Consider the following 72,089-nt stretch of genomic DNA (forward strand, 5'->3'; position numbering starts at 1 on the left):
CGTCTTCTCAGGCGTAGTATCTTAGATAATACAAGTACACATATTATCAGTAGCAAAATTACCAGCATAGTTAGTAGTACATAAAAAGCGAATGGTGACAGTATGTAAACATGCTGTAAATGAATAAGAGTTAGCAACACTTATAAGCAGCCGCGGGCCGTGGAGGGAGTTACGGTGGGGCAGGGAGGCAGGGAGGGGGAGGGGCAGGGTGGAGAGGGCTCCACCCTGTCCCTCCCCCTCCCCGCCTCCCTGCCCCACCGTAACTCCCTCCACGGCCCGCGGCTGCTTATATCTCACCCTCCATAATATATTATTTGCTAAGAAGGTCTCTTTGTGTTGGTTTAGGGCGTGCCGATACTTTAGTGTCTTAGATTTGAAGGAATCACATCAGCATACACCAGCTCTCTCTTCATGTGAACCGCATCAAGTGTTGTGTATGTGTGTTCGGCAAAGCAATATAAAACCCGCCTCATGCCCAGAATTGGCAGAAGCTGCACTTATGTTATGAGTATGAAGTCGTGGAGATCAGACCTCATAACAATTCTGTATCGTGTTGTTCTTGAAACTTCAGCACTCGCTGTACAGATATAGTTTAACAAGTAAAGCAGATAGTAGAGCAATAACATATTATTGTCATGTAAATCACGATGAACTGTTAGGTTGAAAGCTAAAGCAACAACTAAGTGTCGTGTGCAGAAGTTGCAAAAAAGGAAAAAATGGCGTTTAAACCGGTAATGAGTCCATGCTAACTTAACACGGTGTAAAGATATCCAGGACCTAGATGACACCTCCCCATGATCCGGAAACGAACTGAATAAGATAATAGAAGTGCCATCTCATGAGAGCAGATTGCAAGTTTATATGTGGACGGTCCGCAAGGTAAAACATTAAAAACTAGGAAAATTTAATGCTAAAGAAAAATAAAACAGCCAAGTACTTTATCGAGTCTTAAGCCAATAGGCAAGCTAAATAATAAAAACTTGACAAATAAGTCAATGAATTGTCAATGAAATGCTAGTACTCAGCATATCAAACATGAAAAAGGTCTATGACATAACTGTGTATGCAAAATAAGCTGCAACAGCCTCCAATAGGAAGTCACCGTCTTCATCCGAAAAGAGTTCAGCCATCCAATTTAAAAGCGGAAAAGAACATACGTGCTCTCCCAGCACCGGATCCTCTATCAACATCAGAGGACAGCTCGGTGGGTTTTCAAGAAAGCTCTGTTCCAAGAAAGACTGTGTTGCCGCCAGTAAATTCCAGGGACCAATTAGTCCATGCATCAATGCCACAGCCATAATCCTTTCGCCAGGACAAACCAACTCGTGAGTAATGATAGGAGTCATCAGCTGATTAAAGTCGACGTCAGGAGAAACCGGTCCGCAGAGACACAAATCAATGGCCCAATCGAAATCACAGGTCAGGCAGTGAAATCCAGGCTGGACACAGGTGAAGTAGGAGAATCGAAAAGATAATCCATATGCCGTACTTAATATCGCCAACGGCATTGTGCCATAATATTCTAGCATGCGATTGCGGAACAGTGTCAGCAGCTGCAGGGCGGGAGCTTGCACAGGAGGGACATCCATATTTAAAAATGTAAAAAAGCACAAGAGCGTCCGCTGGTAATGCAAGTAAAAATGGGAATACACGAAGCAGAGTGGAAAAAATAGAATGAAAGAAAGCAGGGATGACTCCAAAGATTTTCTCAAATGAAGTCACGAGACCACTGGTAACAACTTTAAAAAAGTGCGCCAGGCCCTTTGTGGAGGACGCGTTAGAGATAGTCCGAACCATCTTGCTGAAATGGAAAGGCGAATCTGTATTTAAAAGGGTCTGCACCTCTGTACGGGTGTTCGCTATGTGAAGCACGAAAGTTTCACGGGCCGAAGTCAAGGCCACCTCTCTCTGAGACAAAAGAGCTCTTATTCTTGTCATGCCGTTGAAATGTGCTCCCAAGGTTGGTATTTGTGGCCAGATTGAAAACTCCCTATGTTCATGTGTGGGAGGAAATAGAACATTTCTGCAGCAAATAACCCGTTCATTTACTGTTACGATAAAAGGAATACTTTTAATTAACCCAGAACAATCTTCATTATTGAGCATCAAATAACTACCATTTTCCAAGAACTTGAACGTGGGGATGATAGCAGGAACTGGTGTGCCTTGCAACACGCAAGCCATATTTGGTCGGTGTTTGTTGCATGAACCGTGTAACTGTATGTGCCTACACATTAGTGAATGATCTGGCGTCTCAGTGCATTCCTCTCCATTCAGATAAACTTCTTGATCATCTTTGAAAATCTGTATGTGTATGGAAGCAACCAGACCTCATGAAGAAAACCACTACCTAAAGGTTAATAACGACCTATTGGTATATATTTCATACAATTTGAAAACTTATATAAAGCAAAAGGCAGCGTTATTAAACCGTGGATAAGGCACGTTGCAAAGCAGTCAACCTTTTGGATTTATACTGGAAATGTTAAAGGCAGAATTACGGAGTAGGGCCTGTAAATCTTTAATGGACAACGAGTAAAATTACTCCAACCATCATATTCCTCTAACTCCGGGATAGTAGGGGTGTTTAATTTTTTAGAAGTAGCCAATCCAAAGCATTTGGTCTGGGAAATTGTTTCATTCACAAACAACATATGATTTGGGATGAGACATGCACGGTGGAAAGCCTCAGTGCCTTGTACCTGCCAGGTTCGTGAACCCCAAACTGATGTAGATCCTAGATATTTTTACTCTGTGTTAAGTTAGCATGGGCTCATTACTGGTTTAAACGCCATTTTTCCTTTTTTGTAACTTCTGCACACGACACTTAGTTGTTGCTTTAGCTTTCAGCCTACCTGCGTCAAGATCTATGCCTGCTTCAAGCAGGCGCAGGGTTTTGATGTAGCTTTGTCCTATCTGATTGTAAATGCGGCACACCGTGGGTGGCAGAGCAGCGGTGCACGTTAACTGGTGCATCCCTGGGGATGTGCTAGTTAATATAAATCTGCCCCTTTACATTTAATTATGTGCAGGGGATACAGAGTAGGTGAGGTTTATCCAAGGTTAAGAAGAGATGAGTCCTGTTCAGTGAAAAATTGGAGATAGGCTTCAGTATATTATATACTTAAGTAGTGTGTTAAGTTTTTGATGACTGTTATTAATTTACTGTTGGGTAATAGTGGTTAATAACATTTTTTATTATATTTTACCACAGATTCAACTGCAGATTATTTCAAGATTTTAGGATGCCAAGCAAAGAAAGAGTGAGAAAGGCTGCAAAACGTCAAAGACAGCAGGACCATGGAATAATGCAGCAGTCCTCTAACAAAAAGATTTGTCAAGTCACCAAGAAAGCACTGGGTAAGAGTCCAAAAACAGTCATAAGAAATATGTCTAGTAAAAAAAATATTACTACAGAAAATGTTTCAGTCCAGAAAAGGAGAAACAATTCAAATGGTAAGGAAAGGCCAATGAGAAATGTTACTGCTAGAGTAAGAGATAACTCTATGCATGAAAGTAGAAGGAAACAACAGTTTAGGGACATTCGTAAACGAATGTTCCGCAACAGGATAATTGGGAATTTGTTAAAAAATATTAAGAAAGGTCAACAGAAAGTGTTTTTTTATAAGAGAAAAAAAATAGTTGAGAAAGTTATTGATCAGGCATTTGAAATTAAACGTAAGTTATTTATTTTGACAATCAATAGAATTAGGAAGCTAAACAAGGCAATTTATGATTTCAAAAGAAATAGTAGATGGAAGAGAATAGTTAATCGTAGTAATTTTTGTGAAGTTTTTTCTGGAGAATGGATGCATAGTTCAAGCTCTGAGGCATTTTTTAATGAGGAGAGTTATTTCCAGGATAATGATTTGGTGCATGCAGTTGACACCAGTGGTCGAGCTTATGAAGTGAAAGATGGTTGTCCAGTTGAAAAAGAAAAACTTGTGAGAACAGAGATAGAAGAGGTGTTAGGTAAGGAGGTTTTAGGGAGACGTCCTAAGGGTCCTGTGTACACCTGGAAGTGTAGTAGTATTTGCAGTGTACGACAGGATTCCATCAATTTGCTTTGTGATTTTATACGGTCATTTAATAAGAAAAGTTTGAAGCAGAAAATGAAGTTGTTGCAAGAATTAGATCCTTGCAGAGTGAGAGAAGTGATAGGTTTGCATGGTCATTCACTGGCTTGTCTTTCCAGGAGAGTATGCCAGAGTGTTTTTCATCATTTCAGGATGCTAGCAGTGCATCATAATAAAGTGAGGAAATTAGTTAGAATGTTGTATTATGCTAAGAGTCCAGCAATTATGCTTAAACAATTATGCGCTGCTCTTTTGCATGGTTCTGAAATAGATGTGAAGAATATATGTGAAGAAATTGAGTTTTGTTACTTTGGAAGTAAAGAGGAGAATGTTGAAATTGACCAAGAAGAAGAGAGTAATGTGGAAGATAGTGTACAGGTTTCCAGTACAGATAATTTCCAGAGGGAAATTGCGACGTTTGAGGTGAAATCAAGTGAGAGGCCAAATTTCACTTGTGTGTGTTGTCGACGCACTTATTATAAGAATCAGACTAAGTTAGTGGATTTATATGGAAAAAGTGAAAGGGAAAATAATAGTGAATGGAAGGATTTTACAACATACTTGATGGTAGAAAATTGTTTTGATTTGGGATTGGATCAACGTGTGTGTACTTATTGTTGTAACAAATTAAATCAAAACCAGATGCCTGCTAGAGCAGTTCATAATAATCTGGAATTGGTTGAGATTCCTTCTGAATTGAAGGATTTAAATACTTATGAATCTATTTTGATTCAAAGTATCCATCCCTTTCAGGCTATTGTAAGAATAGAGCCAAAGACAGGGAAATTGCCTCCATCAGATTTACAGAGAGGATTAAAGGGAAGAGTTGTTTATTTGCCTCTAGATTTGAAGAAAAACATTAACACAATTGGAGTAGAAAAAGTGGAAGAGGAACCTCTTGTTATCTTAGTTAATGGGGTTCCGACAAAGAATAAGAAAATATGGCACGATTTAGTAGATGTTAGGAAAGTCAAAAGGGCAACATTGTATTTGAAAAAATATAATAAATACTATAAAAATGTATATGTTGCAGAAGAGGAAGTAAGTGAGGAAGAGGATAGCGATTTGTGTGCTGGTCAAATTGAGAAAGTAGAACCCTGTACTAGTGAAGAAATATATGAACATTATAGTGTTCATCCTTTGCATTCCAAGGAAGTCATGGGGAATGCTATTGAGTTGTTTCAAATGAAACAAGCGAAAGGGAGTCCCATTAGTGTTTGGGAGGAAAGTTTGGAAGCTCGGTGTTTCCCACAGCTTTTTCCAACAGGTCAGGGAGGAAGATATGATGAGCGACCTCATCAAATTCCTGCTTCTGAATACCGGACTTTGCGATTGTATGCAGGAGATCCTAGGTTTCGACAATGCATTCCTTATTTGTTTCATCTCCTGTTTGAAAGCGATCTGTCTGGACTGTCATATGCAGTGAACCACATCTTGAAAAGTGGTATACACATGCAAAACATCTCGGCAAGTGACTTTATGGATAAAGTCAATGTCCAAGACAGTATTTTGGATTCTCACCTGATTAATCTCATGGCGTGTCAGCGTGGTACTAATGAGTACTGGTACCGTCGTCATGGTGATTTAAAATGTATGCTGAGGAACTTAGGAACTCCCACATGGTTCCTCACTTTGAGCTGTGCTGAGTATGGCTGGGAAGACTTACTTGAATTTCTACGAGAGGCAAATGCTAACGTAGAAAACATCGAATTCAAGACACCCGGAGAACTGTGCTCTTTGGATCCAGTCAATGTATGTAGGTACTTCAATCATAGATTTGAAGGTATGATGTCTTTCATCATGAATAAGAAGAATCCACCTCTTGGAGAGGTGTTGGATTTCTTCTGGAGGAAGGAGTACCAAGCAAGAGGTGCTCCTCATATACATATGTTGCTGTGGATCAAGGATGCACCTAAATTTGGAACGGATGCAGAAGACTCAGTGATGAGTTTCATAGAACAGTATTCTACGTGTGCTGTTCCAAACGCAAAGGAGAAAAAAAGCCTAAGAGAAAAAGTTCTACGTTTCCAAAGCCATCGATGTGGAAAGTACTGTCGTCGTAAATTCCGGAACAAAGACAAGTTCTACACCAAATGTCGTTTCGGCTTTCCACGACCGGTGATTTCTAAAGGAAGAGTGAACAGTTTGATGTCTTCGCTGCGACATAATGTGATGAAGAAATCACCTAAAAACACATACAATTTGAAGAGGAACGAAGAGTCTAAGTACATCAACGACTACAACCCGGTGATTTTGTCCATGTGGAATGCTAACATGGATATACAGTTTGTGGCTGATAACTGTATGGCTGTGGCTCGGTATGTGACATCTTACATCACCAAAAAAGAGAAGACAGAATTGAAGGATATGTGGGAGGACATTTCCCATGAAAAGAGCCTCAGCAAGAAGTTGTACAGTTTCAGTCTGAAGATGTTGTCGCATCGAGAAATCGGAGCTTACGAATGTTCTGACCGGTTGTCTTCAGCAAGTCTCTATGCCAAGTCCAGGAGTATCGTTTGGGCGAGTGTTGGTCTTGCTGCAACGCGTAATCGAGTTCTGAAACCTGTGCGGGAAATTGAGTATTTGGCGGAAAAGGAGCCAAACAGTACCGACATTTTGAAGAGCAACATGTTGGATACATATTATCCAAATCGAAGCAGTCACCTCGAGAATGTTTGTCTGTATGAGGTTCTGCAAAATTACATATTCAAGAGGAACATCAAAGAAGATACTGAGAAAGGAGTGTATGCTGTAATAGGAAGTGAGGGATGTCTGGTCAAGCAAAGAAAATGCCACTTGATAAACCATCGAAAATTGAGTGGCGAATCTCCTGAAAAAAAGGAGTTTTTCTATTTAGCACTTTTGCAACTTTTTAAGCCTTGGCGTGCAGAAGAGGAACTGCTTGGAGATTTCCTTTGTTACGAAGACTCATTCAATGCTGCCAAGGAGACCATAGAATGTCCTGCTTTTCCCAAATATGTAGAAATGTTGAATGTGGAAATTGAGCAGGAAGCAACGATTGCAGCCGAGATTGCCAGAGACAGTTCTCAGGACAGTCAGAGTTCTGCTTCATTGAGTCAGGATCCACTAGGAGGACCTCTTATCGAAAATGAAGCTGCCACTGCTATGAATGAAGTGGAAAGAGCCATGGCACATGCTCAGGAGGATGCGGTTAACTTAGAAGAGTTGGAAAGACAAGTCAACGTTGAGCAGAGGAAAATATATGACGAACTTACCATGCAAATTGATCATGGATTAAGTCATGACAAGAAAGAGTGCTCATGTACGTCGTTGAAGCCTGTCCGACTGTACGTGAGTGGAGAAGCGGGAACTGGAAAAAGTTTCCTTATTAAAGCAATTTCATGTTATTTGCAGGAAAGGACAGAGTCATCGCTGTCTTGTGTTGTCACCGCTCCAACTGGACTGGCAGCACATAACATTAAAGGGATTACTTTACATCGTTTACTGATGCTGCCAGTGGAGCATGACAACAAATTAGAATATCACAAGCTATCTGGAGATGCTTGTTTTGAAGTTTCAAGAGTCTTGAGGAAAATGAAACTTCTTATCATTGACGAAGTAAGCATGGTTTCCAATGTCATGCTTGCCTTTGTGCATTTGAGAATGCAAGAAGTTCTCAAAACAGAGTATGATGTGTTATTTGGTGGCAAACACATCATTGTTTTCGGAGATCTTCTGCAGCTGACACCAGTGAAAGAGCAACCTGTGTTCAAAATGCTCACGCATGAAGATACCAGGAAGTGCTTAGGGAGCATTGGCAACGTCAATATATGGTTAAACTTCAATTATGCTGAACTGCATGAAAATATGCGTCAGGCAAAGGATGAAGTTTACAAGACTATTCTACAAGATGTTAGAATTGGAAAAGTGACCAAGCATGGGAAAGAAGCTTTACATGCACGATTACTGACAAATTTATATCCAGACAAAGATGTTGTGCCTGAGAATATTTTTCAGAAAGTTACTGAGAAAAAATCTGGAATATGTTTGATGCCAACTCTTGCAGAATGTGCCAAATTCAACAACAAAATGTTGCATTTAGAAAAGCAAGAGATTGTGAAACTGGAAGCTATTGACAGAGTAGAGCATATGGGATCAACAATTATTTTGTCTGAGAATCTGAAAACAAAATTGGATTCATTAGAGAAGAGTATATCTAAAACTGCGGGTTTTGAAAAGACTCTGAATGTGTGCTTCAACTGCCGTATAATTTTAAGAAGGAATTTACATGTTGAAAGAGGTCTGGTAAATGGATCAATGGGTAATGTTGTTGATTTTGTGAAATACAGAAATAGAGATGGAATTGAATTTTTAAAAATTAAATTTGATGGCATTGAGGAAGTACAGCTAATTGCTCGTTGTTCTGCTAGATTTTTGCTTGTAAAAGACTTATATGTTCGTCGTAAGCAGTTTCCTGTTTGCTTGGCATATGCGGTGACAATCCATAAATCGCAAGGTTTAAGTGTAGACTGTGCATTGGTGAATATTGGCAGTTCTGTGTTCAAGGAGGGTATGGCATATGTGGCATTGTCACGAGTTAGGACTTTATCGGGATTGTACTTGATTGAGTGTGATGTCACAAACATTTGTGCGGATCTAGATTGTGTTAAGGAATACAATAGGTTGAGAAGAGAGTATGCGCCACATTTGCCTCAGTATCCTTTGTTTGAGAAACGTGTGGTAGGCCGGAAACGAAGAAATGTGACCAATACTGGGGAGGTTGTAGCAAAAAGACGAAAAGTCGATGAACCTGAAATTATAAGCAGAAACAAAAAGGATTCTGTTGAAGATGTTGTTGGTTTTCAATTTGAAAACAGTTCTGGTGTCAACTGCTATGCTAATGTAGTGGTTAATGTTTTGTTTTCTCTAGAAAATGTAAAAGAAGAGATTGTGGTCAATTCTGATCAAAGATTTTGCAGTTTGTTAAATTCTGTGTTAGAGAAATGTAGCACTGATAGAACAAACATAGAAAGTGTGTCTGAAATTCGAAATCTGTTAGACAGATGTTCAGGCCAAACACAATTCTCTCAAAATAGTCAGCAAGATTGTCAGGAGTTTTTAATGTATATGCTTGATGTATTGCATGATGAAGGTGTAGATGTAGATTACCTGTTTGGGCTTTCTTATCAATGGCAGCATGACTGCGAGAACTGTAGGGTATCAAGTACTACTAGTGTAGACTCAGAAAGATTGATATATTTAACTTTGCCAGACAGTAAATCAGTCTCTTTTAATAAGCTAGTAAAAGCAGCTGATCACAACATGGAGTGTAGCCAATGTAAATCTGAAATGATGTCCACATTATTTATACGAACATATGGCCAGTATGTCATTTTAATGTTCCAACGATGTAGGCCTGATGGAACAAAATTGACAACTTTAATTAAAAATTTTGTGGCTTCACAGTTGTCAATATCAGGAAGGACTTTTGTAACTGTAGCAATTATATATCATGATGGTCCTTCAATAACATCAGGACATTATACAGCTTATTTAAAGTGTAGAAATGGCTGGTCATTCTGCAATGATTCTGTTTTAATTTTCAAAAAAAAATTGCCATATGACCTTAAAAACTCTTACCTGGTGTTTTTAAAACCAAAATTTTAGGGAAAGAATCTCGGGATGTGCTCTGAGGAATTTCAAGACGTTCTCATGGCTCCTACACTATTTGGCCTTGAGGATAAGTGTAGTACAGAGACATAACTTCTTACCATAACACTGGACGTCATGGAGAAATACGTGCACTTTGAATGAGTTCAGAAAAACTATTTCTTTTTATAAGCTAATTGAAGCAGCCAATCAAAACATGGAGTAGAGGGAATGTAAGTCTGCAATGCTGTCTACTGTTTTACATTGCTTTGTGATTAAAAGTGATGTAGAGAATTAAATAATTGTACTAGTCATAAAGGTAGTGTAAGTCTGCTTCATAGTAAGCAGTATCAGTGTGATAGGAAATGTAGAACATGATTGAGCAAGAAGGGGAAGATATTACTAGTCCAGGATTGTGTAAATGATCTTCAACATTTTAATTCTGAAAGTTGCGGAAATGCGAAAAGACGGGATTGGCTTACAAGAAATCCAAGAGTTATAAATGGGTCTGACAAGATTTGGCCTTGTGGAAACTTGTGGTAGAGAGCAAGAAGTCATTTATTGTATGTAACATGTTTTTGAAAACGATGGAGGTTTTCTTTCAGAAAGTGGCGGGTTGAAAGTAATAACAGCACAACAGAGTGTAAGCTGTTCATAGGACATCCTTGGCCGTCATGGAAAGTAAGTTAACTTTAAGGAGTTCTGAATTCTGATTTGTTATGTTGTATGGGTTTTTTAAACACAATCATTTTGATTGTGTTTTTTTTTCCCCGCTGTTATATGATGAATACCTTCAAGTCACTGTTTTTAGTGAAATTTGATACATTCTGAGAACAGCAAAAATAAACCATTTAACATGTATAATTAATTCTGTTCTGTTTGCATTTATGATGTACATGTAGAACTGTGTAGGAGGCATGGAGAAGGTGAGGCTTCTGTAAGTGTCAAAGTTGTTGCATACAGTGAACACATTCACACATCGGTCCACTCTTCCTTGGATGTGGTGGAGGTGGTGGGGAAGCACCAGCTGAAGCTACTAAAGAAGCCATTGCTCACTGGTAACAAAGGGTCTTTCTCTCACAATGATGAAAGTCAGAGTGAGGAAAGAAAGAGGGATTTTCATCATTTGGGAAGAACAATAGTTCTCAACCAATGAAAAGTGTTCATTTTAGATTATATGACGTAGTCTTACATCATTAGGAAACCAAAAGTGAAATGAACCAATGAAAAGTGTTATTACCAAGTCACATGACCTGCTGTGTTTACGTTACACGCTTTGCAGGGCCTCCCGGTTTGCTTCCAGAAACCTGTGCTTTGCGACTCGGTAAGCGTACCAGTTCGCTAACGTAGTACGTCATATGACGTATCACGCGACAACGCGAAACGTCATGCGGACGGGAGGCGTCACGATGTTGTTTTCTAACGCGGCAGTTGCGGTAAAGAAACGTTTACCGGCTCGCGGTCTATTTCGCGGCATCAAGGTCAGCTAACGGGAAGCTTCCCGATTCGCGAAGCGGGAACGAAGAAAAAAAATTAAAAAAAAAAAAGTAATACACCATAAAAACACAAGAGGAGAGAGTAGGAAACTTATGTAAAAGCTAGTGTGCAACAGTTAAAAAGTTAATTTTTTAAAAACAACTACCTAATACGACGATATAAAAGTTCATAAGTGTACAGACAGGAAATCAAAAGATTAGTCTTGATAAGCAGTTTCCTGGCAGCTGTACTTTCCGGTAAAATGATACTGGACCACTTGGACTAGCATAGAGAATAGTTTAAAGTGAAAAGGGGACCATACAATATATACTGTGGACATCAACAAATAGAGTTATTCCTTATTTACAAAAACTGTTGTAGGACTTGGAGAACTTATATATACAGACAGGAATGTATAAGGTAATAGCAGCATAATACAATTCCTGGCAGCTGTATATCTCGAGTACAGACAGGTAGGTATAAAAAGATTTTACAGTACAATACTTTTCCTGGCAGCTGTACACTTCAAAATATAGGTGGCCAAAAAGAAACAGATATCCTCATTCTCCAGTGAGGATAATAGTGTCAATGCAGTCTTTGTAGAACGGGTATTATACTTTATAAAAATGGGTTTGAGGTATTTTACCCTAAGGAAATGAATCAATCATTTAACATGTTAGGGACAGATTTATGATAGGCGTGTGCCTCTTTTGCGCCGCTGTGCGTCACTTTTGTGACGCAGCGGTGGTGCAAAAGATTTGCTATGTGGCAACATATTTAAAAATTGATGCATCTAGGCAGATGTGTCATGCTGTAAAGTCCTGTGCCACATGAAACCTGCGTCAGTTTTCATATAGGTGTTTTGTTGCAAGGTATGCATTAATTTGCAAGAAAGCCCTGTAAAACTAACATAGTGAAATTTAGAAGATTTCACTGAGTCAGCTTTATAGCATTGCTGAATCAAATCCTTACGCCTGTTTGAAACAGGCATAAGAAGTGATACACCATGCAATGTGAGGGTTCCTCCTGTGCATTGCAGTAGACATGTCGCGCTTATGACGTGATTCCTGCAATGTGCTGCTTTTGCGGCACAGATGTGTGACGCATCTGTGCTGTTTTTGCTCAATGGTGCTCCACATTGTAAATTCGGCACACTATGGCTGGCAGAGCAGCGGTGCACATTAACTGGTGCATCCGTGGGGATGCGCCACTTAGCATAAATCTGCCCCTGTACATTTAAGTATGAGCAGGGGACACAAAGTCGGTGAGGCTTATCCAAGGTTAAGAAGAGATGAGTCCTGTTCACTGAAAACTTGGACATAGGCCTCACCTCCTCAGCATCGCTGGACATGGATAAATAATAGCTGCAAAATGTTACTCTTGTTAAACAATTTTACTATTATAATCTCTGAGATTTGTCTTTTACTCTGCAACATCTCATTGTTGTTATCTTTCTTTAAAGATAACGACAACATCAACATGAGCGACAATCAGCAATCAGTTGATCTCGACCTCATCATTGAACTCATAATTGAAACATCAGTGGAAGTAGATCCCTTGGATGATTTAAATCCTGAGGATGAAGAAGAACATGATGAGGATGCAGATTTGTCAGAATTGTATGACATAGGGTGGGAAGCTGACCTGCTTGGGCCTATGGAACTATAAACATTTATTTTTAAAATTTACAATAAATGAAAAGTAAAAATGTAAACTGTTTAATTTTAAATTAAACACACCTTCAAAAACAGGTTATGTGTAGTGTCTTCAATAAAATATTAAAATATGCTCATAAAATTAGATCAGATTCACATATAAAACAGGACAGGTAAATGAAGAAGAATTCCATTTCTTTTCTGCTATTTGTGTATTCTAAATTTGCCAACGCACTAAAAAATATTCTATGTAAAAATGTCAAGTAGTGTGTTAAGTTTTTGACGACTGTTATTGATTTACTGTTTGGTAATAGTGGTTAATAACATTTTTTATTATATTTTACCACAGATTCAACTGCAGACCATTTCAAAATTTGAAAATGCCAACTAAGGCTCGAATTAGAAAGGCTACAAAACGTCAAAGACAGCAGGTGTATCAAATACTGCAGCAGTCCTCTACAAAAAAAAGTTGTCAAGTCACCAAGAAAGCACCGGGTAAGACCACGAAATCATTCATAAGTAATATTTGTAGTAAAAAAAGTATTACTACAGAAAATGTTTCAGTCCAGAAAAAGAGAAGCAATTTAAACGGAAAGGAAAGGCCAATGAAAAATGTTACTGCTAGAGCAAGAGATAACTCTGTGCATGATAGTAGAAGGAAACAACAGTTTAGGGACATTCGTAAACGAATGTTCCGCAACAGGATAATTGGCAATTTGTTAAAAAATATTAAGAAAGGTCAACAGAAAGTGGTTTTTTATAAGAGAAAAAAAAAAGTTGAGAAAGTTATTGATCAGGCATTTGAAATTAAACGTAAGTTATTTCTTTTGATAATCAATAGAATTAGGAAGCTAAACAAGGCAATTTATGATTTCAAAAGAAATAGTAGATGGAAGAGAATAGTTAATCGTAGTAATTTTTGTGAAGTTTTTTCCGGAGAATGGATGCATAGTTCAAGTTGTGAGGCATTTTTCAATGAGGAGAGTTATTTCCAGGATAATGATTTGGTGCATGCAGTTGACACCAGCGGTCGAGCTTATGAGGTTAAAGATGGTTGTCCAGTTGAAAAAGAAAAACTTGTGACAACATAGACAGAAGACGTGTTAGGTAATGAGGTTTTAGGAAGACGTCCTAAGGGTCCTGTGTACACCTGGAAGTGTAGTAGTATTTGCAGTGTGCGACAGGATTCCATCAATTTGCTTTGTGATTTTGTACGGACATTTAATAAGAAAAGTTTGAAGCAGAAAATGAAGTTGTTGCAAGAATTAGATCCTTGCAGAGTGAGAGAAGTGACAGGTTTGCATGGTCATTCACTGGCTTGTCTTTCCAGGAGAGTATGCCAGAGTGTTTTTCATCATTTCAGGATGCTAGCAGTGCATCATAATAAAGTGAGGAAATTAGTTAGAATGTTGTATTATGCTAAGAGTCCAGCAATTATGCTTAAACATTTATGCGCTGCTCTTTTGCATGGTTCAGAAGTAGATGTGAAGAATATTTGTGCAGAAATTGAGTTTTGTTACTTTGGAAGTAAAGAGGAGAATGTTGAAATTGACCTAGAAGAAGAGGGTAATGTGGAAGATAGTGTACAGGTTTCCAGTACAGATAATTTTCAGAGGGAAATTGCGACGTTTCAGGTGAAATCAAGTGAGAGGCCTAATTTCACTTGTGTGTGTTGTCGACGCACTTATTATAAGAATCAGACTAAGTTAGTGAAAGGGAAAATAATAGTGAATGGAAGGATTTCACAACATACTTGATGGTAGAAAATTGTTTTGATTTGGGATCGGATCAACGTGTGTGTACTTATTGTTGTAACAAATTAAATCAAAACCAGATGCCTGCTAGAGCAGTTCATAATAATCTGGAATTGGTTGAGATTCCTTCTGAATTGAAGGATTTAAATACTTATGAATCTATTTTGATTCAAAGTATCCATCCCTTTCAGGCTATTGTAAGAATGGAGCCAAAGACAGGGAAATTGCCTCCATCAGATTTACAGAGAGGATTAAAGGGAAGAGTTGTTTATTTGCCTCTAGATTTGAAGAAAAACATTAACACAATTGGAGTAGAAAAAGTGGAAGAGGAACCTCTGGTTATCTTAGTTAATGGGGTTCCGACAAAGAATAAGAAAATATGGCAAGATTTAGTGGATGTTAGGAAAGTCAAAAAGGCAACATTGTATTTGAAAAAAAATAATAAGTACTATAAGAATGTATATGTTGCAGAAGAGGAAGTAAGTGAGGAAGAGGATAGCGATTTGTGTGCTGGTCAAATTGAGAAAGTAGAACCCTCTACTAGTGAAGAAATATATGAACATTATAGTGTTCATCCTTTGCATTCCAAGGAAGTCATGGGGAATGCTATTCAGTTGTTTCAAATGAAACAAGCCAAAGGGAGTCCCATTAGTGTTTGGGAGGAAAGTTTGGAAGCTCAGTGTTTCCCACAGCTTTTTCCAACAGGTCAGGGAGGAAGATATGATGAGCGACCTCATCAAATTCCTGCTTCTGAATACCGGACTTTGCGATTGTATGCAGGAGATGCTAGGTTTCGACAATGTATTCCCTATTTGTTTCATCTCCTGTTTGAAAGCGATCTGTCTGGACTGTCATATGCAGTGAACCACATCTTGAAAAGTGGTATACACATGCAAAACATCTCGGCAAGTGACTTTATGGATAAAGTCAATGTCCAAGACAGTATTTTGGATTGTCACCTGATTAATCTCATGGCGTGTCAGCGTGGTACTAATGAGTACTGGTACCATCGCCATGGTGATTTAAAATGTATGCTGAGGAACTTAGGAAGTCCCACATGGTTCCTCACTCTGAGCTGTGCCGAGTATGGCTGGGAAGACTTACTTGAATTTCTACGAGAGGCAAATGAACACATTGAAAACATCGAATTCAAGACACCCGGAGAACTGTGCTCTTTGGATCCAGTCAATGTATGCAGGTACTTCAATCATAGATTTGAAGCTATGATGTCTTTCATCATGAATAAGAAGAATCCACCTCTTGGAGAGGTGTTGGATTTCTTCTGGAGAAAGGAGTACCAAGCAAGAGGTGCTCCTCATATACATATGCTGCTGTGGATCAAGGATGCACCTAAGTTTGGAACAGATCCAGAAGACTCAGTGATGAGTTTCATACAACAGTATTCTACGTGTGCTGTTCCAAACGCAAAGGAGAAGAAAAGCCTAAGAGAAAAAGTTCTACATTTCCAAAGCCATCGTTGTGGAAAGTACTGTCGTCGTAAATTCCGAAACAAGGACAAGTTCTACACCAAATGTCGTTTCGGCTTTCCACGGCCGGTGATTTCTAAAGGAAGAGTAAACAGTTTGATGTCTTCGCTGCGACATAATGTGATGAAGAAATCACCTAAAAACACATACAATTTGAAGAGGAACGAAGAGTCCAAGTACATCAACGACTACAACCCAGTGATTTTGTCCATGTGGAATGCTAACATGGATATACAGTTTGTGGCTGATAACTGTATGGCTGTGGCTCGGTATGTGACATCTTACATCACCAAAAAAGAAAAGACAGAATTGAAGGATATGTGGGAGGACATTTCCCATGAAAAGAGCCTCAGTAAGAAGTTGTACAGTTTCAGTCTGAAGATGTTGTCGCATCGAGAAATCGGAGCTTACGAATGTTCTGACCGGTTGTCTTCAGCAAGTCTCTATGCCAAATCTAGGAGTATCGTTTGGGCGAGTCTTGGTCTTGCTGCAACGCGTAATCGAGTTCTGAAACCTGTGCGGGAAATTGAGTATTTGGCGGAAAAGGAGCCAAACAGTACCGACATTTTGAAGACCAACATGTTGGATACATATTATCCAAATCGAAGCAGTCACCTTGAGAATGTTTGTCTGTATGAGGTTCTACAAAATTACATATTCAAGAGGAACATCAAAGAAGATACTGAGAAAGGAGTGTATGCTGTAATTGGAAGTGAGGGATGTTTGGTCAAGCAAAGAAAATGCCACTTGGTAAACCATCGAAAATTGAGTGGCGAATCTCCTGAAAAAAAGGAGTTTTTCTATTTAGCACTTTTGCAACTTTTCAAGCCTTGGCGTGCAGAAGAGGAACTGCTTGGAGATTTCCTCTGTTACGAAGACTCTTTCACTGCCGCCAAGGAGACCATAGAATGTCCTGCTTTTCCCAAATATGTAGAAATGTTGAATGCGGAAATCAAGCAGGAAGCAACGATTGCAGCCGAGATTGCCAGAGACAGTTCTCAGGACAGTCAGAGTTCTGTTTCATTGAGTCAGGATCCACTAGGAGGACCTGTTATCGAAAACGAAGCTGCCACTGCCATGAATGAAGTGGAAAGAGCCATGGCACATGCTCAGGAGGATGCGGTTAACTTAGAAGACTTGGAAAGACAACTCAACGTTGAGCAGAGGAAAATATATGACGAAGTTACCAAGCAAATTGATCATGGATTAAGTCATGAGAAGAAAGAGTGCTCATGTACGTCGTTGAAGCCTGTCCGACTGTACGTGAGTGGAGAAGCGGGAACTGGAAAAAGTTTCCTCATTAAAGCAATTTCATGTTATTTGCAGGAAAGGACTGAGTCATCGCTGTCTTGTGTTGTCACCGCTCCAACTGGACTGGCAGCACATAACATTAAAGGGATTACTTTACATCGTTTACTGATGCTGCCAGTGGAGCATGACAACAAATTACAATATCACAAGCTATCTGGAGATGCTTGTTGTGAAGTTTCAAGAGTCTTGAGGAAAATGAAACTTCTTATCATTGACGAAGTAAGCATGGTTTCCAATGTCATGCTTGCCTTTGTGCATTTGAGAATGCAAGAAGTTCTCAAAACAGAGTATGATGTGTTATTTGGTGGCAAACACATCATTGTTTTCGGAGATCTTCTGCAGCTGACACCAGTGAAAGGACAACCTGTGTTCAAAATGCTCACGCATGAAGATACCAGAAAGTGCCTAGGGAGCATTGGCAACGTCAATATATGGTTAAACTTCAATTATGCTGAACTGCATGAAAATATGCGTCAGGCGAAGGATGAAGTTTACAAGAATATTCTACAAGATGTTAGAATTGGAAAAGTGACCGAGCATGGGAAAGAAGCTTTACATGCACGATTACTGTCAAATTTATATCCAGAACAAGATGTTGTGCCTGAGAATATTTTTCAGAAAATTACTGAGAAGAAATCTGGAATATGTTTGATGCCAACTCTTGCAGAATGTGCCATCTTCAACAACAAAATGTTGCATTTAGAAAACTAAGAGATTGTGAAACTGGAAGCTATTGACAGAGTAGAGCATATGGGATCAACAATTATTTTGTCTGAGAATTTGAAATCAAAATTGGATTCATTAGAGAAGACTATATCTAAAACTGCAGGTTTTGAAAAGACTCTGAATGTGTGCTTAAACTGCCGTATGATTTTAAGAAGGAATTTACATGTTGAAAGAGGTCTGGTAAATGGATCAATGGGTAATGTTGTTGATTTTGTGAAATACAGAAATAGAGATGGAATTGAATTTTTAAAAATTAAATTTGATGGCATTGAGGAAGTACAGCTAATTGGTCGTTGTTCTGCTAGATTTTTGCTTGTAAAAGACTTATATGTTCGCCGTAAGCAGTTTCCTGTTTGCTTGGCATATGCGGTGACAATCCATAAATCGCAAGGTTTAAGTGTAGACAGTGCATTGGTGAATATTGGCAGTTCTGTGTTCAAGGAGGGTATGGCATATGTGGCATTGTCACGAGTTAGAACTTTATCGGGATTGTACTTGATTGAGTGTGATGTCACAAACATTTGTGCGGATCTAGATTGTGTTAAGGAATACAATAGGTTAAGAAGAGAGTATGCGCCACATTTGCCTCAATATCCTTTGTTTGAGAAACGTGTGGTAGGCCGGAAACGAAGAAATGTGACCAATAGTAGAGAGGTTGTAGCAAAAAGATGAAAAGTCGATGAACCTGAAGTTATAAGCAGAAAGAAAAAGGATTCTGTTGAAGATGTTGTTGGTTTTCAATTTGAAAACAGTTCTGGTGTCAACTGCTATGCTAATGTAGTGGTTAATGTTTTGTTTTCTCTAGAAAATGTAAAAGAAGAGATTGTGGTCAATTCGGATCAAAGATTTTGCAGTTTGTTGAATTCTGTGTTAGAGAAATGTAGCACTGATAGAACAAAAATAGAAAGTGTGTCTGAAATTCGAAATCTGTTAGACAGATGTTCAGGTCAAACACAATTCTCTCAAAATATTCAGCAAGATTGTCAGGAGTTTTTAATGTATATGCTTGATGTATTGCATGCTGAAGGTGTAGATGTAGATCACCTGTTTGGGCTTTCTTATCAATGGCAGCATGACTGCGAGAACTGTAGGGTATCAAGTACCACTAGTGTAGACTCAGAAAGATTTATATATTTAACTTTGCCAGACAGTAAATCAGTGTCCTTTAATAAGCTAGTAAAAGCAGCTGATCACAACATGGAGTGTAGCCAATGTAAGTCTGCAATGCTGTCCACATTATTTATACGAACATATGGCCAGTATGTCATTTTAATGTTCCAACGATGTAGGCCTGATGGAACAAAATTGACAACTTTAATTAAAAATTTTGTGGCTTCACAGTTGTCAATATCAGGAAGGACTTTTGTAACTGCAGCAATTATATATCATGACGGTCCTTCAATAACATCAGGACATTACACAGCTTATTTAAAGTCTAGAAATGGCTGGTCATTCTGCAACGATTCTGTTTTAACTTTCAAAAAAAAATTGCCGTATGACCTTAAAAATTCTTACCTGGTGATTTTAAAACCAAAATTTTAGGGAAAGAATCTCGGGATGTGCTCTGGGGAATTTCAAGAGGTTCTAATGGCTCCTACACGATTTGGCCTTGAGGATAAGTGTAGTACAGAGACATAACTTCTCACCATAACACTTGACGTCATGGAAAAATAACTGCACTTTGAATGAGTTCAGAAAAACTGTTTCTTTTTATAAGCTAATTGAAGCAGCCAATCAAAACATGGAGTAGAGGGAATGTAAGTCTGCAATGCTGTCTACTGTTTTATATTGCTTTGTGATTAAAAGTGATGTACAGAATTAAATAATTGTAGTAGTCATAGAGGTAGTGTAAGTCTGCTTCATAGTAAGCAGTATCAGTGTCATAGGAAATGTAGAACATGAGTGAGCAAGAAGGGTAAGATATTACTAGTCCAGGATTGTGAAAATGATCTTCAACATTTTAATTCTGAAAGTTGCGGAAATACAAAATGACGGGATTGGCTTACAAGAATTCCAAGAGTTATAAATGGCTCTTACATGATTTGGCCTTGTGGAAACGTGTGGTAGAGAGCGAGAAGTCATTTATTGTATGTAACATATTTTTCAAAACGATGGAGGTTTTCTTTCAGAAAGTGGCGGGCTGAAAGTAATAACAGCACAACAGAGTGTAAGCTGTTCATAGGACATCCTTCGACGTCATGGAAAGTAAGTTAATTTTAAGGAGTTCTGAATTCTGATTTGTTATGTTGTATGGGTTTTTTAAACACAATCATTTTGATTGTGTGTTTTTTTCCCCGCTGTTATATGATGAATACCTTCAAGTCACTGTTTTTAGTGAAATTTGATACATTCTGAGAACAGCAAAAATAAACCATTTAACATGTATAATTAATTCTGTACTGTTTGCATTTATGATGTACATTTAGAACTGTGTATGAGGCATGGAGAAGGAGAGGCTTCTGTAAGTGTCAAAGTTGTTGCATACAGTGCTCACATTCTACGTAGTCTTTCATATGATAGACTACATTTCCACAATGAGATACCTAAGCAAAGGAAACACAGGTGATATGATTGTGGAATGAGCAAAAAAAATTGCACGTTTTTCAATTATATTACCTGTGTTTCCTAACATTACACATCACATTGTGTAGATGAGGTTTAGGCCTGTTCCAGGAGACAGAGGAGGTCTGACATTTGTTCAAGAGTGCAGTGGACATGACTCACTTCGTTGGTAGGCCTGCACATGTATTATCTCCTCTGTATTCTTCAACAAACATAAATTTCATCTGCAACCCTGAGTAGGACTTACCTGAAACAAATCTGTGTATAGGTTACACCTTATCGGCATCTTGAAACAATCATTTAAAATGTTAGGGTCAGATTTATGATGGCCGTGCGCCTCTTTTGCGCCGCTGTGGGTCACTTTTGTGTAAAAGATGCACCATGTTGCAAGATAGGTTTCAGTTCATCTCCAGCAAGATACCATCAGTTTAAAATGTATATAATTAGCACTGTGTAGGGGGCATGCAGAAGCTGAAGCTTTTGTAAGTGTCAAAGTTGTTGCATGCAGTGCTGCACTTCTGGGTACTGTTTCATATGCTGGACTACATCTGCACAATGAGATACCTAAGCAAAGGAAACACAAGTGATGTGATTGTGAAATGAGTAAAAGAAATTGCACGTTTTTCAATTACATCACCTGTGTTTCCTAAGTTTACGAATGACATTGTGCAGATGAAGTTTAGGTCTGTCCACGGACACAGAAGAGGTCTGGCCTTTGTTCAAGAGTGAAGTGCACATGACTTACTTCATTGGTAGGCTTTCACATGTATTATCTCCTTTGTATTCTTCAACAAGCGTAAATTTGTTCTGCAACCCTGAGTAGGCCTCACCTTAAACAAACCTCTGGAGAGGCCACACCTTATCGTCATCCTGAATTAATCATTTAAAATGTTAGGGACAGATTTATGATAGGTGTATGCCTCTTTTGCGCCACTGTGCGTCACTTTTGTGACGCAGTGGCGGTGCAAAAGATTTGCTATGAGGCGACAAAATTACAAATTGATGCATCTAGGCAGATGTGTCATGCTGTAAAAAACCCGTGCCACATGAAACCGATGCAGCAGTGATGCAAAAGATGCACCATGTTGCAAGACAGGCCTCACTTCATCTCCAACAAGATAAGAAGCTGAGTCTTCTGTAAATGTCAAAATTGTTGTATACACTGCTCAACTTTTGTGTACTCTTTGATATGCTAGACTCCATCTGCACTATGAGATACCTAAGCAAAGGAAACACAGGTGATGTGATTGTGAAATGAGGAAAAGAAACTCCACATTTTTCAATTACATCACCAGTGTTTCCTAAGTTTACGAATGACATTGTGCAGATGAACTTTAAGTCTGTCCACGGACACAGAAGAGGTCTGGCGTTTGTTCAAGAGTGAAGTGGACATGACTTACTTCATTGGTAGACCTTCACATGTATTATGTCCTCTGTTCTCTTCAACAACTGGAAATTTCATTTGGAACCCTGAGTAGGCCTCACCTCAAACAAACCTCTGGATAGGACACATCTTACTGGCATCCTGAAACAATCATTTAAAATGTTAGTGTCTTGCGACACTTTTGTGAGACAACAGCAGTGCAAAAGATGCACCATGTTTCAAGATAGGCCTCACTTCATCTGCATCAAGATACTGTTAGTTTTAAATGTATATCTTTAGGACTGTGTAGGGGGCCTGGAGAAGCAGAAGCTTCTGTAAGTGTCAAAGTTGTTGAAAAACTGTTTGTCCTTCAATCTTTTCCCTTGTCTTTTCTAATTTTTAAATACATGTTTTAATATTTTTCAAATGTTTGTTCTCTCTTTCACAGATTGAAAGTATAAAAATAACAAGTGAGTAAGTTAACGACAATTATAAGGTAAATGTTTTGTACTCTTTTCGTTACATTTCTATCACATTCACCTACTATTAGTTCCACAGCTTCATTTCTTTAACCCTCAGTTTCCTGCCTTTGCTACTTCCCTCATTCCTTTCTCTATTACCTACTTACTCTACTCCTTCCACTCCTTTTCTCACTCCCTCTCTTCTCATAGTTCCTCACTCTTGTTCACTCACTCCATCTCTATTACTCTTAGTGTCTTTGACTGATCACTCTTTCACTACTTGTTCATTATGCTTTTTCTGTGTAGTTGAAGCACACTAAGGGGCATATTATGAACACAGCCAATAAAATTATTGCTGTTTTTATCGGCAGAAAACTGCTGCAAAAGTGGTTTTAGCGGCAGTTTTCTGCTGCAAAAGCGGCTTTAGCGACACATTTCTGCCGATAAAAGCTGCAAAACTTTTATTGCCTATGTTGATAATATGGCCCTATGTTATTTACATTTCTTTGCTGTTTCAATTAATCTTTTTCTGTTACTTCTTCTTTTCTGCTTTCTGTTTTTTCTCTCTGTTATTGCACATGTTTTAATCTTATTTTGAACATTCACTCATATTCTCTAAGAAAGTCTTCTTTGTTATTCTTCTACTCTCCTTTTTTTCTTTCACTTCCTTATCTATTTTGTTTTTCACAATTATATCCTCTTCCCTCTTTTCTTCGGTAAATAAATCTATTAAACAGTATCTCTGGTTTAGACCCTATAGCTGTCTTTGTTTTAACATTACTCTCTGTTTACTTCCCTTATACTTACTCTTCTTTTTTTTTTGGTTCGCTCCCGGTTCGCGTACCGGTGAGCGAACCAGAAAGTGAACCAAAAGAAATACAGCTTGCCAGAGTGCTTAACATTCTAGCAATTTTTTTTGAAAGGGGAGGTAGTTCTGAAAAGAACTTTTTTTTAATGTTTTTGTTGTTTTATATTTTTTTTTTATTTTTCTGAACATTTTTTGTTTTTTTTGTATTTTTTGAACAGTTTTATGTTTTTTTTTGTTTTTTTGGGAGGGGAAACAACAAAAAACAGGCATTGGAAAGGGCTCAACAGGAGCAAAAAAAAAAATTTACTTTCTGGGGCGTTTAGAGCACTTGTGATTTTCAAATGCTCTGTTGATTAAGTTAATGCTCATATTGGCACATGACAGTAATGTACCGCAATATAAACATGTAATTTTCATATGGACAAAGTTGTCCTGAATGTTTGGCACGGTTTCCCGTGCCTCTGGTCCTGACAAAGATACCTCTGTTGATGTCCTGGCCACAGGAGTTTGTGGATTGTCCTGCAGGTCACGCATCTCTGCCCGGCTGTAGTTTAGTGGGTGCCACCTCACCATGTGACGGTGCATGGTATAGTTGCCGAAGCTATACTTCTTTAAGGTGCCTCTAGATAAGTCCTCTTTACATATCAGGCATGTCACATATCTAGCATTAACTTTTTTCTGCCCTTCAGGGATTGAAAAAAACTGTCAAATAAAACTAGTTCTACGATGAGAAACCCGGGGCTCCTCTTGTAAAAACTGTGGTCCCTCTATCTCCTCTTCCTCTTGTTCATCCTCTTCCTCTTCTGTGTTGCTAATGAACTGTGGAGGTGGTCCTCTCTTCCCGTGAGGAGGTGGTGGTGGTGGTGGGGGTGCACCAGCTGAAGCTACCAATGAAGCCATTGCTCAGTGATCACAAAGGGTCTTCCTCTCACAAAGATGAAAGTCAGAGTGAGGAAAGAAGGAGGGGTTTTCATCATTTGGGAAAAAAAAAAGTTCTAAACCAATGAAAAGTGTTATTTTTAGATCACATGACCTAGCCTTACATCATTAGGAAACCAAAAGTGAGATGAACCAATGAAAAGTTTTATTAACAAGTCACATGACCTGTTACGCTTATGTTACGCGCTGCGGAACGCGCCCCGGATCGCTTCCGGGGAGCTGCGCTTCGCGCCTCGGTTCGCGCTCCGGAGCACTTCCGGGTGCGCTAACGCGGCGCGTCATAAGACGCATTACGCGACAACGTGATACGTCGCGCTTCCGCGACGCGTCACGATGTTGATTTCTAACGCGGCAGTTGCGCAAACGGAACGTTTACTGGTTCGCGGACCGGGTCGCGGCACCAAATTAAGCTAACGGGAAGCTTCCCGGTTCGCGAACCGGGAGCGAACTAAAGCATAATAATAAAAAAAAATATTAATAAACAAATAAAATAAATTTTTTGATTTAAAGAAAAATACATTTTACAGCTATAGATATTAGCTTTTAAAAAACCAATGAAATTCACTGAAAAAACCATAGGTTATAGACCATATATAGTTAGGAATTAGCATTTACAAAACCTTGAAAATTCACTGAAAAAACCATAGGTTATAGACCATATATAGTTAGGAATTAGCATTTAAAAAACCTTTTTTTACTCACACAAAACCATTGAAATTCCATATATAGTTAGTTGCACTAACTATATATCGCGCACCCGCAATCCACTGCTGATGATGTCACATATTACATCATTCATGACATGGTTAGTGACATCACTGATGACATCACTGATGACATCTCAAATGACATCATTCTTGTGCTAATACGATAAACCTCTTCAGACTCTAATATAACCTTAGATACACTCAGTGTATACAGACACTCACACACTGTCACTCATCCATGGAGTTACTCACACACCTAGTCAGTCATGCAAAGAATCAATCACACCTCTATTTCCTCAACTATACAGTTGTACACACCTTACTTATTCAAACAGATACTAACACATATTTACTCTCTTATACAATCCCTGATACAAGTTCACAATGATCCATACAGCCACTCACACATTCAGTGGCTCTTATGCACAGTTATTTATATATGTCAACTCTCACATGTACTGTGTTTTACATATGTACTTACTTTGACATGTAGCACTGAGATATCCATTCACTCACCAATGCACTCATGCACACAGTCAACCACCCATACAGCTGTTTCCACATGCACTTTTGAACCCATACATCTAGTGAATCAACTGCTCACAGATCTATGCACATAGTCATACACCTCCCAGCCACTCACACACACACTCAGTCTCCCATACAAATACTTGAGCAACCAATCAATAACCCATATACTTACTCATATAGCTACTGATCAACACATGCAGCAGTTTACAGAACAACAAACATAATGATGCACAAATTAAGACAGTTCAGTCACTAACCCATGCACTCAGAGAGACATATTTAACCACTCACTCATACAGTCAGTCATGCACCTACTAAATCCTTCATCCAGACACTTTTACATCCACTCATTCTTCAATATGTAAGACATATTTTAACTTTACAGAAATACACAGTCACTGGATGTTGTCATCAGTGATGTCATTTGAGATGTCATCAGTGATGTCATCAGTGATGTCATTTGAGATGTCATCAGTGATGTCATCAGTGATGTCACTGACCATGTCATGAATGATGTAATATGTGACATCATCAGCAGTGGATTGCTGGTGCGCGATATATAGTTAGTGCAACTAACTATATATGGAATTTCAATGGTTTTGTGTGAGTAAAAAAAGGTTTTTTAAATGCTAATTCCTAACTATATATGGTCTCTAACCTATGGTTTTTTCAGTGAATTTTCAAGGTTTTGTAAATGCAAATTCCTAACTATATATGGTCTATAACCTATGGTTTTTTCAGTGAATTACCTACTGGCGGTCGCCAGTAGGTATATATAGTTAGGATTTTTTCTCTATGGGTTTTTTGAAAATTCTATGTCTAATAACTTTGGCGTTTGTGGACGGAATCGGCTGAAATTTTCAGGAAAATGGCACATTTTGTTTCTGAGCAGCCCTTGAAAATTTGGGGGGGGTTCGTCCAGTGGGGGCCGAGAAAAAAGGGGGGTCCCAAAACGTGTTTTTAACATTGAGTTTTCCATAGGGCGGTTGGCCTCACTTTTAGCCCGAACGGCTGAATGGATTTGCACGAAACTTGGCAAAATTGTAGGGACTGGTAGCCCGATGTGCCTTTTGTAGGTCTCAATATATGTGCTCCAGTGGATTTTGAGAAATTAACGTTTAAAAAAAGATATATATCTGTAACAGCGGACCGGTTAGCGCTCTGGTTCGCGGACTTTTCGCGCAACGGAGCTTTGTGAAGCGAAGCTGATTGGTTCTCCGGCGTCTGTCAACATTCCAAACAGTCCGTAGCGGCCGCCATCTTGTCTCTCGGTAGGATCGAGAGACAAGAGGAGGTCAAAACAAAGGGGGAAATAACTATAAGGGGGCATAGTAGATCCTCGCTGACCCCCTAGGTTTGATGTGGAGGTTTTAAAAGGGCCCCGCGGGGCAAAAAAAAATAATAATAATAATAATCGAACGGCTGAATGGATTTGCACGAAACTTGGCAAAATTGTAGGGACTGGTAGCCCGATGTGCCTTTGCTAGGTCTCAATATATGTGCTTCAGTGGATTTTGAGAAATTAACGTTCAAAAAAAGATATATATCTGTAACAGCGCACCGCTTCGCGTACTTTTCGCGTTACGGAGCTTTGCGAAGCGAAGCTGATTGGCTCTCCGGTGTCTGTAAACATTCCAAACAGTACGTAGCGGCCGCCATCTTGTCTCTCGGTAGGATCGAGAGACAAGAGGAGGCCAAAGCGAAGGGGCAAATGACCATAAGGGGGCATAGTAGATCCTCGCTGACCCCCTAGGTTTGATGTGGAGGTTTTAAAAGGGCCCCACGGGGCAAAAAAAATAATAATAATAATAATCGAATGGCTGATGACCATAAGGGGGCATAGTAGATTCTCGCTGACCCCCTAGGTTTGATGTGGAGGTTTTAAAAGGGCCCCGCGGGGCAAAAAAAAATAATAATAATAATAATCGAACGGCTGAATGGATTTGCACGAAACTTGGTAAAATATTAGGGACTGGTAGCCCGATGTGCCTTTGCTATGTCTCAATATATGTGCTTCAGTGCATTTTGAGAAATTAACGTTCAAAAACAAGATATATATCTGTAACAGCGCTCCGCTTCGCGGAGATAAAATTATATGTGTATTACCTAGCTGTTGCTAACACCAGTTAGCGACGGCTAGTAGGAGATAGCGACCATCTTGGGTCCCACTTTGCATGTGAGTGATATTTATCACTAATGACATGCAAAGTGGGCATGCCAAGATGTTAGCGACTGGAAACAGTCGCTAACATCGCTATCTCCTATTATCAACTTTTGGAAATATTCGAGATAAGCGCGAATATCTCCAAAAAGTAACAGCTGCCCTGAGCAGTTCTTAGCCATGTTATCCAATGGGAGGTGGATAACATGGCTAAGAGCATTAGCTCGGTAATGCATGAATATCGCGGAGTTTTCAGCGACATTAATGCATTGCGCTCGTTTTTTATCGTATTTGCGATAAACCTTGATAATAGCAAGGTTTATCTGCGATAATTTCTGACGGTAAAAAAATCTTTGCAATGCATCGTTAGGGATAAATATCGCTTAACTTTGGTAATATGCCCCAACGTCTGTTAACGTTCGATTCGAAGGAAATCAGGAATTGTTGAAAAACATTGTGTGCGCCATCTTGTCTTTTTTCAAATGCCACACTTTTGTCGTGCACGGCAGCCATTTTAGATGCCTTGACCAGATCCACTCTGTGAACGCTGTCGATCCTTAGCATGGCTCCCCACCCTCGCAAGCATCTCCCCCAGGCAGTGGTCACCCCCGCTCTCTGTTTTATGCATGGGTAATAAACCTCCCCCCATCTGCGCTGTTCTTCCCTGAGAATCACACCCTGTGCCCGCCCGACACCTCCCTTTCGCCCTATTCACTACCGCACCCTCTGACACTCCTTTTCCTCTGTGTCCGATTGTCCAGGCCGGTCCTAGGCTATCAGCTAGCCCTGCAGATGTAGTTTATGGCCACAGCTGTAAAGAATCACCCGTCTTCAAAGGAGTTATAGTAGATCAAGGCCCACACTCGATGAGATCCGTCACAGCAGAAGCGTTGCTATTATCTGAAAACCATTCTGTATTGTGATTGGGGAGGGGACCGAGCGTGAAGCGGAAGATTCCAGGGATGACTCTTTGTACATCAAAGTTTTTACAATTATGTGTCACATTAAAAATATATAGCACTCCGACAAAGTAGTAAGATTATAAAACTTTAATAATTTATAAATATATACAAGAAAACAAAAATAGTAATAACATATAAACATTTTTAGAGAAAAACAACGAAGTAGCGGTCGGCTGTGCGAATAGTCCCAACGCAGCACAACGTCCAGATTTCCGGCGTGGGGCGTCGCGGGGGGTGGGTGATCAGTAGCAAACTGTTGTGCGAATAGTTCCAAGGCAGCAGAACGCGCCGAAATCTAGATGACACAAAAGTGATGTCTAGTAAGTTGCCACCCAGCAAATAACGGCGTGGGGCGTCGCGGGGGGTGGGTCATCAGTAGCAAACTGTTGTGCGAATAGTTCCAAGGCAGCAGAACGATGGCACCAAGGTGATGTCCAGTAAGTTGCCGCACTGGTTTTGGTATCCTACAATGCTGCTCCGAATAACGGCGTGGAGCGCCCCGGGGGAGGCGGCGTGAACGGGCCTCTCCAGGTGGAGTCTCGTCTGTTGTAGTGGGGCGCCCCTTTACCGTTTCAGTTGCCATTCCGTCCGCTTTTGGTCCACTGTGTCAAAATCCGCCATTCAGCTGAGTTGCGCCCACTCTTGCGGTGCAGCGATAGGCGGCTGTCACAGGACTCTCAAAATGGCGGCAGGCTGTTTCCTTTTTGGGCCTGGTCCACTGAAATGGCCCTGGGACACCTTGGAAATCGGACGCTTGTCTGCTAGGTCTTGGACCCCATTCTCGAAAGCGTCCCCTCCGCCTTGAGAATTCATCAAAAGTTTTGGGGGCCCCGACTCCTGCAGGCTTCTGGTGGGGAGCGGCTGCCATGATTGCTCGCGGAATGACCACGACGGAGCTACGAGATGGTGGTGCTCTCATGGTGACGCCAGCTTCAGTCTGAAACATCCAGAAACAAGGTGGGGCTTTCATCGTTTGGGGGAAAAAAAAAGTTTTCATCCAATGAAAAGTGTTGTTTTTAGGTCATATGATCAAGCCTTCCATCATTAGGAAACCAAAAGTAAAATGAACCAATGAAAAGTTTTATAAACAAGTCACATGACCTGTTATGCGGCATAGGGTATAAAATGCGGAGAAAATACGTTGGCACGTGAGGCGGCGTCAGTAGCGGACCGATGTGCGAATAGGCCGAAGGCAATACAACGCGCCAAGATCCGGATGGCATCGAGGTGGTGTCATAGTTGAGAGTTCTGAGCAGCGGTTGTAACACTGTCTGAAGCTTATTTGCAGCTGCTGCAGCTTCACTACGCGCCAAGATCCGGATGGCACCGAGGTGGTGTGTAGGAAGTTGCCGCACTGGTGTGGCCATCCTACAATGCTGAAAGTCGGCGTGGGGCGCCCCGTTGGCCTGTGAGTTTGCGTCAGTAGCGGACCGATGTGCGAATAGGCCGAAGGCAGCACAACGCGCCAAGATCCGGATGGCACCGAGGTGGTGTCTAGTAAGTTGTCGCACTTCTGTGGCCATCCTACAATGTTGAAAGTCGGCGTGGGGCGCCCCGTTGGCCTGTGAGATGGTGTCAGTAGCGGACTGATGTGTGAATGGGGCCAAAGGCAGCGCAACAATATTTTCTACTATATTTCCGGTGTAGAAGAGACCACAAGGCGCTGAGATGCCAAGATCCGGATGGCACCGAGGTGGTGTGTAGCAAGTTGCCGCACTGGTGTGGCCATCCTACAATGCTGAAAGTCGGCGTGGGGCGCCCCGTTGGCCTGTGAGATGGCGTCAGTAGCGGACCGATGTGCGAATAGGCCGAAGGCAGCACAACAATATTTTCTGACTGACACCACAAGGCGCTGAGATGCCAAGATCCGGATGGCACCGAGGTGATGTCTAAGTTGCGGACTGATGTGCGAATGGGGCCAAAGGCAGCGTAACAATATTTTTTGTATGGAAGATACCACTAGGCGTTGAGATGCCAAGATTCGGATGGCACTGAGGTGATGTCTAGCAAGTTGGTGTGGTCATCCTACAATGCTGAAACTCGGCGTGGGTCACCCCATTAGCCTGTGAGATGGCGTCAGTAGCGGACCGATGTGCGAATAGGCCGAAGGCAGCACAACGCGCCAAGATCCGGATGTCACCGTGGTGGTTTCATAGTTGAGAGGCACTTCATCTGCAGTGGGGCGCCGAGATCCGGATGGCACCGAGGTGATGTCTAGCAAGTTGCTGTACTGGTGTGGTCATCCTACAATGCTGAAACTCGGCGTGGGTCGCCCCATTAGCCTGTGAGATGGCGTCAGTAGCGGACCGATGTGCGAATAGGCCGAAGGCAGCACAACGCGCCAAGATCCGGATGTCACCGTGGTGGTTTCATAGTTGAGAGGCACTTCATCTGCAGTGGGGCGCCGAGATCCGGATGGCACCGAGGTGATGTCTAGCAAGTTGCTGTACTGGTGTGGTCATCCTACAATGCTGAAACTCGGCGTGGGTCGCCCCTTTAGCCTGTGAGATGGCGTCAGTAGCGGACCGATGTGCGAATAGGCCGAAGGCAGCACAACGCGCCAAGATCCGGATGTCACCGTGGTGGTTTCATAGTTGAGAGGCACTTCATCTGCAGTGGGGCGCCGAGATCCGGATGGCACCGAGGTGATGTCTAGCAAGTTGCTGTACTTGTGTGGTCATCCTACAATGCTGAAACTCGGCGTGGGTCGCCCCATTAGCCTGTGAGATAGCAGTTCTTTGGATTTGGGCCTGGCTCGTCTGCTGTAGTGGGGCGCCCCTTTACCGTTTCAGTTGCCATTCAGCTGAGTTTCGGCTGCTCTTGATGCTACAGCGACAGGCGGCTGCAACAGGACTCTCAAAATGGCGGCCTGTTCTTTGGATTTGGGCCTGGTCCACTAAAATGGCCCTGGGACACCTTAGAACTCGGACGCTCGATTTTTTTTTCCTTTCCTGTACATGCAAAAAAAGGTAAATGCCCGGTACGTTACACGCTTCATCTGCCACGATGAACTCTCTAGAGGAACCGAAAAAAAATATAGTTGTGGTAACTATACCATGCATCGTCATATGGAGAGGTGGCACCAATTAATTATAGTGCTGCATAAAAGAGAGATTTGGAGGAGAACCCCTGACCTGCTAGTACATTCATCAAAGAAGTGGCACTGAGAGCTTCAGAGGCAAGGGAAACGGTCCCAAATATTTAGAAGAACTTTGGAAAGATTAAAATGACATGTTTAGATTGTGGCAAATTTATTTCATGTGGACATCTGAGTGTTACTCTAATAAATACAGCATATGAACATCATCATAGTCGATGGTTGGTAGAGACATTTTGACTATATCCTGGACCTGCCCGTCCTCGCCCAAAATGGCGCCAGAATAAATGGGACTCGTAACTCCTTGTTGTGTACTGGTTGCAGAACCTTGAAATCACGAGATACGTATGCAGTTTTGAAGCACATGGCGGGCGGGGACGAGAATTGATTGAATATTTCGACATCCCTATTGATATTAAGTTCTGATGTGTTATTGATTACTGTACTGTTGAAAGTTCGAATTAACGTCACCCATGGTACTTGCCCGCAAATGTATATCTAGATAATTTTATTGTAACTGGCCCTGTCGTATTTTAATTATAAAATGTACGTCCACCGATTCCGTAACTGTTAGACACCTTAGTTCTTGCAACCTAATGGCCCGCCCGTTACGTTCCTCTACAGTGTAAATGTCTATTCATCATATACGATTACAGTTTGCTCCGTGGCCGGCCCACGTGGTTATAGGCTCGTATTTGTATAATGAAATTTTCACAATAAAGGTTTTTAAAAGAAAACATGGTAGTAGTATATACATTGGTAAAGTTTTTAATAATAGTCACTGTTTTAGAATCATTAAAAGGCAAGTGAAATAAAGCAGACCAATTACATGAAGGGTAAAAGGTATAATACGAAGGAACGCAGTAAAGATAAATGGTCAAGGGCTGTTGTGTTTTCTATTCCTGCAACATAAAGTGATCGATAAGAATCTCATATTCAGGCGTATCGGCGACTAAGACAGCAGGTCGACCCTCTTTTGCTCAACGGCTCCGTCATGGGACGAAGAAACGCTCTTTTTCTCGAAAAAAGAATATATTTTACTTGCAGGACAGTTGTAAAATTTCCGGGAAAGTACATTAGCCTGGAACATTATAACATATATTTAAGAAAAAATAATGTTCGGAAGTAATGAAAAGCGTAATTTTTAGGTCATATGACCAAGCCTTTCATCATTACAATAAGAAAAGTAAAATGAACCAATGAAAAGTTTTATTAACAAGTCACATGACTTGTTATGCTTACGTTACGCGCTGCGCGCCCCGGATGACTTCCGGATGCGCTAACGCGGCGCGTCATATGACGCATTACGCGACAACGCAGGTACAGAATATAGTCAAAATGTCTCCACCAACCAGCGGTCGGAACACAACCCCTTTCAGCAGGCTAAATAGTTCTGTTAAATGACAACAGAAGGGACAGGCAACAAGAACCATCAGTCAAAGAGGGGAGGGCTAGTTCTTCTCTACCGGGTTACATTGGGGCGCTACCGGAACTGATCGAATTGGTAGTCTACAGTGTTTCTGGATGTTTCAGACTGAAGCTGGGGTTAGCATGAGAGCAGCACCATTTCGTAGCTCCGTCGTGGTCATTCCGCAACCAATCATGGCAGCCGTTCTTTATCGTTATTTTGGGCGGGGTGGGTGGCGGAGCAGAGCTGTTTTGCAGCCATCATTGTGTGGAGTTCAGTTCATCTCACTAGTTTTGTATTTGTCATGAGGGGTTGTTCCTAATGTTTCTATTTTAGCGAGGTCAAAAAGAGATCCCATTAGTGGCCTACTGATTTTGCTCGATTCCTTTTCTTTTTTTTTACACGATTTTTCGTTATCTGCAAAGACTAAACAGAGTATTGCGACTCTGTGTTTGTTTGTAAATAGAGAATGAACCAAAGAGAACTAATTCTAAAACAGTAAATACTTGGATAACAATGAATCAAATGGAGAGAGAAGCAGGCACGACGGATTACAATGGGGGCAAAGACCTGCGTTAACTACCTTTCACTATCTGCAAAGAGAGAGTACTCCTAATAGAAATGAGGGGGGGGGGCACCATTCAAAGCAGATCAGTGTGCATAAACACGAAAATGTTTTCACTTACCATGTACTTGACATTCGACAGCTTATGATATTTGCTATTAAAAAACCATTGGAATTCACTGAAAAAACCATAGGTTATCGACCATATATAGTTAGGAATTAGCATTTACAAAACCTTGAAAATTCACTGAAAAAACCATAGGTTATAGACCATATATAGTTAGGAATTAGCATTTAAAAAACCTTATTTTACTCACACAAAACCATTGAAATTCCATATATAGTTAGTTGCACTAACTATATATTGCGCACCCGCAATCCACTGCTGATCATGTCACATATTACATCATTCATGACATGGTCAGTGACATCACTGATGACATCACTGATGACAACATCCAGTGATTATGTGTTTCTGTAAAGTTTAAATATGTTTTACATATTGAAGAATGAGTGGATGTATAAGTGTCTGAATGAAGGTTTTAGTAGGTGCGTGATTGACTGTATGAGTGAGTGATTAAATGCGTCTTACTGAATGCACGGGTTAGTGACTAAACTGTCTGAAAGTGTGCATCAGTATGTCTGTTGTTGTGCAAGCTGCTTCATGTGTTGATCAGTAGCTATATAAGTAGCTATATGGGTTATTGATTGGTTGCACAAGTATTTGTATGGGAGACTGAGTGTGTGTATGGCTGGCTGGGAGGTGTGTGACTCTGTGCAGATCAATGTGTACTTGTATCAGTGATTCTATAAGAGAGTAAGTATGTGTTAGTATATGTTTAAAAAATGTAAGGTGTTCTGTGTTTAACTGTATAGATGAGAAAATGGAAGTGTGATTGATTCTTTTCAGGACTGACTAGGTGTGTGAGTAACTCCATGGATGAGTGGCAGAGTGTGAGTGTCTGTATAGGTGTATGAGTGCATATGATAGTGTTGTCAAGATGAGTGATTGTATGTATGAATGATTGTATGAGTGAATGTGTGTGTAGACATGGGAATCAGTGAGTGCGTATGTAGTAACTAGTATTGGTGTGTCAATGGTTTCAAAAATTATACTCTGTATTTAACACTGGGTGTAACGGAGGTTATATTAGAGTGTGAGGAGATGCATTGTATTATCACATGAATGATATCATCAGTGATGTGATCATTGATGTCAAGTGAGATGTCATCAGTGATGTCATTTGAGATGTCATCAGTGATGTCATCAGTGATGTCACTGACCATGTCATGAATGATGTAATATGTGACATGATCAGCAGTGGATTGCGGGTGCGCAATATATAGTTAGTGCAACTAACTATATATGGAATTTCAATGGTTTTGTGTGAGTAAAATAAGGTTTTTTAAATGCTAATTCCTAACTATATATGGTCTATAACCTATGGTTTTTTCAGTGAATATATATATATATATATATATATATCATCACTGACAGTGAATATATATATATATATATTTATATATATATATATATATTCACTGAAAAAACCATAGGTTATAGACCATATATAGTTAGGAATTTGCATTTACAAAACCTTGAAAATTCACTGAAAAAACCATAGGTTAGAGACCATATATAGTTAGCTGGACATTTTATTGACATAAAACCAATGAAATTCCATATATAGTTAGTTGCACTAACTATATATCGCACACCCGCAATCCACTGCTGATGATGTCACATATTACATCATTCATGACATGGTCAGTGACATCACTGATGACATCACTGATGACATCTCAAATGACATCACTGATGACATCACTGATGACATCTCAAATGACATCATGACACACCAATACCAGTTACTACATACGCACTCACTGATTCCTACGTCTACACACACATTCACTCATTCACCCATACAATCACTCATACATACAGTCACTCATTATTACAACACTATCATATCCACTCATACACCTATGCAGACACTCACACACTGCCACTCATCCATGGAGTTACTCACACACTAGTCAGTCCTGTAAAGAATCAATCACACTTCGATTTCCTCATCTATACAGTAAAACACAGAACACCATACTTCAGTGACATCACTGATGACATCACTGATGACATCTCAAATGACATCACTGATGACATCACTGATGACATCTCAAATGACATCACTGATGACATCATGACACACCAATACCAGTTACTACATTCGCACTCACTGATTCCTACGTCTACACACACATTCACTCATTCACCCATACAATCACTCATACATACAGTCACTCATTATTACAACACTATCATATGCACTCATACACCTATGCAGACACTCACACACTGCCACTCATCCATGGAGTTACTCACACACCTAGTCAGTCCTGTAAAGAATCAATCACACTTCGAATTCCTCATCTATACAGTTAAACACAGAACACCATACTTTTTCACACATATACTAACACATACTTACTCTCTTATACAATCACTGATACAAGTACACATTGATATGCACAGAGTCACACACCTCCCAGCCAGCCACACACACACTCAGTCTTTCATACATCCACTCATTCTTCAATATGTAAAACATATTTAAACTTTACAAAAACACACAGACACTAGATGATGTTATCAGTGATGTCATCAGTGATGTCATTTGAGATGTCATCAGTGATGTCATCAGTGATGTCACTGACCATGTCATGAATGATGTAATATGTGACATCATCAGCAGTGGATTGCGGGTGCGCGATATATAGTTAGTGCAACTAACTATATATGGAATTTCATTGGTTTTATGTCAATAAAATGTCCAGCTAACTATATATGGTCTCTAACCTATGGTTTTTTCAGTGAATTTTCAAGGTTTTGTAAATGCAAATTCCTAACTATATATGGTCTATAACCTATGGTTTTTTCAGTGAATTTCATTGTTTTTTTAAAAGCTAATATCTATATCTGTAAAATATATTCTTTATTACGTGACGTATCACGTAGCCACGTGAGACGCCTCATGACGCGTCGCATAACCGTGACGTATCGGCTCTGCAGCGCAAACAAAACCCGTAACGTAAGCGCGCCGGAGCACGCTTACAGATATATATATTTTTTTTAACCTTAATTAGACAAAATCCACACGTGCACATATCTTGAGGCCTTGCAAAGGCACATCAAACAAACAGTCCCTACAATTTTTCAAAGTTTTCTTGATAATCTATTCCATACATTTTTTTTTTTACTGTTTCTCTTGTTACGCTTACCGGGACGCGAACCGGGACGCGAACCGGGACGCGAACCGGTACGCGAACCGGACGCTCCAAAAACACAAGATGGCGGACTCCCGTTACGCTGCCAGTTAGCTGCCCGGTTCACGTACCGGGACGCGCCTCTATGGCAAAAAATCGCAAAAAAATATTTTGCCCCGCGGGGCACTTTAATATCCCCCTCATCAATCCTAGGGGGTCAGGAGGGGTCTACCTTGCCCCCTTTCCTTCATTTCCCCCTTCGTTTTTCACCGCATCTTGTCTCTCGATCCTACCGAGAGACAAGATGGCGGCCGCTCCGGACTGTTTAGAATGTTGACAGACACCGGAGAGCCAATCAGCTTCGCTTCGCGAAGTTCCGTTACGCGTCAGGTACGCGAACCGGGGCGCTGCCCGGAGCGCGCTTACAGATATATATATTTTTTTGAACGTTAATTTCTCAAAATCCACTGGAACACATATATTGAGACCTAGCAAAGGCACATCGGGCTACCAGTCCCTACAATTTTGCCAAGTTTCGTGGAAATCCATTCAGCCGTTCGAGCTAAAAGTGAGGCCAACCGCCCAATGGAAAATTGCATGGGAAAAACGCGTTTTGGGACCCCCCTTTTTTCTCGGCCCCCCTTGACGAAACCCCCCCCAAATTTTCAGGGTCTGCTCAGAAACAAAATGTTCCATTTTCCTGAACATTTCAGCCAATTCCGTCCTCAAACGCCAAAGTTATTCGACATAGAATTTTCAAAAATCCCATAGAGAAAAAATACTAACTATATATACCTACTGGCGACCGCCAGTAGGTAATATATATATATATATATATATATATATATATATATATATATATATATATATATATATATATATATATATATATATATATAATGCCCTTAAGCATTGGAAGAGCACACTACCGTTCCCAACCCTCCAGCTTTCACATGCAGCCTTCTGGTCCTCTCCCAATGCGAAGTATGGAGAGGTTCCCTTGAGGTGAGTTACAAGCAGGATTATATCAATGCACAATATTGAGAAAATGATTCTTACATATATAACACAAACATATAGCAGTTAAAAAAGTCATTTATTATAACTGCAAAGACATAACATTAAAACCAATTATTCTAACTAGCTAATCTAATCAGCTAATAAAAAAACATGGATGCATCACAATCAATTATGACCTCCATAATTGAAAAGCAAGACAGAAGTGTAAAACATAAAATTGTTGGATACAGTTTGTACATTCGAACTCCTTTATGGTTTCATCGATCTTATGTTACTATCGAATCTGTGAATCAACCATCGATGCTGGAGTCTTGAATTGTACCAAGGATGGCGTTGACGCGTTTCGGTGCAATAAACAGATGAAAACCACCTTTATCAAGACTTTATGTATATCTGTCGTGATAGGGAATTAGTTGAATCTCCCCTAGCGAGACTGGCAGCTGGTCTATTGATGTCCAAATCTGTAACTTGTATATATTGCAACGATAAACTAGGATTCAGTCGATTTTCTTTCCTATTTAAGCTTTTGCGAGTATTTTGCTGTTTTTTTGCAATTATATGTCTCTATTCACCTCCTGTAATTTGGTAAGTCTGAGCACAGAGTCTCCCTGGTATATACGGGTCAATTCCGTCTCGCTCTCTGGTCAACTCAACAGGATCCTAGTGGTTACCCTGCTGGTTTCTTCGTGGTATCTGTCAGTACAGGGATTCCGCAGTGGCATTTTGTTGGTTCTATTTTCTGCACGGCTGCTGGGCTGTGGGGAGAAGCACCACCGTTAGCCGGAGAATACATCAATCACCAGCTAAGAGAGGCTGCCGTCGGAACTGTTCACGACATTGCAGCACCGTTTTCAAAGTGCGGATTGAGCCCACCTGTTTTCATCTGTAACTCACTCAGAGGCTAATAATAAAACGGAAAATGGGAAAGCATAAACAAACTTACTAAAAGGAGACATTACCTGCATGATGAACCCCATCCCCCATCATGAACCAGGGGAATGTGGTATGAGAACACGCCCAGTGGAGGTTGGATGGGCTTGAACAAAAGTTGGTCAACAATCCATGCAGTTCTCGGATGTGCTTTCTTTGCCCAGGAAGAAGTGGCCATGAGCCCTGAAATGCTTTGGCAGTGCTAATTTTAAATGGAGAAAACCGGAAGGCTGCATGTTAAAGCTGGAGGGCAGCGAACGGTAGTGTGCTCTCCCAATGCTTCAGGGCATTTTGTTGTATATATATATATATATATATATATATATATATATATATATATATATATATAAACACACAAGAGAGTTGCCCCCTCGGAAAAGCCACAAAAAAGGTAGGTTTCTATCCGTTTATTGCAGGAAGATTTGCAGCACAGCAGGCATGACACATTGCATTAAGTTTGTGCAGTTCGCCGACGCGTTTCGTGCATTCAAGCACTTCATCACAGGCATGCTGGTCAAACAGCGCAAGGCAGTGTGTGCACTATTTATTTCAAAGCATGAGTCCCGCCCATGTGGGCGTAAGCTCCTCGCAGAGCTTCTTGGTCTCCGTAGTGCTCATTAATTGTCCTCCAGTGAGTAGCTCATTGCGTTGCCAAATTAAACCATGATTAAAACCCATGTGGGTATGCAAAGTCTCACACTCATGCAGCGCCGCTTGTAGTAACTTCCCAAAACAACCTCCTTTCCAAACACGGTGCTCATCAAGTGAAGACACCCTCAAACCGCTTTCATGCAGCAGGGCTTTTCCACGGCCGGGCCAGCCGTAATCCATAAACACACAAGAGAGTTGCCCCCTCGGAAAAGCCACAAAAAAGGTAGGTTTCTATCCGTTTATTGCAGGAAGATTTGCAGCACAGCAGGCATGACACATTGCATTAAGTTTGTGCAGTTCGCCGACGCGTTTCGTGCATTCAAGCACTTCATCACAGGCATGCTGGTCAAACAGCGCAAGGCAGTGTGTGCACTATTTATTTCAAAGCATGAGTCCCGCCCATGTGGGCGTAAGCTCCTCGCAGAGCTTCTTGGTCTCCGTAGTGCTCATTAATTGTCCTCCAGTGAGTAGCTCATTGCGTTGCCAAATTAAACCATGATTAAAACCCATGTGGGTATGCAAAGTCTCACACTCATGCAGCGCCGCTTGTAGTAACTTCCCAAAACAACCTCCTTTCCAAACACGGTGCTCATCAAGTGAAGACACCCTCAAACCGCTTTCATGCAGCAGGGCTTTTCCACGGCCGGGCCAGCCGTAATCCATAAACACACAAGAGAGTTGCCCCCTCGGAAAAGCCACAAAAAAGGTAGGTTTCTATCCGTTTATTGCAGGAAGATTTGCAGCACAGCAGGCATGACACATTGCATTAAGTTTGTGCAGTTCGCCGACGCGTTTCGTGCATTCAAGCACTTCATCACAGGCATGCTGGTCAAACAGCGCAAGGCAGTGTGTGCACTATTTATTTCAAAGCATGAGTCCCGCCCATGTGGGCGTAAGCTCCTCGCAGAGCTTCTTGGTCTCCGTAGTGCTCATTAATTGTCCTCCAGTGAGTAGCTCATTGCGTTGCCAAATTAAACCATGATTAAAACCCATGTGGGTATGCAAAGTCTCACACTCATGCAGCGCCGCTTGTAGTAACTTCCCAAAACAACCTCCTTTCCAAACACGGTGCTCATCAAGTGAAGACACCCTCAAACCGCTTTCATGCAGCAGGGCTTTTCCACGGCCGGGCCAGCCGTAATCCATAAACACAGAAGAGAGTTGCCCCCTCGGAAAAGCCACAAAAAAGGTAGGTTTCTATCCGTTTATTGCAGGAAGATTTGCAGCACAGCAGGCATGACACATTGCATTAAGTTTGTGCAGTTCGCCGACGCGTTTCGTGCATTCAAGCACTTCATCACAGGCATGCTGGTCAAACAGCGCAAGGCAGTGTGTGCACTATTTATTTCAAAGCATGAGTCCCGCCCATGTGGGCGTAAGCTCCTCGCAGAGCTTCTTGGTCTCCGTAGTGCTCATTAATTGTCCTCCAGTGAGTAGCTCATTGCGTTGCCAAATTAAACCATGATTAAAACCCATGTGGGTATGCAAAGTCTCACACTCATGCAGCGCCGCTTGTAGTAACTTCCCAAAACAACCTCCTTTCCAAACACGGTGCTCATCAAGTGAAGACACCCTCAAACCGCTTTCATGCAGCAGGGCTTTTCCACGGCCGGGCCAGCCGTAATCCATAAACACACAAGAGAGTTGCCCCCTCGGAAAAGCCACAAAAAAGGTAGGTTTCTATCCGTTTATTGCAGGAAGATTTGCAGCACAGCAGGCATGACACATTGCATTAAGTTTGTGCAGTTCGCCGACGCGTTTCGTGCATTCAAGCACTTCATCACAGGCATGCTGGTCAAACAGCGCAAGGCAGTGTGTGCACTATTTATTTCAAAGCATGAGTCCCGCCCATGTGGGCGTAAGCTCCTCGCAGAGCTTCTTGGTCTCCGTAGTGCTCATTAATTGTCCTCCAGTGAGTAGCTCATTGCGTTGCCAAATTAAACCATGATTAAAACCCATGTGGGTATGCAAAGTCTCACACTCATGCAGCGCCGCTTGTAGTAACTTCCCAAAACAACCTCCTTTCCAAACACGGTGCTCATCAAGTGAAGACACCCTCAAACCGCTTTCATGCAGCAGGGCTTTTCCACGGCCGGGCCAGCCGTAATCCATAAACACACAAGAGAGTTGCCCCCTCGGAAAAGCCACAAAAAAGGTAGGTTTCTATCCGTTTATTGCAGGAAGATTTGCAGCACAGCAGGCATGACACATTGCATTAAGTTTTTTTTTTTTTTTTTTTTTTTTTTTTTGGGGTTCAAACTGCTTTATTGGAGAAAACAGAGTATTGTACACAGCTCGATCCGCCTACAACCCGGAGGCCGGCAGCAAAAATTATGAACAGTACACAGCCCAGAAGCCGGCATCCCGGGGGCCCGGCGGCGTATAGGAAAGCATACAAGACGCTGGTTCTGCAGCCCGGTGCGTAGGACAAGCAAGGATGAGCAGCAGTTGAACAGGGTGTTGTAGTCGAGAGATGAAATCCCTCTCCTTTTTTTTGTTTTTTGTTGTCAAACAGGAACCAAAACTTCCCAACTTAGGTAACAACTATGAGGCTGTGTAAGACTGTGTGAAAGGTCCAATGAAGGGTGGTGTAGCAAGGTGGGTCAGGCAGGCCGCAGCCCATGGGGGAGCTAATGTCCAGGACTGCAACCCAGTGAGGCAGAGGTCTGCAAAGGTGCATCCCATAGAAGCATGAATTATAACGGGGTGTCGCTCAGCAGTAGTGTGAGACGCGTTGTGGATGCAGAAAAAATAGGATACGCATGCCCAATCATGAGGGGGGGTGTGGGTCAGGCCAAGAGAGAGCGGCCCAGGTCATTCAGGACGTCGCAGGGGTATGAGAGTGCATGGGGACAAGGAAAGTCAGACTATGCAGGAGGTATTGACAGGTTGCGTTCCGAGAGGGACGTCAGCGCATTGAGGAGGGGGAGGCAGATCATCCGATCGTGCATCGTCATCCGAGCGCGTGAGCAGGTAGTGCACCAGAGGTTCCCAAATATCCCTGGGCCTACAAGAAGGGGGTATCAATTCAGCAAAAGTAGTGTGTTGGTCTTGACAATAAGTCAAGTCCGTAAGCCAGTCCTTAAATTTGGGCGCCCTTCCTCTGCCCCAGCGACAAGCCACCCGTCTCTTGGCTAAGAGCAAGGCGGTGTCAACAAATTTCAACAAATTTCCTGCATCCTCTAGGCAGGTGCACTGTGTATCCGAGGATGGCGATCAAGGGGTCGACGGGCATCGTCTCACCCACCATCTCCGCGATAGCCTCCACAACCAGCTGCCAGTAATGAGCAACCTGGGGACAGTCCCATGCCAGGTGTAGGAAATCAGCATGGTCGGCATGGCAGCGTTCACATCTGTCGCTGTCAGCCAATCCAAACCTATATTTCCGAGCCGGAGTATAGTATATCCGTTGAAGGAATTTGTAGTGAATAATTTTCAATCTGCTGCTAGCGGAAACTCGAGCGGTGAGCGTGCAACAGTAGTTCCACTGCTCATCGGTGATATCGAGGGCAAGTTCAGCAGCCCACCGTAGCCGAGCATTTGAGATCGTTTCCGGAGCCGCGCTTCGGATTTGTCGGTAAAGACCAGAGACCAAGTGGGTCCCGTCTTGTGATCCCAACAGGAAATGCAGTGGCGCAAGGGTCTCAGGTTCATTGGGATAGTCAGGTAAGATGTCCCGCATCCCCGCACGCAGCCGAATATAGTAAAAGAGTTCAAGGGTGGTGTGTTCCTGTGCCTTAAAGAACAGTTCCTTAGTCTTGAAACTACCCTCATGGAACAGGTCGCCCCAGCGGGCGATGAGTAGCCTATCACATAATTGACGGAAACCTCGTTCCGACAGGAGAGATAATTGCGGGTGATACGTAAGCGGCAATTTGGGAGAGTAGGGCATCGGACATGACAGGTGTCTAGCGATACGACGCCACGCATCTAATGTGCAGGAAACTGAGGTATGCGCAGTGGTGATGGACGTCTCAGGACAGTGTAGCAGTCCGTTGAGTGGTATAGGGTGCACGATCCAGTCCTCCACCGCTATGTGTGGCATGAAAGGAGTTGGAGCCATCCAATGGTAGGCAAAGTGTGCCTGTGCACATTGGTAGTAAGTTTCAAAATTAGGGATGTCAAAACCTCCTCTATCGTAGGGAAGGGTCAGCGTCGACCACTTTAAGCGGGGGGACTTGCCGCCCCAGAAAAGTCTGCGCAGCTCCGCACGGAGCGTCCTGAAGAAAAAAGCACTTCATCACAGGCATGCTGGTCAAACAGCGCAAGGCAGTGTGTGCACTATTTATTTCAATATATATATATGTCCTACTGGTGGTCGCCAGTAGGTAGTTATATTTAGGACCTAGTTTCCATTGGATGAACGTTTTTTCATTTGCCAATAACTTTGGTGTTGTTTGATGAATCCTCGTGAAATTTTAAAAAGTGGTATGATGCTCACTTAGCTGCTGTCTTGAAATTTTGTGGGGATTCATCAAGTGGGGCGATGAAAAAAGAGGGGGTCCCAAAATTTATTTTCCCATGTTAATTCCCTTAGAGAATTCAGACATCATTTCAGGCCAAAATGCTGAATGGAATTATACCAAATTTGGCAGAAAGGTAGCTGTTAGCCCAGAAACTAACCTTTTTGTAAATTAGCATCAATCCGTTCAGTAGTTTAAAAAATATTAAGGAAACTCCAAATCTATATACATAGAGACGCTGATCCTCCATCAGTCCCCATGCTCAAATCTGATTGGCTGCCAACACTTCAAACTAGGAAGTGTTGGCAGCCATCTTGGTACTTGACTTCAGCCGAGTACCAGAAAAAAATGTTACAAAAAGGGAAGGGGGCAGGGTAGGAATATCGTGATCCCCTATGCCTCTTGGGGGAGTCCCACAGGGCAAAAAAGTTTTTTTTAAATATATTTTTGGCAGGAGCCACATTGGCAAAGTGGCTCCTGCTAAGAAAAAAAACCAAGAAGCATGGACTCCTATGCTTCTGTGATCGAGCCTCGAGTGCAGCAGGTCTTGGGGACATCAGGCAAAATGAATATGTGGGGGGTGCTGGCACAGCACTCCCATCCCCACAGTGCCCACCACCTCCCTGGGGCATATGTTTCAATGAATGCAGGGGCCGAGCGCAGCTCCCTGCTGCCCCATGGACCAACACATCCTTGGGGCACTATCAAGTTATATATGCGGGTGGGCCTGATGAGTCCATCCTCATGTTGGGGACCGTCACCACCTCCCCAGGGCAAATCAAGTTATATTAATGCAGAGGGATGCCTGCCCAGCCCCCCTCAGGACTGCCCCCTCCTCAGGGAACTATCAAAATATATAGGTGATTGAGCCTGATGGGCGGGGCCGCACCCCAGGGACTGCCACCTTACCTGGGAAATTTAGTTAAATTAATGCGGGGACCCACTCGGCCCCCCTACAGCCCCTGGGACTGCCACCTCCCTGGGCACTATCAAAATATACATGCAGGAGGCCCAATCGACAGGCTTGCACCCCAGGGACCACCACCTCCCTGGGGAAATTAGGTTAAATTAATGTGGGGGGCCTGTGCGCCCCCCTGCGCGCTGATAGACTGGCACTTCCTTGGGGCACTATTAAAATATATATGTGGGTGGGCCTGCTGGGCCGCAGCTCGGGGAAGACCACCTTCCCAGGACAATTTGTTGAATTTTATAGGGGGGCTGAGTGGCCCCCACTGCTCTAGGGACTGCAACCTCCTTGGCGCTCATATAAATGAATGTACGGGGTCCAGGAACCACCACCTTCCTGGGGCTAAATTGAACAATGGAGGGGGGCCGGGGGCCCCCATTGCAGAACCATTCATGACCCTGGGGACTACGACCCCCAGGGTCAGCTCCTGCTACCTTCCAAGGTACCCACCCTTGGAAGGTAGCTGCTTGCTTTTGCTTGGTGGGTGCTGACAACTCCCACCAAGCAAAAGCAAACAACTCCGATTGATGCAAGCATTGGCTGTCAAACAGCTCCAGCTTGCAGAAAGCAGAGTTTTCATCTGTTCCCTAATCAAGCAGGAAAACAGATGAAAACATTTGCTCTGAGAGATAGGGAGCTGCCTTTCAAATGCCAGCTCCTGCAGAAAGCGGAGAGCTAAATGGGACCATGGGTGGCTTAACGGTCCCCCACGGTCCCATTGAGGTGACATGGCCAACCCGCAGGGGAGGGGGTCCCTGGGGTTGAAATCGACACCGGGAATGGGGGCGCATGCATCCCTCCCCATAGTACAAAAAAACACATCATCCAAGTATGTTTTCTCTGCAGTTCCACCTTGTAAAGTGATCTGTTGAAGACGCTCAAGCAACAATCACACTGGCAAAGTTAGAGACACACAAGGTCACTGTAGACATTTCCTCGGTTTCCTTTATGCAGCTGTAGTGTAGCTGTAGTGTACAATATGCACTATACATTTACCCAACGAGGTAGCATTTACTAATGGGCCAGTAGAAAGTACTCCAGTTGGGTAGAAGTGCTGCACAAAATGGTGGTGTCTTGAATAAATACGCAGGCCAGGATTCATTCTGGCACAGTGCTCATTTACCAGAAATGAAACATCAACAAGAAGCAGTTACAGATATAAACACAGCAGGTGCCCACATTGAAGCTCCACTTCTGTAAACTACTAATCATCTTAACTTTGCAATGAATGGCCAAGGCAAATCAAGTGTGTTTTCTCTGCACTTCCACTGAAAAGTTATCTGTAATCAGTGATGGTGGTGTTTGCATTCTTGCTTTTCTCAAGTGCAATATCTCACATAGTTCCTGAGAAGAGGGGGTACTTTCTTGTTATCTGCTGCTGAGACCAGAGATCATATTGAGAACTTTTAAAAACTAGAAGTATGAAAACTTGCCTAGAAGCCCCGCCCATTTCGTTCCGCTACATATACATATACATTAGCAGTATGCAACATCTTCCCACCCTTTTCCTGGGATGATGGACAGCTTACTAAAAAGCCATTTGAGATGTCATCAGTGATGTCATTTAAAATGTCACCAGTGATGTCATATGTGAGGTCATAAGCAGTGCATTGTGGAGGTGTAAGTTAGAGTTAGCTCAGCTAACTATAACTGCTGAATTTCTTTTGTTTTGTACAAGTGAAAAGTGTATATAATCATAACGTCCCTGCAACCTTTAGTTTTTTTAAGTGAATTTCTAAGGTTTTTGAAATTCTATTACCTAACTATAATATACCTGCAACCTTTGATTTTGTCAGTGTATGTAGATATATATAAATTCACTGAAAAAAACCATAGGTTTCGGGGGCGTTATAGTTAGAAATTAGCATTTAAAAAACCTTAGAAATTCACCAAAAAAACCACAGGTCTCAGGGACGTTATAGTTAGTTGGACATTTCACTCGCACAAAAACAGAGAAATTCATCTGCTATAGTTATTTGAGCTAACTATTATTCGCTCCCCCGCAATGCACTGCTGGGGACGTCACATATTACATCATTCATGACATAGTCAGTGACATCACTGATTACATCACTGATGACATCTCAAATCACATCACTGATGACATCACTGATGGAGCTGGCATGCAGCTCCCCTTGTCCAAAAGCAGCTCTGCTCTGCTTCATGGAAGCGAGAGCAGGTTTCCTGCTCTTGCTGCCAGGAAGCAAAACAGAAATTTGCTATGAGAGGGCGGGAGCCGTGGTCCTGCCCTGCCATAGCAAATTGCAATGTCCCAGGGGTGGGCACCACGGGACATTGCCCGCGAGGCCCCCTCCCAGTATCATAAATGCCCGGGGAGGTGGCTGTCCCCGGGGCTGCCGGGGGACCGTGTGCCCAACAAATTATTTCATAAGCCCTGGGGAGGTCGCAGTCCCCGGGGCTGCTGTGGTGTGCACGGCCCCCCACATACTTTATCAACATTGCCCCCGGGTCCTTGCCCACCCAGGGGCTTAAAACTAACAAAGCATGTGAGCCCACGCTTTGTTTTTTAAAAACATTTTGGCCGGATTTACGAAGCAGGCGCGAATCCCACCGAACAAAATATATATACATGTGTTACATACTGGCGTTCGCTAGTAGGTAGTAATGATCAAGATGTAATTTCTACAGAGTATTTTTTCATTTGCCAATAACTTTGCCTTTGTTTGACGAATCCTCGCTGATGGCATTTGAGATTTCATCAGCGATGTCACTGACCATGTCATGAGTGATATAATATGTGAGGTCATAAGCAGTGCATTGTGGGGACGTAAGTTGTAGTTATCTAGGTAACTATAACTGCTGAATTTCACTGGTTTTATAAAAGTGAAATCTGAGTCGAACTATAATGTCCCTGCAACCTGAGAAAAAGAGATCCCAAAATGCGTTTTCCTCATGCAATGTCCCATAAGAATTTTGAACACAACTGCAGCTTGAACCATTGGATAGAATTACACTAAATTTGGCAGAACAGTAGCTTTTGGGCAAGAAAGTGTGTTTTTTGTTATTTGGTGTAAATCCGTTCAGTATTTTTTGAGATTTTATTTGTATATCTAGGGAAGCGGATGCTCCACGAATTATAAGGATCTTGTGCAAAGATATGATTGACTGGAAAACTTCAACCAAGAAATGTTGCCTGCCATCTTGGGACTCAGACTTATCCGAGTAGGAATACCCTGACCCCCTAGAATTGGTGGCAAGGCCCTCCAGAAAACACGCCGGGGCCCCAAAAAATGTTGTTTTTAATTACTGTTCGGGAAACTCAGAAAGATTCTCAAATACCCGTGAAAATGAAAAGAAAACCAAGCGCTGTCTCCCAGACTTAATTAAACATGGGCCCCCAGATGGGCCAGGCTTATTTATATCTTTAAAAAGTGGTAGTGGTGCACTAGGCCCCACCCTCCCCATTGCCAATCTTTGTTCTGGGACTGCCACCTCCACGGGGCAGGCCAATTGGTAAATTTATAGAGGAGGCCCTCCTCCTGAGGCTCCTGCAAGCCCTGGGAACCACCACGTCTGCAGGGCTTTATTAAAATAAGGAGATAGCCAACACAGACCCCCCTCCATTGCCCTTTAAGTGCCCTGGGAACCACCACCTCCCCGGAGCCTGACTGTAATTAAAAGGGGGAGGGGGCGAGCAGTTACCCAAGGAAGCATTTATCTGTAATAACAGCAGAAACAAATGTGACATAATTCCATTTGTCCTTGTCTATCATCCATCAGATCCTGACTATAGAAATATAATGCAAAAGACGTTTTACTTACTGTCCACTTTGTGAACAATTGCAAAAGGTTTTTCCAAATCTGCCAGTCTTTGCTTACAGTAGGGCTCTCAATTTACGATCTACTATAGTGAGAGATGAACTCAAGCAAGCTGTAACAGATGCAGGGATTCAGTGCTGTGACTCTAAAAGGTGCATCACGTGTGAATACCTTTTACAAACATCATCAGTAACGAGTTCTGTTACGAGAAGGAGCTCTGGAATAAGACAGCATCTTACATGCTGCTCAACATGCATTAATTATGTGATGCAGTGCGAGGTCCAAAGTTGTAAAAAGAACATGTAGGCCAAACACTGGATGACCTTCATTTACAATTCAGGAACCACAACTCAGCAATAATTAATAAGAAACTTGACCAGCCTGTAGCCAATCATTTTACCCTTGTGGATCATTTACTGTCAGATTTGAAGATTTTCCCTGTGGAACATGTCTTATAGGAAGAACTACTGCACTCCAGAGAAAACCTCTGGATCCATAATTTGAAATCATTGCATCCAGATGGAGTGAACGTCACTGACAATACACCCTGATCAGTGCAGAAGTGGAGAAGTGTGGCTCACTGGTTAGAGCGGCAGACTCTGAAGCAGAGATCAGGCCCGGGACCTGGGTTCAAGTCCCGACGCGGCAGGATCTTGAGCTCAATGTCCGCGGACTCGATAATTCTCGCCTCGGCGCCTACTCTAATCATGGGTCCCACGCTGCAACTCTGGGCAATAGCTTGCTTAATCTCCACAACGGCCACTACAACACTGGGATGCCTGGCTTCACCTTGGGGGTGCCCAGGTGGGGCTTCTCACAGGGAGAGCCAGGAAGGGTTCCACAGCATTATACAGCGCCGGGACGCCCCGTTGGGGCAGCTGTGCGCTTTACAAAATACACTACATCTCAAGAGATCTTAGGGCTGCAATGAGTCCACATTTTACATATAGTCTTCACTCTTGATACTTTTTTTGAAAGTCCAGCAGTATAATCTGTGCAGCCTCTAAGCAAACTATATTGTACTACCTGAGGAAGGTGGAAGCTGAATGTGAGAAGTTAGCCTGGAATATGCTGTCCACTAGTTCTAGTGGGCACCTTGCACCAGTCCAAGCAACCCCTATTGATGTATTGATGATAGGTTAAAGACAACCTTTATTGAAAGCTATCTTAGTAGTAGCTATGGAGAGCAGCCTTCAGGCTAAGTCTTGAAGGAGTGTAAAGCAGCTTGGTTTATCAGATTCTAACCTCTTGAATGACCAAATGAAAGGAGAACCAGACAAGGTATATATAAAATATATGTATTTATTTCTAAACACTCACTACTAATCTCTTTATGAGATTAGAGTCCAAGATACACAATAACACAGTTCTAAAACGACAGTAAAGAGCACAATATACAATGGTCTCCAGGAGCAGGCCAAACCATATATTAGGAAAGTGGTATAAAAACCACAATTTGACTAGACACAGTGCCTAGAGCACGTAGAATCGCTGGGACTCCAAGAAACCACCCAAGGTAGTGAAACAGGAGACCCACTGGGGACGCATTCAGTGTGAGAACACAGGCGTGAGCCCCATACTATTCTATGGGAAAGTCACGGTTGGAATGTTAAAAGTTTAGGACACTTAGGAGAGGACTTTGAGCAATCCACTTTAGAATTAAGGAGTTCTAGGGCCAACACCCATGGAAGCACCGGAGTACTCGAGCTACCTCACCCAGGGATACCGGGTGAATAGGTGTCAAATGGTGTTTGGTATTGTCGTGATTTCAATGGCGATCTGCTGCAAAGTGCTGCTGCCATGAAGAAGCAAAGTGTCAGGTGTGATCCAAGCATGGATCGAAGATGTGAAAAACCTGAAAGGAGAGGGGACGGAGTCTGGGTCACTTGCCAGTGACCAGGGGCACGATAGACACATGCCCACCGATGTCGGATGTTTCAGGGATGAAGAGTTGAAGCTTGACTCTGCAGCCACGAGGACCAGGAGGTGTCGACGATGACCAGAAACTGGATACAAGCTGTCCCACAAAGGACGTTGAGTGCTGCAGTGTCGGTGCTTGGATTGAACACAACAAGTCTTGGCAACAGCAACCCACGCAGGAAGAGAAAAGATGCTTTGCTGCGGACCAGCAAGGTCTGGTGGACTCCCCAAGTGGTGGAGAGTCAGGGCACGCCTGAAGCAACCAGGGAAGCCCAATCAGATTTAAAGTTGCCTTCACAGGGACCCACCAGTCAAAGGACTAGGGATCGCAGAGGGACCTCAAGAGAAAACACAAGGGGCCAACTCACAGAACACTCGTGGAGTGTAGGTGGGCAATCTTCAATGCAAATTCTGCTTGGGGTTAGGGCTACAAGTAACCCAAAGCTCAACTTCAGAGGTTGCCTCAAAGCTGATGCTTCTGCAAATGGTTGCGGGGTCCAGGGGTTTGGGTTGCAAGGTCTTCCGCGAGGGATACGGCCCTCAGAATTACTGAGTGCACAGATCAACCTCAGAGACCACAGAAACCCACCTCCTGTGTTGCGAAATTCTTCGGACTCTGACGGGAGCTTCAGAGATGCAAACCGGTCAGATGCATCTTAGGTGCCTGCCTTGCAGGGGAGTAGCTCCATTACTTCAAGGGAGATTCTTCAGTCATCTAGTGCGTTGTAGATTGTCGAAGTTCCAGGATTCTATATCAGTGTTTCGTCCTGGTAAATCAAAAGTCCTGTAGCCAAGGGTTCCTATCTTATACCCAAGGAAGGGGTGGGACAAACTCTAGGAACCCACCTATGGGAGGTTCAGAAAAGAGGCGTGGCTACACCCATTTCGTTTGTGTAGTTTCGTGCCAGAGCAGGGGCTGGTAGCCCCTGCAACCGATTTGAGCTGGACTATGCACAGGGACACCAAATGCACCCCCAGTGCAGACTTCAAAGCAATCTTGGAGTGGATCCCCTCAGCCCCAATACACTAACTCCTGTCTGGGAGGTGGCGATACCTCCCTGTGACAGTAAACCTATTGTCCAGGCCTCCCCTGCTAGATTTTCGTCCAGAAGCAGGAGGGCAGACTCGTGTCTGTGGCTGGCAGCATCCATTTTGTGATGCCAGGGCACTGTTAGCTGGTACCGGGTATAACAGTGCTGTCATGTCTTTCCCTCTAGAAGGGTGGGATCATACTCCCACAGCAGTTACTGGCATGAGGGTACGAATCCAAAGTGTTTGACACCAAACACGACATGTTTCCATGCAGCCATCCCAAAGTTAGCATGTACCGTGAGGTTATAATGCACTTAAGAGTATATGGTTTGGCTGCATCACAAACAACCCCGGAATAAAGGTTCTGAATGCTGCAGAGGGGTTCTGTCATGCATGGGCACCCTCTCACATGAAACCCAGCACTCTGCCTTCAGGAGTGTTAAGGCCTGCCATCGGGGTGACTGATAGGTTTACATGTGCAGTGATATAGGGAGATATAGTGAACCTATATCTCAGTAAGGGGTGCATACACCACCTTACCCAGGCTGCAGTAGCAAACCTGTGGTGTCATTTTGGAAGGCTTCCCGTGGTGGCACAATACATGCTTCAGCCCCTGGCAGGCCTCAGGGGTACCTAGGCCCTGTGTACATAGTATACCATATACGAGGGACTCACAAGGGTTCCCCAGAATCCAATCTGGAATGTACCTAAAGTACATGTAATCAATTTAAAGAAAGAAGCAGATAGGCTGGGGACCTGAATAGCAGGATCCCAGCCAAACTAAGTCAAAAACCAGCAAAACACCAGGAAAAAAGTGGGGGCAACTATGCAGTCAGATTCCACCTTCCTACGCTGAAACGTTGTAGTGGTAATTTATTTTTGTCTTTGGTGAGTCCATCTGTTTGAGTCACTTCTTTCTTGTATATATTCAAACAATTTGGCCAAGAGAGTAAGCTTGTATTTTGATCAATGTTTGCTCATTCACCGCAGTCTGGGTGTTTCCTTTTCTCTGTGGTGTAACTTCAAAGGGCACTTATTTAGGAGCTAAATTATTATACTATGCTAAATAAAGGTTGAACACTAGAGAATAAACGTATTAAGTGAAGGGAAAAGGGGACACTCAATTTTTATTTACATTTTTGTATCACTGGATTCACCTCACTTAAACAAGAGGAAATCACCAGGACCTTATCCACAGTACTCAATGGCATTTTTCTAATCAGCCCACTTGAGCCTCTAAGGATCTAATGAATAAAATGCCTCTTAGAATGTAATAAATAAAATGCAGAAAAATGTTTGAACAGTGCTGCTGGCCAGCTCCTCATCGGCTGCATAGGTAGTTGAGGGTTGTTTAGGAGCTACAGAAATGACATGCAAGGCTTGGCTTGTTTTGGGCTCAGGAGTCTAGGTGAACCTCGAGCCGAGCCAGAAACAGGTGTCTGGCACAAGTTTTCAGTTACTCATCCCTGGGGCATAAGTGAGGCCACCATACCTCACATGTTGCTGAGAGACCCTGTGTCTTACATTTTAGATGAGTGCTACACTACTCCAGCATACGAGCTGCAAAAAATGCAACAACAAAAAAGGCCAATTAGCACACCTGCACACGATTGTCAGTTGTGATTACTGGAAGTTAGTAGTTAGTTTCACCTTCTTCCTGCTGCTTCTGAAATTCAGAAAGCAGAGCCTTAGAGCCTAACACTGGAGTAGAACTGCAAAGCAAAGGCCACAGAAGGAGATTGTAGTGTCAGCTTTACAATAGGTCAGGAGTGTCAGGATTACAGAAAATCAGCCTGTAGAGATCTTTATTTACCCAAACATTTTCTTGGGCTAATAATATTGGCAAGGTAACTCTGATGAATAATGTACTTGCTTGATAAATACGTTTTTTATGTCAGTTTTGACTTATTATAAAGAAACAATGAAAAGTTAATGTGCCTCCTGCAAAGCACAATGTGTAACAAGAAGGTCACACATTTGTTTTTTATGTTGGTAGTTTGTAAGGGAGATCAGTGACCAAAAGGAAATAGAACACAGTATTCATTTATATACACCAATGGTCAATGTTCATATATACATTCCTGGTTACGTGTCAATCGTAACCAGGAAGTCTTCCTGGTTACGATTGACGTGTGCAAGGATTGTCCTCAGACCTCGACTAAGCCGTCTGAATAGCAACACGAACATCCCCGACCGGTCTTGACTTAGAACCCCGGCAACACGATCTAAAATAAAGCACGAGGCCCGTTTTTGAAAACATCTGATGCCAGGCCAAATGCTCCTCTCCTAAGGAGGCTTGCCCACCTTCCCCCCAGTCCTGATGAAGACCCATCTTGTAAGGGCGATCTACCCTACACCACCTTTGGGTCGAAACGTTGACTATTTTTATCATGTTTACCAACTCCTAATGTTAATCAGGATTCGCATAGCTATTTAGGAGCTTTTGGTTTTTTGTTTGAAATACATTGACAATTGCAATTTTTCGTGTGGCTCCGAATTAGGGTGACCACCTCAGGAATGTATATATGAACATTGACCATTGGTGTATATAAATGAATACTGTGTTCTATTTCCTTTTTGGTCACTGATCTCCCTCACAGCACTTCCCTCCCTTCACATGTGGGCATAAAAACAATTTGATTGATCTAATGTTTTTCTTGGATACATACCCTATAACCATGAAAAGGGTAATATAGGTGCTTTGTGAATAAAAACATTGTACCTCTGTATTTGTTTTCTTTCTCATTACCACAAAATATTTGTACTGTATATAAATTGCTCCTTTAAGAACCGGACCCCCCTGTCCATAACACTTGTATACCCAGGTCCCAGTGACTCTTTTTGGGTTCAACCCTGTCCTTTGCAGCAGATTGTGAAGGTGGGCGGTGGGCTGGCGGACGGAAAGCCCGACCACCACGGGTCTGACAGAGGTAATTATTACGAGTGCCTGTCGGGCCGCCCGCACCCCCAGAATGGTGGCGTGCCTAGCAGGCACTGCCCGCAAGATTAGGATGCTTGATCCCCGACGGCCTTTCCATGGCGGTTCCCCCGACATGGAAAGACTGGTGGGGATTGACTTTGGGGGCCCATTGCAGGTCTCCGCTGTGTACGGTCGGTTTGTATTGTGCCCCCCTACATTTCCCTGCACCATGTGGCAGGCGCCGCATGGTGCCTGCCACGTAGTGCAGGGAAATGAACAGGGTGCATTTTTAACAGTGCAGCGGGTGCTGCAGCTAGCAGCTCCCACCGCAATGTTACATTTTGCAGATGCGACCACTAAGGGTCCGACAGAGAATGGTGGCGGTGCCTAGCAGGCACTGCCCACCAGATTAGGATGCTTGATCCCTGCCAGCCTTTCCATGGTGGTTCCCCTGCCATGTAAAGGCTGGCGGGGATTGACTTTGGGGCCCTCCTGTGCAGGGTCAGTTTTTTACTGCACTTGGGAGCACCTATAGTGCTCCCCTACATTTACCTGCACCATATGGCAGGCACTGCATGGTGCCAGCCACGGAGTGCAGGGAAATGTACAAGGTGCATTTTTTACTTTGTGGCGGGTGCAGCTGCTAGCAGCACCCATTGCAATGTTAAATTTTGCAGATGCAACCACCACGGGTCTGACAGAGGCTATTGTTACAATTGCCTGTGGGGCTGTCCCACACCCCCAGAACGGTGGCGGTGTCTAGTAGGCACTGCCCGCCAGATTAGGGTGCTCGATCCCTGCCAGCCTTTCCATGGGGGTTACTTTGTGATGTTAAGGCTGGTGGGGAATTGACTTTGGGGGCCTATTGCGAGCCCCCTCTGTGCAGGGTCAGTTTGTTACTGCACTTGGGGGCATCTATGGTTTCCCCATAAAGTTCCCTGCACCATGTGGCAGGCACCGCATGGTGCCTGCCATGTATTGCAGGAAAATGCACAAGGTGCATTTTTAACATTGTGGCTGGTGCTGCAGCTAGCAGCACCTGCCGTAATGTTATATTTTGCAGACGCGACCGTCTTGGAAGTGGTTGCATCTTAATTCCATGTGTTGGACCACCACCTCATAGGTGGGGGGTCCCCATCCCCGACACGATGGCGGACGGACTGAAGTCTGTCCTCCATCATAATGAGCCCCATAGTTACCAGATAAAAAAAAATGTTAAAGCTAACATGTGTTTGGTTTAAACATATAATAACTTATAATTGCGACAAGCCCATGCACAGGTTACAACAGTTCAATAGTTATTTTGATAAAATGTGTAATTTTTGTAGAAATCAGAAAAACATGTATCAATTCAATAACATCAGAACAGTGTGGTTGTGATTGTAATATCTTCTTTAATCCTGAACGGTTGCCCAGCCAACTCGTGTTTCATCTGGGGAAGTACCTCACAACTTCTTCAAGGCTCTAGCAAACTTCCTAGAATAAATATCTCTCTGCCGGTTATACTTCTGTCCCGGCTGGTGATGTGTAACAAGATCCTTTTGATATCATGTCCTGGTGATGGATGTCAATTAAAAAAAGTGGATCTGTGGCTTCAACAGTGGATCGTTATATCCTAATTCAGTTGAACACTCTTGGAAGTATAGTCCAAACGAAAAATGTGTTGAATTGTATAGGGGGGCTGAGTGGCCCCCACTGCTCTAGGGACTGCAACCTCCTTGGCGCTCATATAAATGAATGTACGGGGTCCAGGAACCACCACCTTCCTGGGGCTAAATTGTACAATGGAGGGGGCCGGGGGCCCCCATTGCAGAACCATTCATGACCCTGGGGACTACGACCCCCAGGGTCAGCTCCTGCTACCTTCCAAGGTACCCACCCTTGGAAGGTAGCTGCTTGCTTTTGCTTGGTGGGTGCTGACAACTCCCACCAAGCAAAAGCAAACAACTCCGATTTATGCAAGCATTGGCTGTCAAACAGCTCCAGCTTGCAGAAAGCAGAGTTTTCATCTGTTGCCTAATCAAGCAGGAAAACAGATGAAAACATTTGCTCTGAGAGATAGGGAGCTGCCTTTCAAATGCCAGCTCCTGCAGAAAGCGGAGAGCTAAATGGGACCATGGGTGGCTGAACGGTCCCCCATGGTCCCATTGAGGTGACATGGCCAACCCGCAGGGGAGGGGGTCCCTGGGGTTGAAATCGACACCGGGAATGGGGGCGCATGCATCCCTCCCCATAGTACAAAAAAACACATCATCCAAGTGTGTTTTCTCTGCAGTTCCACCTTGTAAAGTGATCTGTTGAAGACGCTCAAGCAACAATCACACTGGCAAAGTTAGAGACACACAAGGTCACTGTAGACATTTCCTCGGTTTCCTTTATGCAGCTGTAGTGTAGCTGTAGTGTACAATATGCACTATACATTTACCCAACGAGGTAGCATTTACTAATGGGCCAGTAGAAAGTACTCCAGTTGGGTAGAAGTGCTGCACAAAATGGTGGTGTCTTGAATAAATACGCAGGCCAGGATTCATTCTGGCACAGTGCTCATTTACCAGAAATGAAACATCAACAAGAAGCAGTTACAGATATAAACACAGCAGGTGCCCACATTGAAGCTCCACTTCTGTAAACTACTAATCATCTTAACTTTGCAATGAATGGCCAAGGCAAATCAAGTGTGTTTTCTCTGCACTTCCACTGAAAAGTTATCTGTAATCAGTGATGGTGGTGTTTGCATTCTTGCTTTTCTCAAGTGCAATATCTCACATAGTTCCTGAGAAGAGGGGGTACTTTCTTGTTATCTGCTGCTGAGACCAGAGATCATATTGAGAACTTTTAAAAACTAGAAGTATGAAAACTTGCCTAGAAGCCCCGCCCATTTCGTTCCGCTACATATACATATACATTAGCAGTATGCAACATCTTCCCACCCTTTTCCTGGGATGATGGACAGCTTACTAAAAAGCCATTTGAGATGTCATCAGTGATGTCATTTAAAATGTCACCAGTGATGTCATATGTGAGGTCATAAGCAGTGCATTGTGGAGGTGTAAGTTAGAGTTAGCTCAGCTAACTATAACTGCTGAATTTCTTTTGTTTTGTACAAGTGAAAAGTGTATATAATCATAACGTCCCTGCAACCTTTAGTTTTTTAAGTGAATTTCTAAGGTTTTTGAAATTCTATTACCTAACTATAATATACCTGCAACCTTTGATTTTGTCAGTGTATGTAGATATATATAAATTCACTGAAAAAAACCATAGGTTTCGGGGGCGTTATAGTTAGAAATTAGCATTTAAAAAACCTTAGAAATTCACCAAAAAAACCACAGGTCTCAGGGACGTTATAGTTCGTTGGACATTTCACTCGCACAAAAACAGAGAAATTCATCTGCTATAGTTATTTGAGCTAACTATTATTCGCTCCCCCGCAATGCACTGCTGGGGACGTCACATATTACATCATTCATGACATAGTCAGTGACATCACTGATTACATCACTGATGACATCTCAAATCACATCACTGATGACATCACTGATGGAGCTGGCATGCAGCTCCCCTTGTCCAAAAGCAACTCTGCTCTGCTTTATGGAAGCGAGAGCAGGTTTCCTGCTCTCGCTGCCAGGAAGCAAAACAAATATTTGCTATGAGAGGGCGGGAGCCGTGGTCCTGCCCTGCCATAGCAAATTGCAATGTCCCACGGGTGGGCACCATGGGACATTGCCCGCGAGGCCCCCTCCCAGTATCATAAATGCCCGGGGAGGTGGGGGTCCCCGGGGCTGCCGGGGGACCGTGTGCCCAACAAATTATTTCATAAGCCCTGGGGAGGTCGCAGTCCCCGGGGCTGCTGTGGTGTGCACGGCCCCCCACATACTTTATCAACATTGCCCCCGGGTCCTGGCCCACCCAGGGGCTTAAAACTAACAAAGCGTGTGAGCCCACGCTTTGTTTTTTAAAAACATTTTGGCCAGATTTACGAAGCAGGCGCGAATCCCACCGAACAAAATATATATACATGTGTTACATACTGGCGTTCGCTAGTAGGTAGTAATGATCAAGATGTAATTTCTATAGAGTATTTTTTCATTTGCCAATAACTTTGCCTTTGTTTGACGAATCCTCGCTGATGGCATTTGAGATTTCATCAGCGATGTCACTGACCATGTCATGAGTGATATAATATGTGAGGTCATAAGCAGTGCATTGTGGGGACGTAAGTTGTAGTTATCTAGGTAACTATAACTGCTGAATTTCACTGGTTTTATAAAAGTGAAATCTGAGTCGAGCTATAATGTCCCTGCAACCTGAGAAAAAGAGATCCCAAAATGCGTTTTCCTCATGCAATGTCCCATAAGAATTTTGAACACAACTGCAGCTTGAACCATTGGATAGAATTACACTAAATTTGGCAGAACAGTAGCTTTTGGGCAAGAAAGTGTGTTTTTTGTTATTTGGTGTAAATCCGTTCAGTATTTTTTGAGATTTTATTTGTATATCTAGGGAAGCGGATGCTCCGCGAATTATAAGGATCTTGTGCAAAGATTTGATTGACTGGAAAACTTCAACCAAGAAATGTTGCCTGCCATCCTGGGACTCAGACTTATCCGAGTAGGAATACCCTGACCCCCTAGAATTGGTGGCAAGGCCCTCCAGAAAACACGCCAGGGCCCCAAAAAATGTTGTTTTTAATTACTGTTCGGGAAACTCAGAAAGATTCTCAAATACCCGTGAAAATGAAAAGAAAACCAAGCGCTGTCTCCCAGACTTAATTAAACATGGGCCCCCAGATGGGCCAGGCTTATTTATATCTTTAAAAAGTGGTAGTGGTGCACTAGGCCCCACCCTCCCCATTGCCAATCTTTGTTCTGGGACTGCCACCTCCACGGGGCAGGCCAATTGGTAAATTTATAGAGGAGGCCCTCCTCCTGAGGCTCCTGCAAGCCCTGGGAACCACCACGTCTGCAGGGCTTTATTAAAATAAGGAGATAGGCCACACAGACCCCCCTCCATTGCCCTTTAAGTGCCCCGGGAACCACCACCTCCCCGGAGCCTGACTGTAATTAAAAGGGGGAGGGGGCGAGCAGTTACCCAAGGAAGCATTTATCTGTAATAACAGCAGAAACAAATGTGACATAATTCCATTTGTCCTTGTCTATCATCCATCAGATCCTGACTATAGAAATATAATGCAAAAGACGTTTTACTTACTGTCCACTTTGTGAACAATTGCAAAAGGTTTTTCCAAATCTGCCAGTCTTTGCTTACAGTAGGGCTCTCAATTTACGATCTACTATAGTGAGAGATGAACTCAAGCAAGCTGTAACAGATGCAGGGATTCAGTGCTGTGACTCTAAAAGGTGCATCACTTGTGAATACCTTTTACAAACATCATCAGTAACGAGTTCTGTTACGAGAAGGAGCTCTGGAATAAGACAGCATCTTACATGCTGCTCAACATGCATTAATTATGTGATGCAGTGCGAGGTCCAAAGTTGTAAAAAGAACATGTAGGCCAAACACTGGATGACCTTCATTTACAATTCAGGAACCACAACTCAGCAATAATTAATAAGAAACTTGACCAGCCTGTAGCCAATCATTTTACCCTTGTGGATCATTTACTGTCAGATTTGAAGATTTTCCCTGTGGAACATGTCTTATAGGAAGAACTACTGCACTCCAGAGAAAACCTCTGGATCCATAATTTGAAATCATTGCATCCAGATGGAGTGAACGTCACTGACAATACACCCTGATCAGTGCAGAAGTGGAGAAGTGTGGCTCACTGGTTAGAGCGGCAGACTCTGAAGCAGAGATCAGGCCCGGGACCAGTGTTCAAGTCCCGACGCGGCAGGATCTTGAGCTCAATGTCCGCGGACTCGATAATTCTCGCCTCGGCGCCTACTCTAATCATGGGTCCCACGCTGCAACTCTGGGCAATAGCTTGCTTAATCTCCACCACGGCCCCTACAACACTGGGATGCCTGGCTTCACCTTGGGGGTGCCCAGGTGGGGCTTCTCACAGGGAGAGCCAGGAAGGGTTCCACAGCATTATACAGCGCCGGGACGCCCCGATGGGGCAGCTGTGCGCTTTACAAAATACACTACATCTCAAGAGATCTTAGGGCTGCAATGAGTCCACATTTTATATATAGTCTTCACTCTTGATACCTTTTTTGAAAGTCCAGCAGTATAATCTGTGCAGCCTCTAAGCAAACCATATTGTACTACCTGAGGAAGGTGGAAGCTGAATGTGAGAAGTTAGCCTGGAATATGCTGTCCACTAGTTCTAGTGGGCACCTTGCACCAGTCGAAGCAACCCCTATTGATGATAGGTTAAAGACAACCTTTATTGAAAGCTATCTTAGTAGTAGCTATGGAGAGCAGCCTTCAGGCTAAGTCTTGAAGGAGTGTAAAGCAGCTTGGTTTATCAGATTCTAACCTCTTGAATGACCAAATGAAAGGAGAACCAGACAAGGTATATATAAAATATATGTATTTATTTCTAAACACTCACTACTAATCTCTTTATGAGATTAGAGTCCAAGATACACAATAACACAGTTCTAAAACGACAGTAAAGAGCACAATATACAATGGTCCCCAGGAGCAGGCCAAACCATATATTAGGAAAGTGGTATAAAAACCACAATTTTACTAGACACAGTGCCTAGAGCACGTAGAATCGCTGGGACTCCAAGAAACCACCCAAGGTAGTGAAACAGGAGACCCACTGGGGATGCATTCAGTGTGAGAACACAGGCGTGAGCCCCATACTATTCTATGGGAAAGTCACGGTTGGAATTTTAAAAGTTTAGGATACTTAGGAGAGGACTTTGAGCAATCCACTTTAGAATTAAGGAGTTCTAGGGCCAACACCCATGGAAGCACCGGAGTACTCGAGCTACCTCACCCAGGGATACCGGGTGCATAGGTGTCAAATGGTGTTGGGTATTGTCGTGATTTCAATGGCGATCTGCTGCAAAGTGCTGCTGCCATGAAGAAGCAAAGTGTCAGGTGTGATCCAAGCATGGATCGAAGATGTGAAAAACCTGAAAGGAGAGGGGACGGAGTCTGGGTCACTTGCCAGTGACCAGGGGCACGATAGACACATGCCCACCGATGTCGGATGTTTCAGGGATGAAGAGTTGAAGCTTGACTCTGCAGCCACGAGGACCAGGAGGTGTCGACGATGACCAGAAACTGGATACAAGCTGTCCCACAAAGGACGTTGAGTGCTGCTGTGTCGGTGCTTGGATTGAACACAACAAGTCTTGGCAACAGCAACCCACGCAGGAAGAGAAAAGATGCTTTGCTGCGGACCAGCAAGGTCTGGTGGACTCCCCAAGTGGTGGAGAGTCAGGGCACGCCTGAAGCAACCAGGGAAGCCCAATCAGATTTAAAGTTGCCTTCACAGGGACCCACCAGTCAAAGGACTAGGGATCGCAGAGGGACCTCAAGAGAAAACACAACGGGCCAGCTCACAGAACACTCGTGGAGTGTAGGTGGGCAATCTTCAATGCAAATTCTGCTTGGGGTTAGGGCTACAAGTAACCCAAAGCTCAACTTCAGAGGTCGCCTCAAAGCTGATGCTTCTGCAAATGGTTGCGGGGTCCAGGGGTTTGGGTTGCATGGTCTTCCGCGAGGGATACGGCCCTCAGAATTACTGAGTGCACAGATCAACCTCAGAGACCACAGAAACCCAACTCCTGTGTTGCGAAATTCTTCGGACTCTGGCGGGAGCTTCAGAGATGCAAACCGGTCAGATGCATCTTAGGTGCCTGCCTTGCAGGGGAGTTGCTCCATTACTTCAAGGGAGATTCTTCAGTCATCTAGTGCGTTGTAGATTGTCGAAGTTCCAGGATTCTATATCAGTGTTTCGTCCTGGTAAATCAAAAATCCTGTAGCCAAGGGTTCCTATCTTATACCCAAGGAAGGGGTGGGACAAACTCTAGGGACCCACCTATGGGAGGTTCAGAAAAGAGGCGTGGCTACACCCATTTCGTTTGTGTAGTTTCGTGCCAGAGCAGGGGCTGGTAGCCCCTGCAACCGATTTGAGCTGGACTATGCACAGGGACACCAAATGCACCCCCAGTGCAGACTTCAAAGCAATCTTGGAGTGGATCCCCTCAGCCCCAATACACTAACTCCTGTCTGGGAGGTGGCGATACCTCCCTGTGACAGTAAACCTATTGTCCAGGCCTCCCCTGCTAGATTTTCGTCCAGAAGCAGGAGGGCAGACTCGTGTCTGTGGCTGGCAGCATCCATTTTGTGATGCCAGGGCACTGTTAGCTGGTACCGGGTATAACAGTGCTGTCATGTCTTTCCCTCTAGAAGGGTGGGATCATACTCCCACAGCAGTTACTGGCATGAGGGTACGAATCCAAAGTGTTTGACACCAAACACGACATGTTTCCATGCAGCCATCCCAAAGTTAGCATGTACCGTGAGGTTATAATGCACTTAAGAGTATATGGTTTGGCTGCATCACAAACAACCCCGGAATAAAGGTTCTGAATGCTGCAGAGGGGTTCTGTCATGCATGGGCACCCTCTCATATGAAACCCAGCACTCTGCCTTCAGGAGTGTTAAGGCCTGCCATCGGGGTGACTGATAGGTTGACATGTGCAGTGATATAGGGAGATATAGTGAACCTATATCTCAGTAAGGGGTGCATACACCACCTTACCCAGGCTGCAGTAGCAAACCTGTGGTGTCATTTTGGAAGGCTTCCCGTGGTGGCACAATACATGCTTCAGCCCCTGGCAGGCCTCAGGGGTACCTAGGCCCTGTGTACATAGTATACCATATACGAGGGACTCACAAGGGTTCCCCAGAATCCAATCTGGAATGTACCTAAAGTACATGTAATCAATTTAAAGAAAGAAGCAGATAGGCTGGGGACCTGAATAGCAGGATCCCAGCCAAACTAAGTCAAAAACCAGCAAAACACCAGGAAAAAAGTGGGGGCAACTATGCAGTCAGATTCCACCTTCCTATGCTGAAACGTTGTAGTGGTAATTTATTTTTGTTCTTTGGTGAGTCCATCTGTTTGAGTCACTTCTTTCTTGTATATATTCAAACAATTTGGCCAAGAGAGTAAGCTTGTATTTTGATCAATGTTTGCTCATTCACCGCAGTCTGGGTGTTTCCTTTTCTCTGTGGTGTAACTTCAAAGGGCACTTATTTAGGAGCTAAATTATTATACTATGCTAAATAAAGGTTGAACACTAGAGAATAAACGTATTAAGTGAAGGGAAAAGGGGACACTCAATTTTTATTTACATTTTTGTATCACTGGATTCACCTCACTTAAACAAGAGGAAATCACCAGGACCTTATCCACAGTACTCAATGGCATTTTTCTAATCAGCCCACTTGAGCCTCTAAGGATCTAATGAATAAAATGCCTCTTAGAATGTAATAAATAAAATGCAGAAAAATGTTTGAACAGTGCTGATGGCCAGCTCCTCATCGGCTGCATAGGTAGTTGAGGGTTGTTTAGGAGCTACAGAAATGACATGCAAGGCTTGGCTTGTTTTGGGCTCAGGACTCTAGGTGAACCTCGAGCCGAGCCAGAAACAGGTGTCTGGCACAAGTCTTCAGTTACTCATCCCTGGGGCATAAGTGAGGCCACCATACCTCACATGTTGCTGAGAGACCCTGTGTCTTACATTTTAGATGAGTGCTACACTACTCCAGCATACGAGCTGCAAAAAATGCAACAACAAAAAAGGCCAATTAGCACACCTGCACACGATTGTCAGTTGTGATTACTGGAAGTTAGTAGTTAGTTTCACCTTCTTCCTGCTGCTTCTGAAATTCAGAAAGCAGAGCCTTAGAGCCTAACACTGGAGTAGAACTGCAAAGCAAAGGCCACAGAAGGAGATTGTAGTGTCAGCTTTACAATAGGTCAGGAGTGTCAGGATTACAGAAAATCAGCCTGTAGAGATCTTTATTTACCCAAACATTTTCTTGGGCTAATAATATTGGCAAGGTAACTCTGATGAATAATGTACTTGCTTGATAAATCAGTTTTTTATGTCAGTTTTGACTTATTATAAAGAAACAATGAAAAGTTAATGTGCCTCCTGCAAAGCACAATGTGTAACAAGAAGGTCACACATTTGTTTTTTATGTTGGTAGTTTGTAAGGGAGATCAGTGACCAAAAAGGAAATTGAACACAGTATTCATTTATATACACCAATGGTCAATGTTCATATATACATTCCTGGTTACGTGTCAATCGTAACCAGGAAGTCTTCCTGGTTACGATTGACGTGTGCAAGGATTGTCCTCAGACCTCGACTAAGCTGTTTAAAGTAATCTGAATAGCAACACGAACATCCCCGACCGGTCTTGACTTAGAACCCCGGCAACACGATCTAAAATAAAGCACGAGGCCCGTTTTTGAAAACATCTGATGCCAGGCCAAATGCTCCTCTCCTAAGAAGTCTTGCCTACCTTCCCCCCAGTCCTGATGAAGACCCATCTTATAAGGGCAATCTACCCTACACCACCTTTGGGTTGAAACGTTGACTATTTTTATCGTGTTTACCAACTCCTAATGTTAATCAGGATTCGCATAGCTATTTAGGAGGTTTTGGTTTTTTGTTTGAAATACATTGACAATTGCAATTTTTCGTGTGGCTCCGAATTAGGGTGACCACCTCAGGAATGTATATATGAACATTGACCATTGGTGTATATAAATGAATACTGTGTTCTATTTCCTTTTTGGTCACTGATCTCCCTCACAGCACTTCCCTCCCTTCACATGTGGGCATAAAAACAATTTGATTGATCTAATGTTTTTCTTGGATACATACCCTATAACCATAAAAAGGGTAATATAGGTGCTTTGTGAATAAAAACATTGTACCTCTGTATTTGTTTTCTTTCTCATTACCACAAAATATTTGTACTGTATATAAATTGCTCCTTTAAGAACCGGACCCCCCTGTCCATAACACTTGTATACCCAGGTCCCAGTGACTCTTTTTGGGTTCAACCCTGTCCTTTGCAGCAGATTGTGAAGGTGGGCGGTGGGCTGGCGGACGGAAAGCCCGACCACCACGGGTCTGACAGAGGCAAATATTACGAGTGCCTGTCGGGCCGCCCGCACCCCCAGAATGGTGGCGGTGCCTAGCAGGCACTGCCCGCAAGATTAGGATGCTTGATCCCCGACGGCCTTTCCATGGCGGTTCCCCCGACATGGAAAGACTGGTGGGGATTGACTTTGGGGGCCCATTGCAGGTCTCCGCTGTGTACGGTCGGTTTGTATTGTGCCCCCCTACATTTCCCTGCACCATGTGGCAGGCACCGCATGGTGCCTGCCACGTAGTGCAGGGAAATGAACAGGGTGCATTTTTAACAGTGCAGCGGGTGCTGCAGCTAGCAGCTCCCACCGCAATGTTACATTTTGCAGATGCGACCACTAAGGGTCCGACAGAGAATGGTGGCGGTGCCTAGCAGGCACTGCCCACCAGATTAGGATGCTTGATCCCTGCCAGCCTTTCCATGGTGGTTCCCCTGCCATGTAAAGGCTGGCGGGGATTGACTTTGGGGCCCTCCTGTGCAGGGTCAGTTTTTTACTGCACTTGGGAGCACCTATAGTGCTCCCCTACATTTACCTGCACCATATGGCAGGCACTGCATGGTGCCAGCCACGGAGTGCAGGGAAATGTACAAGGTGCATTTTTAACTTTGTGGCGGGTGCTGCAGGCTAGCAGCACCCATTGCAATGTTAAATTTTGCAGATGCAACCACCACGGGTCTGACAGAGGCTATTGTTACAATTGCCTGTGGGGCTGTCCCACACCCCCAGAACGGTGGCGGTGTCTAGTAGGCACTGCCCGCCAGATTAGGGTGCTCGATCCCTGCCAGCCTTTCCATGGGGGTTACCTCGTGATGTTAAGGCTGGTGGGGAATTGACTTTGGGGGCCTATTGCGAGCCCCCTCTGTGCAGGGTCAGTTTGTTACTGCACTTGGGGGCATCTATGGTTTCCCCATAAAGTTCCCTGCACCATGTGGCAGGCACCGCATGGTGCCTGCCATGTATTGCAGGAAAATGCACAAGGTGCATTTTTAACATTGTGGCTGGTGCTGCAGCTAGCAGCACCTGCCGTAATGTTATATTTTGCAGACGAGACCGTCTTGGAAGTGGTTGCATCTTAATTCCATGTGTTGGACCACCACCTCATAGGTGGGGGGTCCCCATCCCCGACACGATGGCGGACGGACTGAAGTCTGTCCTCCATCATAATGAGCCCCATAGTTACCAGATAAAAAAAAAATGTTAAAGCTAACATGTGTTTGGTTTAAACATATAATAACTTATAATTGCGACAAGCCCATGCACAGGTTACAACAGTTCAATACTTATTTTGATAAAATGTGTAATTTTTGTAGAAATCAGGAAAACATGTATCAATTCAATAACATCAGAACAGTGTGGTTGTGATTGTAATATCTTCTTTAATCCTGAACGGTTGCCCAGCCAGCTCGTGTTTCATCTGGGGAAGTACCTCACAACTTCTTCAAGGCTCTAGCAAACTTCCTAGAATAAATATCTCTCTGCCGGTCATACTTCTGTCCCGGCTGGTGATGTGTAACAAGATCCTTTTGATATCATGTCCTGGTGATGGACGTCAATTAAAAAAAGTGGATCTGTGGCTTCAACAGTGGATCGTTATATCCTAATTCAGTTGAACACTCTTGGAAGTATAGTCCAAACGAAAAATTAATCGATCTTCAGATGCTGAGTACCGATATTTGAGACAGCGAGTACGCTGGTCAACGTCATTCTGTGGTTCCTGGATAACCCAGAAGCCTAATAACGTATAAAACCCCTAAACAGTGAAACAGCGCTCATCACTGTAAACATATAAACGTTAACTCCTTAACCGCGGCGCAAATTTCGCTGTGGTGCTGGAGTTCTGAAGAGTGGGCGGGGTCATGTCGGCCAACAGAAGTGCGCAGCACTAGTCAGGTAGTGCTTGCGATGGCCGTTGGCTGACGCACGCAGTGAAGTTAATGAACACCTGCACAACCACAAACTAAAACATCATTCAAGGAAAGATAAATGAGAGACAATGTGTTATTTTTATTTTTTCCTGAAGGGGCAACACAATGCAACATTGTTATATAATGTTGCAGCAAGAAAGACTGGTCTAAGATTATTCTGCTTGCGTTTTGTTGTTTATGGACGTTACTAAAATATTGGTTGTTCTTCCTTTTGTTTCCTCCAGTTTTGAGTGCTTCAATTAAAAAGCAACATCTCAACTCCCTAGAATGTTAAAAGGTCAGGACTTACTTAAAGTGAGACGTTTGCCATGGGGTGCTTGGCAACTATGAATATCCACACAACTGCTGCACCACCTTAGAATAGGGAAAGGATATAGCGTAATGGGCAGAGCTGCCGACTTTGGAACTGATGAACCACGTTTGAGTCTTGGTGTCGGCTCAACATCCTGTGATTCTGGGCAAAACAATTTTTCTCTCTGCGCCTGAAAAAACATGAACATGAATGTATCTGTGTAATGCAACCACTGCTCATATAAACCGCTCCAATAAGCTTTGGTCTAGTTTATAATATATGAAACAACAAAAATAAAACGCATAGCCAGAAAAAGAGTGCAGAAAAGCAGAGACGAGCATGCTTAAAGCATCAAGTTTCAGGGGCCTTAGAATGCAGAAGCCACTTTTGCTCATTGTTATCTTTGAGATGCTTATAGTGCTATAACAGTGCCAAGCTATTCTTCCACATCACCTTTCATATCTCCTTTTGGAGGCCCCATAGCCCCTTTTCTGTAAATGTATAACACCAAAAATAGAGTTTCTATATGTCCTAATGTTTCCCTGATTGCAGAATTTGTTGATCTCCTTGAAGCTATTTGTAGCACTGAAAATCCCGTGGATAGATTGCGTGTAGGTTGCAAGGGTGAGGTGTTTGAAAATTGCAGGTAGTAAGGTGCTCTAATATGTTCGGCTGCTCTCAGTACATTGCAGGGGAGGGCAGGGTTGTGTTATGCCACTTAACATTAGAAATAGAAAGCATACATTAGAATAATAGGAAACCTATAAAAAACAAGTATTGTGCCAACTAATATGTGCAACCTTTTAAAGCATACATTGGTAAATTTCTCCAACAGACTTGATAAAACATGACATGTCTGGTAATACCACTGTGCAAAACTCTTTAAAAAGATAATAGAACAATTTGAAGACAGCAAAGGATGCAAGCCGAGAGTGAAAGAAAGAAAGTTACTATAAATGTATCCTCTGTTACCTGCCACTAAGAGAACTGAGGTTAAAGCCACTGATGTTAATGGAGTATCACGACGTACTGTCTGCGGTGGTGCAACATCATATGAAATCAACTCACAGATTTAAAAAAGTAGGTAAAGTGAATCATTACCTTCATGGTCCACAAAACCACTACAGATATAAAGATGCACTGTGTTAGAGACTTTTATCAGAAAAGGTCTGGTCTAAACAATTTTGCACAATGAAATAAATTACATGTTTGGTGAAGCAAGTACAAATAACTGGGGGTCTGCATGCTTGAGCAGGGTTGTAAGGCTTTGCATTGGTCAATGGTTGTATTTCATTGTAACCACAGGCAGATAGCGCTTCATTCATTTGAGTAGCCACTTAAGTGTAGGAGTTGGAAAAATATTGATTTGCAGTTGGCAGTATCGCTTGTGTGGGAAACATTTGAGAGTGTCATGTGAGGATGAGCAGGGTGATCATTTTGTCCTTTTTTCGGTTATTGTGAATACTCATGCCTGAGTAGAGAAAGGATTGTGCGAATTAATACATGCACTTCACATTAATGTATTGTTGTGCTTGTTTGAGCGGTCTCTATCAAACACATCAAAGAGTGACAAATGATTAGTCCACTGAATATACTAGTTACCGTTCATGATGGCAGGTGCCCTATAAAATCACCTGAGGAATACAAAAAGGGATGGGTGAAATACTTCAATCAATCTCAGCCACTGTTAATTACTCAGGTTGCATCCCAAACCACTGTTTTGTTGGCCAGTGTTCCACTTCAGACAGGACCCAATCTTATGCAAATCAGCTATGGTCCTGTTCCAGCAGGCTCAATCCAGCAGGAAACTGCAAGTCTAACCTGTGTAATACCTGGCAGAGCAGGTGAGTAACCTGCAGAAATACCATTTACCAATACTTCCATGGTAAATGATATCAAGAGTGCAACCTCGAGTGATGAAGAGTAATTCACAGGCATGCACAAGAGAAAAATCTGCCATAGGAAATACTCTTTAAGTACTGCCCAGTTACGATGCAGGACTGACTCACAGAAATGCAAACTAAGGTCCCGATTTCGAGTTTGGTGCAGCGACGCCGGATCAACAACGGCTCCGCTACATCAAACCCGCGCAAGGACTCCGACCATATTCTGAGTTGAAGTAGTGTTGCACAAGTTCAACTCATGATACGGTTGGCAGTCAGTTGCCTTCGCCATGCTGGCGCCTGGAAAACAGGCACCACAATGGGAATGTCACAAAAGTTCCAGCACGACATGGACGTGGATGTCCATGCTGTGCTGGGACTTTGTGGGGATAAAGACAGGGGGCATGTGTTATGCCCCCCAGAATGTATCCCCACAGTGGGGGCCAAATGGGGCACCTGTAGGGCCCCATTTGCTCCAGCTCCACCAGCCTTTTCATGGCAGGGCTCCCCCATAAAATGGCTGGCGGACCAGGAACTCAAAATATGCTAAGCTGGACTGTGGCAATCTCTGCACAGCATACTGTGTTGTGGCGCTCCTGCATCACCGCCAGGAAATGACTCTTCCCTCGCACAGCAGGCGGTCCACCGCCAATACGACTTACAAAGTTGTAATTGACAAAAAAGTGGACCACCTCTCCTGCACCACCACTTTCTGGTGGTCACAGGACCGCCAGACTATTAATCAGACCCTAGGTTACAAGCAGGCATAGACAATATTCTATATGGCCCATCCAGTGCACAGAAGGGAATTTACGAAAATAGAATCTAATGAAAATATACTGGAATCTAGAATGGACTGGTCATTTGCTGTACACCTCTTGTATAATGAAATCTACTTATTTCATTTGCCCATGCACAAATAATTCCTGGATGAAAGAACACAGGCTTTACCGGCTAAATTGGAAATATCGTCCAACTCGCCATTTTATTACATTATTGTAGGATATATTTCAGAACTAAATATGATGAACTTAGAATTTGAAGCTCTGCACTTTATATAATAAAAACTGCCTTCATTGTGTGAATATTTGCATCCTTGCATTCTACGATTTCAAGTTTGACTTGGTCTGAGTCACAAACCCCTAGCTATTAGGAGGAAATTAATTGTTTGGGACTGAGAAAAAACACGAGCTTTAGTTATCAACTTGTGCAAGAAAAATGGAAAATGTGCTCAACTGGAACGCTTCTCGTTACATCTTAATCTGTGCTCGCAGCTGGTGTTGCAGCCCAGATGTGACAATATTACCTTCTGTTTACTTATAAATTGCCCTTGTCAACTGAACAGAGGCCTGATCATGTGGAATCATATATAATAATAAGCACATTTTTATTTACCTGAAATAATAATTCATGCAACGTGTGACAATAAATATGCTTTTGTTTGAAACCCAATACATTTGTGCTATGTTGTTCGATATAATAATTGAAAGTTAATTTCTTTGCACTACAAGTCTCCCCATCAAGCTCAGAAAATGTGTTTCAATGCTTGGTGAAGCATAAAATAACCGCTATGAACCCAGGGGCATATTATTAAGAAATGCGTTAAAAATTATCTCCTGTTTAGCGGCAGAAAACTGCTGCTAAAACGGGGATAATGGGCTTGATAATATGCCCTTGAGAATTCCAATAGAAGTCCATGTTCTGGTTTGAACACGGGCTTCTATTGGAATTCTCCAGGGCATATTATCAAGCCCATTTTTGCCGCTTTAGCAGCAGTTTTCTGCCGCTAAACTGACGATAATTTTAACGCCGTTCTTGATAATATGCCCCCCAGTATTATATTGAGGAAGGCTGTGAGCAGAAATTAACTTTGCTTTATTACTTGTGAGTAAAGAATTGACATTGTGAGAGGTAATTCTCTTTGGTATTATGTGAGGTGCTCTGCATTTAAAATATACACTTCAAAAATTATTTACATCTTGTTAGATTTGGGGGTCTCTAGTTAGCAGAGGTAGGTACCTTTGACTAAATAGGAACCCTTGCGTCTAGTCAGGGTAAGAGGGAACACTCCTAAAATAACCCCTGCTGACCCCCTTGGTAGCTTGGCACGAGCAGGCAGGCTTATCTCAGAGGCAGTGTGTAAAGCATTTGTGAACACATACAGTAACCCAGTGGCAACACTACAGATGGACACCACGCAAGTTGTAGTATAAAAATAAGTATTTTTATATAGACTTAACATGAGACCACAAACGACAAAAACTCCACAATACTG

Source organism: Lissotriton helveticus, chromosome 3_1 (assembly GCF_964261635.1).
Source record: "Lissotriton helveticus chromosome 3_1, aLisHel1.1, whole genome shotgun sequence".
Lineage (NCBI taxonomy): Eukaryota > Metazoa > Chordata > Amphibia > Caudata > Salamandridae > Lissotriton > Lissotriton helveticus.